Source organism: Dermacentor silvarum, chromosome 2 (assembly GCF_013339745.2).
Source record: "Dermacentor silvarum isolate Dsil-2018 chromosome 2, BIME_Dsil_1.4, whole genome shotgun sequence".
Lineage (NCBI taxonomy): Eukaryota > Metazoa > Arthropoda > Arachnida > Ixodida > Ixodidae > Dermacentor > Dermacentor silvarum.
In genome coordinates, this window is record NC_051155.1 from 159,469,489 (window position 1) to 159,541,577 (window position 72,089).

Here is a 72,089-nt window from a genome sequence, read left to right on the forward strand (position 1 = left end):
AAATGAGACATATCTGATAGAACTCTCACAAAGCGATGCATGCAACAGTTTCCGTCAAATGTCACTCCGTATGTCGAGCGGTGGTTGGTTTGAAAACGATGGTCGAAACTCTGTTCTATTTCGAATCGATCCGAAAATATAATTCAATATTCCACTAAGTGGTCCGACGTTCTGCAGAAAGAGCATTACACGGATTACATAATGGCACTGCGTACACAAAGTGATCTTTTTTTTTTCTTTTTTTGCCTATAGAATAGGCCGAACTGAAAGTGTGGAGGCACTTTCTGGAAATAAGGGCCCTATTCACAAAAATCACCTACGCTTAAATTGTTCATAAGATAAATCTGTAGCCAATCTTTATGCCTGGCATAATATGTCCAGTATAACAAAACAGGTTTTGCGAAGTGCATTTCAAACGTTGTATATGAAACGCCTCTACGTTGACGTAAACATTACATAACAGTTTCCATCAAATGTCACTCCGTATGTTGAGCGGTGGTTGGTTTGAAAATGATGGTCGAAACTCTGTTCTATTTCGAATCGATCCGAAAATATAATTCAATATTCCACTAAGTGGTCCGACGTTCTGCAGAAAGAGCATTACACGGATTACATAATGGCACTGCGTACACAAAGTGATCTTTTTTTTTCTTTTTTGCCTATAGAATAGGCCGAACTGAAAGTGTGGAGGCACTTTCTGGAAATAAGGGCCCTATTCACAAAAATCTCCTACGCTTAAATTGTTCATAAGATAAATGTGTAGCCAATCTTTATGCCTGGCATAATATGTCCAGTATAACAAAACAGGTTTTGCGAAGTGCATTTCAAACATTGTATATGAAACGCCTCTACGTTGACGTAAACATTACATAACTCATTCAGAGATGGTTTTGTTGTAAAGTGACGTCAGTCACAATCAAACTACCTCGCAAGCGCTGGCGGCGCGTGCGGTTTCTTCTGCTATCTTTTCCCTTGCCCTCCCTTCCCCCCTTTCATTTTTGTATGTATACGCTCCCAGACGGAAGCAATAAACGTTCATGTTCCAACCTTCCAACGGAGAGCTGTCGTATTCGGCACACACGCCACGTGTGTCGTAACTATGTAACAGGTTTATTGAAACGACTGTATTCCGATGCTATTTCTTCTCGCGTTTCGTCGGTAGTGCGAGCGGTGCTCCATCCAAGTTATCTACTAGATCGGCTGGCCAGGAGTATTGAATGATAACAAAGGAATGAAATATAGAAAAAATGGAATATTTTCTCCATACCAACCCAACATAACGTTTTATAGACCAGGCTAGACAAAATTATTGTGAAGAATGCCCGGAAGGTCTATATCATAGTTAACATTGAGGAATGTGCATGGGCTCGATTATTCTATGTGGCCATGTTCTTAAGGAATAGAAAAGGTTATCATGAACGGGAAGTCTAGGAAGCGTTTTGTTAACTTAAAAGTTCGTGATGGTTGAGCTAGTGGGACATCGGTCGCCATGTTAACAAAGTAATCGCAACGCCTTCATAAGCGCAGGTGGCAGTTCTGAACAGATTTTTCTGAGGGATTGAAGTTTTCCGAATAAAATTCAATTGCTACCACCCTGTATGTATTGAAGTGTTTTGTTCTTCTTGTCTCGGCCCTCAAAACTGGCGAAAAGCTCACACAAGTAACAAAAGGTAGTGCCATTTATTGTCTAAATGAATATTTGGAAGAATAATGTGTATCTAAGGATTAAAAAATAACAAATACCACTACGACAAGAACAACACTACGCCTAATGGAAACACTATAACAAAAAAGGTGGCAGTGAAGCATATTTTTATTTTGCATATGTGAAAAGTCTTTAATAATGATTACATTGAATTAAACATGTTTACAGTTTCAGGCAATACATAATTTTTCGCTTGAAGCGCGTACTTATTCGGTGGACGTGGAACATGCCGATCTTCGTAATGTCGTGTTTTGTAATCGAAGGAATTTACTTCAAGGCTTTCGTTGTCAGATAAAACGTAATTCTGCGATGAATTTGCTTCTTAAGCAACAGAACTGGACGCATTTCATTAATGTACTTAACCTTTTCTTCGACAGACTTCAATGATTCCTGCTGCAGTGAAGCGAATGCCGGCACGTTTTAAAGAACAACTTCTTGGTTGTCACGACGCAAAGCGTCATTTTTCTACACTACAATATTATGTACTTTGTACTCCCGAAAACATGCATAGGTGCCAGCAATTTCAGAATCTGTTTGGTGCTCGAAATCTGGCAAAACGTGTGCCATGCATACGCGCACAGCAATTAGGGACCGCTTGAACAACCCGAGTAAACTTAGTTTGTTGTGCAAGCGAGAAAAATATCATCCATGGCAGCATTTCTCCTAGTCAAACGAATTCGATGTACGTGGCTAACTTTTTGGGCAGATGAAGCATTTTTCGTGTAGCTGTTTGCAATAGAGGGTTACTCGGATGTTTATTCGGGCACTTAGCATTGAAGAAAACGAAATATTACAGGCATAAAACAGATTATGACGGTTTTGATTAAATATAAAGATAAGAAGGCGCGCATGACTGAAATCGCTTACGCCCTTGAGTGCTCTCAAACAAACCTCTTCGACGTCCACCCATATCTCTGGAATTCAATACATATTTCAGCAGCGTCATGCAAACTTTGTTTGCAATATCGTTTTGAAAAGCTCTTGCGCACTACCTCCCCACGTGAAAGGTGATAAGTTACAAAGGTAGCTTTTATTTCCTGCTGAGACCCGGGGCTGTATTTTTTAGCTTTTCGCTTCATTTTCCACTGTTTTCACTGTTCGCCATTGAATTAGATTTGACTGGCAATCCACTACGTAGCTGTTATTGCTGGCATCCGCCACTCGCCTTGCCCCGTGGTTAGAAAATATGAATGGGAAATGAAACGGGCACTTTAAAACGCCGGCTTTGGAGTCTATCGGACAACCATCGACTTTCGCCATGGATTGCTTCTGTCGCTTTTATTCACTGCGCATTCTATTTTCTTCTGAGGCCTACTCTTCCGGTTTCACGCGTTTGGGGATCTTGCTTGAAACAAACAAGGATCAAAAGCATGCTTAAACAGTCCCAACATTTAGAAATAAATGGATGGCCACAACTCGGCCTATATCCCTGGATAAATTACATTGGAAAGAATATGTTGTGCTTAGAGCATAACCCCATATGTGTTTCTAGAATTTTTATTTCTTATTCTGTGTTCTTACTTAAATTTGTTCCGCTTGCTCTTCTTTACAGCCAAGTCAAAGCTGTATTGCAGAGTAGCGATGAAAAGACGCAGAAGAAGGTAGTCCGCGAACAGCATACGCTGTTGCGAACACCTTAGTCATATTTTGTGGTTGCGCGCGACACGTGGAACTCGCAACCGGAGCGCGAAGTCACCTTTTCCTGAAACACTCTTTTCAACAGAAGCCTTATCCTCACTCTTTTCAGGCTGCCACATTTCGTCGTATGGCAGATTTCCATACGCAGCTGCTATTTAGCCAACACCTGATAGTCAAGACGGGTGTGTGGATGAGTGCGTTCATTCCTACTGTTACGGTGTATATTTATTGACGCAGTTTAATACACTGGCTGAACTAAGCAAAAATATTGCTACGAAGATGGCACAAAAGAGAGATACGCTCTGCCTGGAGCAGACAACGAAAAAGACGGGTCTGTCTGGCGCTGGGGGCTGTCTACCATCTTGGCTACTGTGCCTCTCAGTGTAAATAGTGTAAATAGTCCCGCCTTTTGACGTTTTACGTAAAATATGCTTTTTGACTCCTACAATTAACCAATGGCCCTCAGTCCCCTGCGGCTTCGGAGCACCTGACCAAGGCGGCGGTCAGACCGGCGACGCGGCAGAGCTACGTGCTAAGAATGTCTCGGTCCGGACAGGCTGCCACTGGAAACTGACACCGTTCAACACGCGGTGACACCGTTCAACACGGATGCCTGACTGCTTCTCACTCTTCCCGACAACTGCAGCTTAAGCAACCGTAATTGCCTTCTTCGTGGGCCGATCCCGGAGATATTGCACAGCCGTGCAAAAAAAAAAACAACATTGCATATATTTCAGGTTTCCGTTTTTGTTTCGACTTTAATATTTCAGTCTGAGAAGATTTAACATAAAAGGCATACGCTGTGGGTGTTTTGTTTCATGACATTTGTTTGTGGATTGTCATTCTCAAAATTCAGAGGAATAGCTTTGCCAAGAATGCAAGACAAGGTATGAGCAACAATAAAGACAGAATAGTATGGCAATATAACCCGCATATACCGCATGTCATATAGGAAGGCATGGCATATACATGTACCTAAATATATTCGGAGGGCCTGCGTGGTTTGGGAGGATTTTCTCCGCCACCCGCCGACATCAGACGCTGACGTCGGTTGCCGACGCCGGATTTTCTGCGACACGGGGCCCATATCGTTATCGCGTTAAAGACTCATATGTCTGATTACTTGGATATGCATCTTGAGTAGACTAGTTATCAATAGGCACCATTTTCAAAATCAGTAGTTTTCAGATAGACAATAAGGGTTTCTCAAAGATTTGCCGCTGTTTGACGCGGGTCCTGTCGCTCGCGCCGCCATCTTTTCATCGTCCTTCCCAGCGCTTGCGTGCCTGGTTTCCTTCGCTCTCCCGGCGTGGCGGTCCCGTCGCGCGCGTCTACTTTCCCCTGGCTCCCTGAGGTGGTGGTAGTCTTGCACGCGAATGTGTGCTGCCGATCAAGGCCGCCGCTCAAGAGAAATAAAATTTGACATACCTTTCATGTAAATTCTGTCACCTTTATGTGGGGAACTGCTTCGCTGGTAATCCACCTTCACAGCAGGGAAACGGTGCGTGTTTTTTATTTAATTGGCATTTCTAGTTTCAGTGTCTATCAAGTGCATTTGTCAGCAAGAACTTCCCCATAAAAAATTGGAGGACGCTTAAGCTTCACATTTAAGAGTACAACATGATAGCATTCAAAACTCCCTGGCTGCTTACCAGGCTTCCCGGCAACTACAGCTTTCTTTTTCGCCAACATCGCCTTCGCATGCGGCTGCCGTAGGGAGCCTAGATGCAACGCTCTTGTACGATGCCGAGGAGGCGAGCGCCATTTGGGTGTTATTTTCGCAAGGATGAAACCGCGGTGCACCACTGTATGCGCGGTAAAAATGCTGGAGAATTGTTGCGTGAGCGTTACTTGCTTGAGCCGCGCACCATCAGAATTGGAGGACGCTTAAGCTTCACCCTTAATAGTGCAACGCGATAGAATTCAAAGATCCCTGGCTGCTTATCATGCTTTTTTCTCGCATATTCAAAGTACAATCCGACGCTATCCTGTCTGTAGGATGTAGTTAAGTCGTACTGTACGATTTTTTTGACGCATTTTACTTTGAGAAGTTCAATTTTTGTTCACTAGCCCCTTGCGCTACGCGGAGGGCCTGTTTGGTCGGGGTGGTTCGGTAAGCATTTCTCCGCCAAGAATGCCACGGATGCCGATGCTTACGCCGACGCCGGATTTTCTGCGACGCGGGGCTCTTAACGCTATCGGGTTAATATACACCACAATAAATAAGATACAGGAGCATAGTGAAGCGCGCGCATTTTCTGTGCTAATTACTGTAGAGTATTTCGATTTGCCCTGTCGCATAGCATAAATATTCTAACCGCAATTATTCCGTATTTCGGGGCGTCGTGGCCTTTAACTTACGCATATGTATTTTTTCCTTCTCCACCGCTTTTATTATTCTGAAAGGATCATTCATTTTTTCGGGATCCTCAGTAAGACAAGTGGCTGTTTTTGTGCGATTTCTGAACTCATAATAAAACGGAGGAAGCTTTCACGTTGCACTCGTAGACCGACGGCCTAAACTAAGCAGCAACTCCGTAGAAGAGGAAAGTGGAAGTTGAACAAGTATTTTCCTAAATCGAACTTAGTTGTGGCATCTGCAAGCTATTGAAACCACAATTATGTGGTGCATAAATTTTTCCTCCTGTTAAGAGAGAGGTCATGCTTCAGAGCTCAAATGATTCCATTATTTTCAGTCTTCAAATAACCACTATGTAACGGCATGGTGCGTAGAAAATGCATTTCATGCATCAGGAAAAAATATGGTGCAATGTGCGCGTTTACCGTTTGCCATATAATAACATTCAACAATGTACGCTTGTCGTCAATCAGAGGTTATAAGTTGATATTTAGTTGGCTACTTGGATGTTAAGCAATATTTGCAATACCCTTGGATAAAGAGCCTTTTCTTAGTTTTCCCCGCTTTGTAACGTTTGTTTACTTATCTTAGTACACACTGCGATGTCGCATACTAAGTTAAGCTTTATTCAAAAAAAGAGAAAATAAAAGAAAAAAACAAACAGATTTGCAGTTACAATACGTCAGTGAAGAATTTCAGCAGCCGCAAAACCAAACAGGCATCGGCGTTTACGGTCGCTGCCTGGTTTGCTCTTCGCTGTTTCCGGGACTTTTCCATCCGCGCACTGCTTCTTCCTCACTTGACAACACCGGCGAGTAAAGGCACGAGAACGGAATACCAGCGCATGCACGAGGGAGCTGCAGAATGCCCCAATGCTGTGCTTGCAACGATGCCGGCGAAACGCATGCCGCCTAGCAAGACTGCGGTAGCTACTGCCCCCACCTCCCAACTTTATTACCGCGCCCCGAGACTGGAATGACCAATCCTATAGTGGACGCAGTAAAGGAGCCCGGATGTCCCCCGGAAGGAGGTCGCGAAAGTGGTTCCAAACGAGGCTTCTTTATACTTGATACCATTCGTGTCCTCGCGTATCGGGACCGTCGTATATGCGACGACATCACGCCTACCATTATCTGCCGGGTCTGGGACCGAAAACTTGCGTCTCCGAACAATCCCGGATTGTAACAAGACCCGCGTAACAGCAGAGATCTGGGCTAGAAATTAGCCTATTGTACAAGTAGAGGTCGTTGCACTTTCTAAGGATCAACCAGCGATTGTCTGCCTATTAGGTAGTATATGATGGGGCTGTTGCCTCGAGTATTTACAAGATAAATGTGTGTGCAGTATTTGAATTGCGAAATAATCAGCAAACGACAAAGATATATTTTTTCACCTGTAGCACTGCATGTCCTTGGAACAGTCTGTACAAGACAAATGAGTTTCGCAATACATTAATTCATTGAGTTTCGCGAAAAAAAAAAACCACTATACAACCGGCAGAAATCTTTCAAATATATTTGTGCATTAATTCATCAGCGTCTCTTTTTCTACTGCTCAGGCAATATTAATTTTAAATACACTTTCATCACTGTAAGATATACTACTGAAATGCTTACTAAAACAGTAAAAGTCGCGAACCAATTAGAAAATTTTGCTGCAGAAATATGCAAGCTCGAGTCACCTGCCAGAAATGTCGTGTGCGTGCGCGGGCAATGCAGTGAACGCCCAATTTCACACTTCTTGCCTACGCAAAGAAAAAAAAAAGCCTTTGCTTTTTCTGCACTATCGTGGTCTCTAAACAACATGCATAGCTTCGTGCGTAAGTCATCTTTACACACATTCAAGTATTGCACTTCAGCTTCATTGAAGAGCATTCAAGGAACTGTTCATTTCCCTTGCAGTGCTTGATAGTGACAACAACTACGCACTTTACTTTTGTTTGTTGCATGTGTACGCTAGCATGCTGGCGCTTCTATTAACTTTGTGGTAATAGATCTGGTATTGCCAACACTAGAATTTTACTAGCGATCCCCAGGAAGCCTAGCCATAAAGAGCCGCTTTATTCCAGGTAAAAAAGATCGTTCAAGTGCTTAACCTTTCACGCGGAATCTTCCCTTTTCTCTTTTCTGTTCGTTTGTTACCTGCCTCAGCAGAACTCGGTCTACGACGACGACTGCTTTTATGCCTGGATTAACCCAGTGTCAGGAGGGCAGTCTTGAAAGAAGCCCATCGTTCTCCTCACGTCCGACGTAATTAGCCATAGCAACTAGCACGCTGAGTCAGTGTGCTACGTGCGCATCGTTTGTGCAGCTCACGTCTGCAACAAATCGGCAGGAAAACAACAAGTAGTTAGCCGGGACTACATATACAGTATCTGCGCAAAGGAGTTTCGGTTGAGAAGGTAATTACACGAGGATAGAGTCTCTGTCAGCGAACTTACGAGGCAGCACTTTGTTTGGGATTTTCCCAGGCTATCGTCGGCCTCGCTAAAAATGACTTTTCGCTACGTCCGAAGTTAACCACCGTAGCGGGTTTCGCTTTCCATTCGCGCATAGAGCTATCCGAAATAATTCTAAATGGAAGAAAAAGAAAGCTTTTAGAAACTGGAAGATCAGCCCAGTGTTAACTATTTTTTATGGTCATAAGGCTCAATCTAACATTTGTATCCGTGAATATAAGTGCAGCAAATAGCAGTGCTCTTTTATCGGCTTCATCTCGTACTGCGGCGTAGGTTATTGCGGTTCTATTTAAATTAGTTAATGGAAGCGCCTCTCAGCATTCTTGTAGTGCGCTGTACTTCAGCCTTGTTTCATCATAGAAGTCCATCCATAACTGATGAGGATCTGAAATTACAGCCTACCTCTGTCATAATCTGAATTTTATTGCCCATTGTTTTACTAACCTGCTTAACCACTAGTCACCAAGTGGTTGAGAGGCATTACATTCGGATACCGTGATGTTGACAGCATGCTTTTAGTTTATCTTTTTACCCGAGCTTGCTCTTGGACCGGGTTTCGATCTGGGTTTGAGATGAGATGAAAATATATAATTTAATATAATTGGAAGTGTAACTTTAGTTGTGCAGTCATAAAAGATAGCGAGGTAGTATACGATGCTGCAACAAAATGTAAAAAGAAAGGTAACGAAAAGGATTACTGACCCACCATTAGTATGATTAAGTACACAACGCAAATAAATCGCCATTGGCGTGGTGGAAAGTGTCGCAGAGCAAAGGGAAATAAGTTTTCTGCAGGAAAGCCACTCGAGACTGCATTACTTCCAGCATGTTAACTACGGAGAGTAACCTGTACTGCCCCAAAACAACGTATACAACCGGCTGCATATGAATAATAGAACTGGAACATTTGAAAGAAGAGCTAAAACTTATCGCGACAAAGTCATGGCTTGAACATATTACAAATTCAAAATGCAGGGATAGTGAATAAAATGTCCTTGACCTAAAGACCTTCTTTCTTGTGTGTAACGGCTATGTGGAGTGTAGTGTTTCGTGCGGTGGCCTATAGCGTGACCTATAGGCCATCGGTTGCTCAGTTTCAACCATTCTGCGGTGAAGGACAGTAGTATACTGGCTGCACAGCTTTCTGCTTGAAGCGGAAGTTTCATTATTATCGCCATTAGCTTTCAATACACAGAGCACCGAGAGGTAAGTGTGCACTCAAGCAGGCAATTTAAAACAGCGGGCACTCAGTGCCGGGCACCTAACGGATTTCTGGCTCGTATAACGATTCGGGAGTCCCGGAAAATACCACTTGAATTTGCTAAGCCCCCCATCCAGAAAAGCCAACGAAGAAAATCTCTTTTCGCACAATAAAAACAATGCTAAATCAACCAAGGTAATTGCCCGGACTGCTTCTTCCAGAACAGAAACAGCAACAAATGCAGATGCATGGGTCTAAACTTTCAGTAGTTGTGCTAAGCTTGCCACAGTATCTGCTCGAGCACTTAGCAAAGCGGGAGAGAGAGATTCAACTTTAATGGTGCCAGCAATTCACGAAGGCGGACGCAGCCTCCCTCCGCCTAGCAGACGGCCGAGATCCCCTGGGTCTCAGCGGCTGCCTCGGCTAGCTGGACGGCCCAGACCTGGTCTTGCTGGTCTGAGCTGAGCGGCAGGGTCTCCCACTGCTTCCGGTTTGGAATTTTGCGGCCATCGAAAGGATCCGCCTTCGAGCATGCCCATAGAATATGTGGCAGATCCGCCCTACATTTACATAATTTGCATTGATCGTTGTATTGCCCTGGATAAAATCTGCTGCAGGCCACCGGGTTTGGATACATGTTTGTTTGCACGAGGCGCCAGGCCACCGCCTGTTTCCTGGTTAGCGCGGGATGAGCTGGTGGGTACCGGGCCCTTCCCAGCCGATAGTAATCGGTTATTTCTTTGTAGCTGACCATGCGGTCTCCTCTCGTTCCTGGCTGAGCGGGCTCACTTGCTCGGCGAGTAAGTCCTCGAGCTACGTTGTGAGCCGCCTCTTTGCCGGGGGCGAGGAGTGCGCGGGTGCCCAAATAATTTGGATCGTCCCGCGATGATGGTCGCTGTTACTATTTAGAATTTCGAGCGCCTCTGGCGAGATGCGTCCTTTCGCGAAATTGTGAACTGCAATTTTGGAGTCGCGTATGATAACTCTCGCTTTCGTGAAGGGCACCGCTAATGCTATGGCGGCTTCCTCTGCAACTTCGGCGTTGTCCATTCTCACGGTGCCGCTCGTGAAGGGTTCTCCGTCCGCGTAAGCAAAGCGGGACCTTCCCAAATATCTGCTATCCGTGAGAGTGGCATTGAAAAACTCTGCTAACTACACTCAAAACTGAGCGCAGGCCCACGAATGTTTTAATTTCCTAATTCCAAAAAAAGTGTATAACTATAGCTTCCTGGGACAGCTGCGCTGCTTAAAGAACTTATATCAACGTATAATGGATATGTCTGCAGCTGTCATTGGAAAGCGCGCCAAGCTACACATTCTCAAAAGTATTTCAGGAATTTCATACGCTTAAACCTATGCGCGTATGAATTCTAAATAAAAAAACAAAGCCCCTTTCTTAAAGAAAGATTGTTGAACGCGAAGCTTTCTTCCCTGCAAACTGAATCAATGTCAAAGTCCAAAGCCAAAGCCACGCAACGAAACCGAGAAATGCTGAGCGACCCGATGCGATGCATATGGGATTTGATTGCTTGTTTAGGATTGTATTTTTTAACGTTGAAGTTGAATGAAGGCGCATTTCGTTAAGTTGCATATACTTTATTTTAGATACTGTAGCCATTGATTACACGCACACACTCACACTTCCACGGACGACTCTACACTTGCACAGTATTGCCTTGTGATCGCTGTGGTAGACGGTCAGAGGCTATGCCGTTGCCGGTACACGGGGTCAGCTTTACGGGCACGATAGCGCTCGCGCTTACGTTCGCGTACGGCAGTCTCTTCTGTCATGCACTGCAACCGCGGCCTACCCATGGTCACGGTCGGGAATACATTACGCGACGCGCGTAATGCAATGCAGATGTGTGCAGTTCATCTGGGTAGCATGGCGTTGTAGTTCCCATTGTACTTATTGGTACAACTGCTAATGTAAACTGCAGTGTTCTGCGATACGTATGTCGTGCGCAGTTGTTTTATTGCGTGCGTAGATGCGCAGATAGTTCAAATGTGTAAGCTGGCATTTATGCAGTGCGTTTCCTGCGCTCACGGGCGAATCAGTGAGACATCGAAAGCGTCGTTTTAAAATAAAACACCTTCGCATTGTTAGAAAGTACTTGTCTTTCTGTCGAACACTTTTCAACTTCTACAGACAAATGTTGCAGAAACGTTGCATTCTTTTGAGAAAAAAAAAGAGACGCACACTGTTTCTAAAAGCTAATGAAAACCTTTGACATCTTTCTAAACTAACCTCATGCGAATATTCGTAAATATTTTAATTAGTTTATTTCAGCGGGTCATTAGATATAGTGTTTCAACCTCTTCATCGTTCAATATTGTAACACTAGAAAGGTCGAATGGCATTTCTCGTTAATGAAAATGACAGCGTGTTTCCCTTCATTTCTGGTCAAAGACAATACATTTCAAGCACAATAAATCAATGAAATTTTACTTGAACAGACAAAGTGCTAGTATAGCAATGAAATACTAAGTGATTGGTTTCCTGAACTCAATTGTGTACAACTACAAATTTATCAGAAAAACTTCTACCAGTTTTGCTTCAGGTTTGCGGTGCTTATCCAACTATGATCTGGTATAAAACTCAGTGTATAAAAATTATACGTTTTATTTTGTGGCGATAAGTGCGTTATCACACTGTTATACCATCTGCGCAATATGTGGCCACGGCCTTTGCATTGTTATAGACCAATCAGTTTTGGACTGTTTGCCGGTGCTTCAAGTAACTTACGTTTGAATTTTGTAAACGTGGTACTATAGTGGAGTTACGTAGACATCCCTTAGCAGTGTTAAAATTTTGAGGACGCTTAAGCTTCGCCTTTAAGAGTACAACACGATAGCATTATCGGGCCCCGTTTGCATCGCATTTTGCTTTATGAGTAAGCTTCACTGCAACACACAACGTGAGAAAGCCAGCTTAAAAAGACCAAGCTTACACCGATCCCCTAATATCGGCTTCACCTTTAAACACAAATGCATTGCTGGGGAGAAATTTTTAGGGACGATATCGGCTGTCTGATATCAAAATTGTTGCGTGAGCGTTGCTTTCTTGAGCCGCACTTCACCCTTCAGAGTGGAAAGCGATAGCATTCAAACATCCCTGGTTGGTTATCAGGCTTTTTTCTCCTATATTCAAATTACAATACAACGCTATCACGTCTGTAGGTTGTGTTGAGGTGGTGAGTGAGTGAAATAACTTTATTTAGGTCCAGTTTAAGTGGTACTTTACAATTTTTCTGACGGATTTTACGTTGAGAAATGAAATTTTGTTCTTTATTGCCTTAAGCCACGCGGAGGGTCTGTCCGGTCGGGGGGGGGTTCCGGATGATGTGGTTAGGGATGATTATTTCCGCCACCGTCGCAGGCAAGCCCACGCCGATGCCGACGCCGGATTTTCTTCGACACCGGGCCCTTAACGCTATCGCGTTATTAGACAGTTTTAGCAGAGCGTTCACGGTCCGCTCCGCTCAGACCATCGTGTCCGAACGATTCGCGCAGAGCCGCTCGGCGGAACGCTAGCGGGAACGCTAATGCGCGTGCGCACAACGCTCATATCGGCTGCGGAACGAAGAACGCGGCCCACGGTCCGCTACGAAGCCATTTGAGCGGAGCGTTTGGGTGCGTCTACTGGTTGCTTTGCCGTTTTACAGTAGCGCTGAGCGCGCGTGGCCGGCGTCTCTGGCAGACGCGCTTGTCAAACAAGCCAAATCAACGCAGTTCACGCAGCCAGCGGTGTGCGTGAAACGTTAGCGGAGCGGAGCGTAAGCAACGCTCTGCTAAAACTGTCTATTATATAGACTATCTTGGTACATTTGATTAGATACAATCATTTACATACATGTCTTTGCGCTGGCGTCAATCCAAGGAATAGGATGGGAGCTCGTAAAGCTGCCGAGTGGCAGCTTTTATTTGCCACTTCTCGATCTGTTAAAGGTCGGTACATGCAAATTTCCATAGGATGGTGCGTCCTACAAAAATGGCACTACATGAGCGCCTGATGTAGGATGAGCTACTGGTAACCAAACTTGGCCCTCGTGCTTAGCAGATGCACTACATGTCGTGTCTTCAATAGGGATTTAGCTAGGAATGATCCAAGAGAAGGGAAGCGCAGTCCAGGATGGCAGAAAACTAGGTGAGGTGATGAAGTTAGGAAATTTGCTGGAGGAAGTTGGAATCAGCTAGCTCAAGGCAGGGGTAATTGGAGATCGCAGGGAGAGGCCTTCGTCCTGCAGTGGACATACTTATAGGCTGATGATTAGCCGATTTAGAATATCGCCCTATGTGATGAACGAGAAGAAAGGGAACCGAGGGGCCCGATTTTTATTAATCATATCATAAGAAGCCAACAAACATTAACACGAAGGACAACATAGGGGGAATTACTTGTACCTACTAATTGAATTAAAGAAATGGTAAATTAATGGAAATGAAAATGGATGAAAATACAACTGTCCGCAGGTGGGGAACGAACCCACGCCTTCGCATTACGCGTGCGATGCTTGTGAGTGGTGGCGCTGGCTAACATTCCCAGGGTTAATTCTAGTTCTAAACATAAATACCCCAGAAAGTGGATGGGAAAACGGTTCCGCGGTAGCTCAATGGTGAGAGCATCGCACGCGTAATGCGAAGACGTGGGTTCGTTCCCCCACCTGCGGACAGTTGTTTTTTTCATCCATTTTCATTTCCATTAATTTACCATTTCTTTGTTTCAATTAGTAGGTACAAGTAATTCCCCCTATGTTGTCCTTGGTGTTAATGTTTGTTGGCTTCTTATGCCCTATGTGATGTCTCACGGAGCTTGAAAAATCCTTATTTGTTTATAATTTCTCAATATCAAAATTTATTTAGAATTTCTCACTTACTTTTTTGCGCGCTGTCCAGTTTCTAGTAATATATGTAACTAGTAATATAAGTGCCTTCAATATTTCAACCCCTCGGTAAGGTTTCTGCCAGGCTCTATTATTGTTTATTTACATCTGCCTTTTACTTTGCGCGAATAGCGCCACGAACTAAAAGTGCAAAGTAAAACTGCGACAAAAAAGCAATTCCCAAAGACAAACAGCTATCGTGGGTGTACGCAAGAGCTGTGCCCTTTTTGTGTTAAGCAGATAACAGCATAATCTGAAAACAATCAAAAGCGCTTGCTCTTCGGGCACTCGTTGCCTTGCGTCAATGTGCGTACCCCATGACCCCGTCTCTCGCCATCGAGCCAAGTGCATTTTGCCCCAGCTCATTAGCCACCTTTCGCTCTGCATAACAACAGTTAGAAAAGAACATGGCTTGTCTAAACAGAGATATTTTCACGACCACGCCTAGGAAGGAAAAGGGAGAAAAATTAATCCACTTTCTATTCTTAAGCACTACTCCTGCTTTAAAGAGTTGGCAATTATTATTTTAGCGCATTATTCTTTGTGCTAACGGGAGTTGGTGTGGTGTTTTATTCATTCGAAATTTTAGGCGCAACTTTTTTTTTTGCTCTGGCGGGATGTAAATTTTCGTTAATGCGTTCAGTTAAAGATCGCCTCATTCGCGGTTAGCAACCCTAATGAGGCCTGCATGTATGAAGCGCAAGGCGAGAGGTGAACGTGATTACGATAGAGGCTTCAGCGTAATCTACGGTGGCAATTTTTTTGCGCGCTAACTTTTATGTGCGACGCAATAATAGCATTGACGGAATGAACGCCTATTTTTCAGCCTGGCTTGGTAAACTTATTCTCGGTGCTTTTGTGACGGCAGGTGTTACATTGCAAATTTCCTTAGGCTGATCGTATTAACATTCATTGTCAAGTGGTATGTTTTTCTTTCACAGAAGCCCTTTGTGACATTTGTCTGAAACATTGTTTCTGAGAGAAGTTACTTTCATTCTGAATTCGGTATGCAAAAAAGAAAAGAAGAAGAAAGAAAGCAAAAACCTAATAAATGTGTTCGTCGTCAATCTATTTGTAACTGTGCGACTGTAGGCTGCTTGCCCGCAAGTATTACGTTTCAGTCTTTTATGGTGGTCTTGTAAGCGGTACACCTTGCAGAATACAATTTTATCCAGTATTTCATTTTTACTTGCTGGAATGGTCAATGAAATATAAAATTGAATACTTTGTCTAAGTAGAAGTACGCAATGTTTTATTTTTGTCCGCCTCGGAGATCATTACAACTTCATAAGGATTTATAATTTCTTACCTAGCATTTATTTCTTTGATTAAATATTTCAATGCCACTTCGGGTGTTACACAAGGAAGTAGATATTACTGCCGAAAATTGCAGTTTTAAATAATGATTGCAGGAATAACTGAAAACAGTGGTGGCGGGTGGTGGTGAGGGGGGGGGGGGGGGGGAGTCACTTGTAGCTTGTTGCTGTATTTGGCACAATGGAGTTAAAATCCAAGTTAGTGTAATTGGTTTGTACATTGCCCATGAAATTGTGATCAATGCGAGATAACAGTGAGTGAAGTGCAACGTACAAGAATCTTTCAGGTGGAAATTCATTCAATAGATTTTGTGAAGGAGTACATGTACGACCTTCCGTCTTATTGTATTACAGTGAACAATAATAAAAATGGAACGAGTTGCGCAGCTTCACATGCCTTCAATTATTGAGGTGAGCTACCGCATGTCAGAATCAGCTCTACATGCAGCATATTTGAATTTGAATCTGAAGAGCGACCTGATTGTTTAAAAAAAACACGTGATAGCGAAAAATTGAGAGCAAGGAAATCAGACATGCGATTAGGATTTTAGCCATAAATTCAAAGTGAGTTTACATACCGTGGGAGATTAATGTTATTGAACTTAATGACAAGTTTTTATTACAAAATACCCACTCTAAATTAGCGTTGTTCAGCGAATACGTGAAAATGGCATGGTGGTAGCTTTTACGAGATACCCAAATTGGTTTACGTTATATCACATTTAGTTGCATTAACCAATCAGTAGGTTATTCTTGATATTGTTAACATGAGTAGGAAACAGTTATGTGTAACTAGGGTCAGCTATATCCCAATTAGTCACACAAACTCCGTAAAAAGCTTTATTTGCAAGAAAACATGGTACAATATTGACGAATATATGTATATATATATATATATATATATATAGAAGAGTTGGGGCATGAAAGCGTATTCTTGTGGCACACCAGTAACCACAGAAGTGGAAAAAATGTGTTTTTTGATGGCGAGTGCTCTCACAGAATAAAAAAAAGAAATACATTTGGTATGCTTAGATGTATCAACGTCAATATTAGGCGTATTTAGTTTTATCAGATGACGACAGTGGCAAACAGGCACAAATTGTTTCTAAATGTCAAAAAACTATGCTAGTGTCAAAAATGTCATGGCTGAGTTGAGAAACAACCTTATCATGCACCTAATATTGAGAGCTTACATTTCGGTTGAATGCATAACACAATGCCAGCCCTTCCATTGGGGTGGAGATGAAGACTAGCGAAGCTGTACTATGGTGGGAATTATGTATTTCCAATTATGACTATTAGGATGTAATGGTGTAATTGGTTATTTGAACCATTAAAGAATGAGAAATATATATGATCCGGTGGTTTTCATTTATTTAGTGACGACAGGGACCATGGTCTTGTGGACCATGGACCACGTCTACATTTATGGAAAAAAAAATTCCGCAAGTTGTGTGCGTAGCGCGGAATCGAACCAGGGACCCCTCGCTTCCGAGCGCGCGGCGCTAACCACTACACCACGAAGCGCACATGGAAACACGCACCACGATGACAATAAATACCCAACATTAACGAAAGACTGCGCGTTTCTAACGCGTTTGTGCTAGCGCGTTACGGCCCGTGTCAGAAGCTGGTGTAAGACGCTGTGGCCTCTCCGCCTTACCCCCGTATTTATAAACGCTCCTCCACTTGAACTTCACTTGCCACCGCCTTGGGCAGTGCGTTCGAAACGCGTTGAAGGCTGTGGCAAGTCAAGCTCAAGTCGAGGAGCGTTTATGAATACGGGGGTTATACTCTCTCAGCCGTCGTGTGATGGCGTCGGCAAACGTGGCGCACGTTCCGGCATGTGTAAACGGCTGCGTAAGACGCTGTGGCCTCTCCCCCTTACTAGAGAGTACTGCACGTTTCTAACGCGTTTGTGCTAGCGTCCCCTTAAGCGGGAGGTAGTGCAATTATAATGATGGGCGCTGTTATAAAATAGGAATGACGTCACATATGGCGCGTGTCATTGGTGGAAGTCAATCTTTCGATTTAGTGCGGCGAGACTGGGCGAATTACACGGAAGATTCACGGTTTACCGATGATTCCCTCCGGAGCTTCGCCCACTCATCATCATTCACCCCGTGGGTATGCGGTGTTTTTTTTTATTGCGATAGCAGTTATATGGACACTCACTCAAAAGCAGATTTCTGCCGTCGGCGTCGCCGTCGCCGTGAGGTTCCGTATGACGTCAATAGAGATGAAATCGTCGCCGCGCGCCGAACGCTGTATATGCGAGTGAAAGGGGGCGAAGGACGCGCGCTTTCACGGGGAGTGAACGCACGGCGGAGAACAAACGCGCGTTCTGCGCCGTGCTCGCTTAAGGGCTGCAGAAGTAGGCGTCTCTTTCCTCCTTTACAATCACCATATATGTAGAGCAAACGCGCCTTCTTTCGACGCGCGAGAGGCCGTGGGGGAGGGGGGGAGAAGGGAGGCGACGTTTAGCTGCGGCACCAAGTGCCAGACGCTCCGCAACCTGGCCACCAGTGAGCAACGACGCCTGCTCGACTGCTACAACAACATCTGGTGGTCAGGACAGGTGCCGGAGGCCTGGCGCACAGCCATCGTGGCCCCCATTCTGAAGAGCAATAAGCCGGCTAACGAGCTGTCCTCATACCGACCGGTCTCTCTCACCTCCGCTGCCTGCAAGGTGATGGAGGCCATTGCTCTGGCACGGCTCGAATGGGTGGCCCGCGCCTGCGGGTTCCTCGCGGACCAGCAGACAGGCTTCCGTCGCCGAAGGTGCACTGCGGACTCCATCGCAGACGTCGTCTCCACCCTGGAGGACGCCAGGGCCAGCGGAGACCTCGCCATGCTCATCCTCATCGACGTCAAGGGGGCGTTCGATGGCCTCCCACATGCGGTCGTCCAGCAGGCTCTGGACCTCCTGGGCATTGGCGGCAACCTGCGGCGGTTCCTGTCATCGTTCCTGAACGACCGCACCCTCAGGGTCCGCGTGGGCCATACAAGGAGCACTCCCCGTCCGGTCGCAGCAGGCGTACCACAAGGGTCAGTGGTGAGCCCGTTTCTCTTCAACCTCGCCCTGGCCCGGTTGCCTGCTGCACTGCCGACCGACCCTCACTACAAGGTGGAGTGCTCCATCTACGCGGATGACATCGCCCTGTGGGTGCGGGGACCGCCGCAGTCAAGCCGCCACGTGTGCCTGGCCCTCCAGAGAGCCCTGGACACCACGGCCGCCTACCTGGGAAACATCGGACTCTCGGTTTCGACGGGGAAGACGGTGGCCCTCCTCGTCCACCCGAGAGCAGCGGCACGGCGCTCAGCTCCCCGGCTGCAGCTGGAAGGCGTGCGCATCCCATGGAGTACGACTGTGTCGTACCTTGGGCTGCGCATCGACCACCGGCTAACCTGGCTACCTGCAGTCGGGGCCATGCAGACCCAGACCATCAGGGTCCGCAAGGCCGTGTCGCAGCTCCTTGCCCATGGAGAGGGCTGCTCGGTGAAGTGGGCCCTGCGGCTCTACGAGGCGGCGGCCACATCACGCCTGCGGTACGCCCTCCCGCTGGTGGCGCTGCCGCCACGCCGCCTCGAAAAGTTGGAGCTGCAGCACCGGGCGGCCATCCGACTCTGCCTGGGCGTCCCCCGGAGCTCCCAGATTGCCGCTACCCTTGCGGAGGCTGGAGCATGGCCCCTGTCGCTCCTCTTCCTGCAGCAGGGGCTGAGGCACGTCGACCGCCTCCACCATGCTCCTGATGGCAGAGGCCTGCTGCGTCGCCTCCAGTCCCGGCCTTCCTCAAGGATGGGTCAGCTGTGCCGCCTCTACGAGGAGGTGGTTGGCAACCCACCGCCGAATGCGGTACAGCTGCCCCCACCGCAGAGGCCTCCTGTCCCCATCGCCACGGAGCTGCCCGGGATTTCGAAGAGGCGCTCGCCCGCTTGCGCCCTGCAGCAGACGGCCGCCTGCCTCCTGGACGAGACCCTCGGAGACCACCTCCTGGTGTACGTCGATGGTTCGGTGGTACCGGACACCGGCTCTGCCACGGCGGCCTGCACGGCACCAGCCCTGCAGAAGAGCAGGCAGTGTCGACTGCCCAGACACGCCAGCTCGACTGCAGCGGAGGTGGCAGGCCTCCACCTGGCCGTCGACCTACTCTCCGAGGAGCTTCCTGGGGTACCAGCGGCCATCCTCTGCGACTCCAAGGCAGCCCTCCTCGGCCTGCAGAGGCCAGAAAGCGCCAGCCTTGGAGTCGCACTGCTGTCTACCCGGCTGACAGCGCTGCAGGACGCAGGCCACCCGGTGTCCCTGCACTGGATCCCCGCCCACGTAGGGATCCCGGGCAACGAGGCAGCCGACACCCTGGCGAAGGACGCCCACCACACCACTGTGCCCCTCAGTCGGGCCGTGACGGAGGGCGACTTCACAGGACTGAGGCTGCGGCGACACCTGGCGACCCACCACCCAGACAAACGGGTGGCACTGGGATGCCCCCCACGACCACTCCCCCAGCGAGGCCTGGCTCGCAGGGAGACATCGCTCCTTCTCCGGCTCCGCATCGGCTGCAGCTGGACGGCAGCACGCAGCTACCGACTGGGACGAGCGACGTCCCCGGCCTGCAGCTCCTGCGGGGAGCCGGAGACGATCGAACATCTCCTGCTGGCCTGCCCGGCGTACCTCCAACAGCGGGGCCCACTCCTGCAGGAGTTCCGCCGCCTGGGCCTCCCCTCTGGCAAGGAGGAAGATCTCCTCTTCCCCGGCCGACACCACCTTTCTGCACTTCGAGGCGTCGTGGAGTTCCTTGACTCGTCAGGGCTCTCCGCACGCCTCTAAGGACATTTCTACAAGCGGGAAGGCCTCACGGCCTCCCACCCCACCCCGGGCCTGACCGGCCTGGCACAACACCCCTGCAGACTCTGCAGCACACCAAGGCCTTCCATCTCGGCCTGATACGTGCCGCCTATGCCTGCCGGTTTTGCTTCGCCCAGCCATGGCGACTCCACTCTATCCCTTCTTTCGCTCCCACTTACCCCTCCCCGTTGGCGCTGAGCCGTGCTCCCTCAAGGGCTGCAGAAGATAGCGCCAACCTTTCCCTTTCCCTCAAGAACCACTTATCGCACCAAGTGCCTATGGCGCTGAGCCGTGCTCCCTCAAGGGCTGCAGAAGATAGCGTCAACCTTTCCCTTTCCCTCAAGAACCACTTATCATCATTTATATCAGAGGCTCCGGCAACAGTCACCAACGCCACACGCATTTTGAGCGAACGCGGGCAGAACGCCGACGGCGTCGACAACAGTTCTGCGTGTTGCCGGTGCTGCTGCATGTCCAAGTTTATACAGCTGATAAAGCTACTATCATTACTCCGTATAGCTCTCTACAAATTTGCTATCGCAATTGATGCTTCGCCTTTCAGGTGAAACTGCGACAACTTTTTTCTATTGCCGGACGCGACCATCGAAGAGTCAGCCCTTAACAGCTTCGCTGTAAAAATAAACAAAAAAATGCACCCCATGGAGCAGAAATGTGTTGACAATGCTGGAGGCATATTTTAGTAAGTGGCATACATGTACTGGTTACTCATAGACTTTAACCCATGTTTGTGTTACATACGTAAGCGAATGTTCTTGCGTCCTGAGCCACTGCCTGCGTGTGAACTTCTTGTGAAAACACAAAACACAATTTTTGCGCATGTTGTCAATAAGTAAGTCACCACCAGAAATAATGAGCTTATCTAGATTTTCCAAGGTGCTTGAGTGGATTGTAGTTTTCACGGTCTATACCTTGGCGTTAATTGTGCAGCTATAGGCTAAAAATGCTTTAGGTTGCAGAACAGAATCTTCATCTCAGGCGATACAGTGAAAACGAATATAGAATAGTTGAACAGCAATGCCGACTGAGAACATTTCGAATTAAATAGCACCTTTGACTCTGCGACAAATTTAAACAGAAAGCAGTGATAAGCAGTAATTTTCTAAATTCGTAGGCGCATCCAGGCCATAAAAAAACTATTTAGTTGTAAACAATTTACTTTGGAGAAATTCAGCAGTAAGCTTGCATTTGATTTCTGCGTGAACATATTATAATATTATAAGTGAGAAATATGTAAGCTTTTATCCATCCTAATGTTAGCGTTACGTAGTAGGCAACGTCGAAATGTTCACCTGAAATTTACTTGATTGTATTAAAGCAGCATGACTTATACGGAGCGACACAAAGGTAATGTCTAATTGAGTGCCTTTTTCTGGGGAAGCCCAGCGTGCCATGGTGGAGTAGTGGATGAGGTGTATGTATGACTGTTGTTACCCACACGTCCCACATCTACTATCGCAACGCATATTTAGCCCCACATAGGACCATCCGCTGAAAACACAGTTTGGATGTACTACTAAGTAAATTTCATGAATTATACCCATGTCCTGCCTTTATTTTGTGATTAGTTAAACACAAGCGTGAAATAAAAACTTACAGATGTTCTGTTAATCCCATATTATCTGATCAATATTTTGCGCAGCGGTGTTCATCGGCTTTATTTTGGATAGTTCAGTTCGGTACATGGCAGAGGCAAAACTCGGGTAAGCGTTACACACACTGTGTAACTACTTGACCTCCTGCACTTTGAATAAGCTGCAAGAAATATAAAGAAAGAGACGCATGCGGCGTCTTAAAGTGTGCAGTTACATTTCTGCCTGAGCCTCTTTACATGACCCCCTTCATTCCTTGAGGTAAACCAAAACACAACTTCGTCGATGCAATCTCTCAACAGAGCGCCAAGAATAAAACACTCGATCCCTCTTTAGACGAGGTATCTGGGTTGCTGAAGCTACTCGTTGCTTTTTACGGCAATGTCGGCCAAGAAGGCGAATACAATATCCCGTGCGTCCTCGTTCCCCGACATCCTCTTTAGACGAGAAACTCTCCGAAAGAAGACACTCCGAACTCGCAGCCACACAACCTGCATCCCCTAGAATGCTAAAGGTCGAAAGAAACGGCCATAGAAACCGATCAATTTCTCCGCGACAAAAGTGTTAAGAATGGCACGTTGAGGCGAGAACTACCTATAATATGGCACTACTTAAATAAAGAAATGAAAAAAAATAACCTGCTGAAACGACAGAACGCCAGAGCTAGAATAGTAGCAGCAGGAAAATAGCTTACCATTGCGCTCTTGGTCTAAGCATGCGTAGCCGTAAGAACGCTTCCCAAACGACACTGAAGAACAGTTGCCTTCTTCGCAAGTGGCATCGGTATTTCTTTAGCAAAGAGCCCTCCTGGCAGACGCACGGCCGCAGACATCAGTTCACGCCTCGTCCCCACCCCTCTTTTCTGTTTTCTTTAGCTTAGCCGAAAGCGCCAAGGCCTGCCGCCACCCATCGATTGAGAAGCTCGGTGACATTTGGCTCAGTAGTTGTTTCTGTGAACCTAGGAACAAATTCAAAAGAGTATGTCGCGCTTTCTTATTTCTCGCCATTTTCCTGGTCATAACACATGTATAGACTGGCTGTCTCGGTTCGCTTCACAATTTACGGTCCAGTGCTTCTTTCTTCGACTGACGACTGTTCTAGTTCCGTAGCGTTCCATTCAAGGGGATCTATTGTTCACCGGCGATGAGCCACAACGACGGAGACTCAGGGCGGTCCCATTGAGCATAGTTTCCATTCTATATTGATGACGTCAGAAGCGGTATACCACGCTCTACCTAAATGGATGTTTATGTTCGCCCGTTGTGGTTACTAAAGCGGCGGTGGAGGTATGCGGCTTAGTTTTTCTTTGTTTGCGTGCCTGTAGAATTGCATCGCTTACCACACCAAGTGTTTCAACGAGCAACTGCATTTCAGTAGTGTGGATGAACCACCTCATTCTTGTCAACACCCCTATGATTCGTCGTCGCCCACTTGCTACCAAGCGCAGAGCAGCACGTGCCACTCATCTGAGATGATATAGTCTTACAAGCTAGGCGGTATCTGAGAGTTTACAGAGCTTGTTCTCTTGCACTGTTATTATTTCATATCTCTTGAGCGTCATCGCTTTCCCGCTCCTCCAACCGCGATTGATGAGAATCGAAGTAACTAAATAGGCATTTTACGAGAGTTCGTTCGTCTGTTAATATGAAGACGCCTAACGGAGTGAAGCGAGATGCGTTTTCTGGTTGACCAATCGATACCAAAGTGTGTCCATAAACAAAGAACTGTCGGCGCTAGAAAAAATTAGATATGGTGTACCTAAGGGCAGCATACTCGGTCCACTTCTGTTTATTATTTTCATGAATAATACTGTAAGTATAAATACCTCAGCACAATACGTAATTTATGCAGGCGATACGAGTTTATTTTTTACAGGAACGAATGCCGACACAATCATAGCATCAGCAAATGACACATTAAACAGACTACACACTTGGACAGTAAAGAATTAACTGTGTATTAACTGTGCTAAAACGAAAGCTGTTCTTTTTCGGGCCAAATCTACATCATGCAAAATGCTTAATTGCCTAAGTATAAATAATCTTATAATAGAACTTTCGTCGTCTGCAAAGACACTGGGAGTTGTGTTTCACGAGTATATGACTTGGGAAAACCACACAGACTACATAAGAAATAAACTCAGTAAAACCGTAGGTATCCTGCGAAAATGTCAACGCATACTGCCAGTGCCACAAAAGCTTATGTTATATAACGCTCTTTTCTCTCCTCATCTGCGTTACTGCCATCTAGTTCGGGCTACTGGTACCAAGAACTCGTTGCACAACTTAATCACACTGCAAAAAAAAAATGCCTTGCGTTGCATTGCAGTTTTGTCGTACACTGCACACACGTCCGAATTATTTGCTAAGTTCAATGTTTTATAACTTACAACTCTATACGAATATCACCTCTTGACAGCTTTTAGGTCCGAATTAATTCAGAAAGGCAGCCACATTCGCACTTTAGCGAATTTAACTCTTAATCCCTCCTCACGCTTAACCAGACACACCAACCATTGGTATATCCCCCGGCCGCGAACAAATTATGGACCGCAACAATTACAGTATTGTCTTCCGAGCACACTAAATAAGTTTAAACTAACAGATGAAGGTTTACGCACGTTATTAAAAACGCTATTTTAATTATGATATCCTGAATCCTTTGTGTTTTAAACATGAAAATTGTTTTGAAGTAGTCTGCATGAGCTCGATGAAAAAAAAAACATTGCTTGAAATTGTTCTCTGTGAGCTTGTTTCCGTTGCTGTCGTTGTAAACAGGGGGTGGCGGGGCTAGTCAAGCTGCTAAAAAGCAGCTTTTTCCCCGCTATCCTCACCATTTATGTGCATTTTTGTCTCTATTGATGTGCCATAATGGTGGAAAGAAAGCAAATATCAAATATAAATATCAAATATAAAATTTAACTTACTCTTTTTTGGCATCCAATAGTGTTGCAGCAATAACGGTACGATGTTTTATTTTCTTAAAATATAAGTTGCTTATTAATAACGATTTAGATATTCATGATTAACTTCTCCCTCATTGGTATATAACTTTGCAATGTGTCCATGTGGTGGTTTTACATGAATGAAGAAATAAGGCATTATGTTGATGAAGATGCTTTGTATATTTTTATTCCCCGCAAGCCAAAAAAGCAGGATATAGATCACAAATATATTCGGGAGAACTTTATGTAGACTAAGAAATATATGCGTTGACAACACAATTCGCTAGGAAAATTGCAAAAGAATCACGACAAAAGTTTAAAAACTCATGCACAACGGACTAGCGGAAAGAAATTAAATATTGAATAAGGATGTTCACAAGACAAAAAAAAAGCGTTTCAACTGTCGACCTAAGGTTAAGGTACGAAAACAAACAAACAAGCAAAGTAGGTGCAAACGAGCTACTACGAATTGCAGCGTCAAGGTTGTTGCGGAAGTTGTGGCTCCCGTTTGAAATTGCCACTACTCGAACAGCGAGCACTGCGAAATTTGTGGTTTTTAGAGTCACCTGGACAATGTCGGTAAACAATTCGACTTCATTGGAGTTTTAAAAAATGCCTTGTTCCCTGCAGCATGTCAATAAATTCCTGTTCAAGCAATATCAGCAACAGAAATAAAACCTAAACGTTATTTTTAGGAATTCACATGTCGTTGCATTAAATCATCTATTTCACTGGTATTTGGGTCGAAGAATGTAGTAGGATTATTTGAGTGGAATAAAACATCATTTGAGCTCATTTTAGAAAGGGACGTTATAATAGAGCGAAATATTTTTACTGCATGCTTAGCTATTCATAATATGGCAAGACATCCAGAAGGGAAGAAATTTGGGCCAGCTGGTAAATCACTAAAAAGGTTAAACTAGGGGGAAACATACCGAACCGAAGGTGTTGTCTATCTCTTTCTTTGCGTGCCGTGTGTATTGAAATAGTTTATACGTTTTAACAAGAAAATATGTATGGTATCAAGAATGGGGTGTAATCAATCCAATAGGTCCTGACAGCCGCCATGAATGACACAGGCAAAGAAGCTTCCAGTGTCTTCTGTATCCGTATCCTCCATACAGCGCACAACGCAAGCTTCTCCGCAGTAATGCGCTGCTTTGAAATATAAGAAGTAGCATACCAAAATATCTTTGCATGAACTAGATGTGACAATCATTTATTTGTTTGTTTTTTATTTATTTTTATTTATTTATTTTATCACATAATTTTTTTAATTAAAAAACTTTATTTACGTTTGGGATAAACATGTCACAGCGTTAATCCCTGCGTAAGCAGGTCTAACCCTACCAAGACAGATACGTGACTATTAGGTGCGGAGGCATAATTCTAATATTCCACCAAGTTCACCCACAGCCCGATGAGAATATACACTACACTAAACGATTGCTGACGTTGTACATTACTCGCTTAACGACATCGCTCGATGAATGGAGCGGTAACAACAGAAAAATTTTGAAGCATGGGAAAAACCTCTCTCGTGAAAATACAGTGCCCCTTCGAGGACATAAGGTCTCTTTGGTAGCTCACGGAGCCAATGCATAGGAGCCACTGTGTGTTTAACTTGTTTAACTCTGTCAAGGCCAGTCATGTGCCCTTAAATATCCTTGACATTCCAGCAAGCAGTGTTTTGTATCACCATGAGCGTCGCCGAATAAACACGTTAGTGAAGGCGACAGTTCTCGATGGTGTCGTGGTTGTTTGTCCACCGTTGCTGAAGTTCAGTGCAATATTTTTCAACCGAAGCTTATATTGCCTGACTCGCGCCGTCGGTGTGGCTGTCGTCGTACGCTCAAAACCAAGTCCTCCTCACCCACAGCTGGCGCGCCGGAAGCCCTCCACTCCGGCAAGTGGCGCCCCGGATCACGCCACTCTCCCAGCCAATCATAAGCGCTCCTTCCCTCCAGAGAAGGGAAAGAAGGGTTCGCTCGCCCCGCGCGCGCCGTTTTCTCCAGTTCAAGGCCAGCTGCGCTATGGGTAGGCTGCACTTGGTACGCTCCGATGAAGAGGATGCAGCCTTCAAAGAACGAGAACGGAAGTGGGCCCGTGAACGCCGCGTTTGGTTCATTCTGCCTAAGAGGAGGATACGCTGAAATAACGGCATCGGGTGCGGACCCGAGAACGTGCTCGTGCTCGCCGGACGAATCCACCGTTTCTCATCTACCAACAACCTTAAATGCGCCTGAAACGCTAAAAAAATCTCACCAACCCCTCCCCTAGGTTTGGACAGGCTTCGTGTGCACCCCTGTTCCCTGTAGGAGAGGGGTTCTAAGTTTTTTTTTTGTGCAATATCTCTGTACAAGTCAAACTGCACCGTCAACGATATGCTATAGGGTTAGTAATGTGGGTCCTGTATAACGGTCCTGATTACTAGAGCACCAAACGTAAAGGTTTGCTGCCAGAGCCCGATATACAGAACGAAACGAGGCCTTAGGCAATATATGGAGGTATGCCTATAGGTGGAGCAACTGGCAGAGCGTAAGCGAAGAAGGAGGAGCCTTTGAGATAGTGAGACGTATATAGATAAACATGACAGGAAGAGCTGGGGCGGATGCACGAGTGTGCTGCGAGCGCGCTGGATGGGGAATTGCTCCCCCCCCCCCCTCCGCTATTGCATATTAAAACAACGTTAAATAATATTCAGCCGTAAAGGACGTATCATAGAACACGAAAAAGGTAGTATGGGTACAAAAATAATACATGTAGTTGCAGGCGTTATTACGCAACTAGAAGTTAACCATAGATTAAATTTAAGATTGCTTGTTGGGCTACTTGGTTTGTATGGGTCAATCAAGGCAAGGACACAGGTAGAAATAGGCAAACCGTAATAACGTGAGCATTTGTTCCGCTGGATGCTTTCTGCCTATGTAGTCCCCTTTATTTCACGCACGTTAATTGTTATAGAGCAATTTTTAGCACTAACTACATACTTGCTAGTAGTCAGCGCCCACTTCGTGTCACTCCTATTCGGCTTCCCTTTATACGTACGTAGTGCCCTTACTCTCTCGCAAATCCCATGGTTGCTATAGCCCACGACATATATGCTTCCTCAAGCACGCATGGGCAGCCATGTCACAGATGAAAGCGCTGTAGCACAGCACTGCCCAATAACCACTGACGGCTCTGTCATCAGCTCCCTGGAAGCCTTTCAGTCGAACAAGCGTGGGTGAGAAAAGCGCTCTCTGTGTGAGCCGCCTTTATTTGTGCTACCGTATTATACCGGCACGTGATTCGCAGCCGCAAACGCTTTCAGTGTTCTTTTCTGCCGGTTTATTTTCTTTTAGTTTGCTCTCCGCCATGGCTTTTGATTTCCTGGCGGTAAATGTGACGTCAGCGAGCTATACATAGCAGATGCAAGTCAGGTTTCTCTGCACTTGGGCGCCCGTCAGATAACCTCTTTCAGCGTCGTTCCAAGAAGCGTGTCACTCCATACTAGCGTGAGTCGCGGTCGGTAAGCTGCTATAGCAAAACCAGTCCGGAAACTAGTGGTAAGCTACTGCGTTTCTTATGTCTCCTCAGTCGATGCAAGCGCTTAGCCCATGATGCCGTGCCTGTAGAGTAAATGAACTGTAGTCGAAGAACAAGGCTTTGTATATTCTTTCAAGAGTGCTCAAATAATTTTTTTCGTAGTTAAGAGTACCACCCAGACATAGAGAGCATCTCACAGATTGCTTTCTCGGAAGGCTACCAGTTTTTTTTTTTTTTTTTTTTGTATTGACGTTTGTTTAAGGTAACCTCTCCGCATCCCGACGGCAACCGTCAAGCCGGCACTATTGTTAACATTTCTCGTGTTTTCTTTTTTTCACGTCTGTCCTTTCTTCGTGCAGCCGCACAAGTCTACCACAGAACCGAGTTTCTTAAAAGAACCTCTTTATTCCGAAGCTTCTCTCACAGGAGAGCAAAAAAATGCATTCGTAGAGAAAACAGCAGGCAATTGAACCGCGTTTTCAGCAGGAAATGCACCATTTGTTTGAAGAAATAGGCAGATGTTCTGCGCTTGTGTTTTGTATGTTTACAGATTCCTAATTTACTTTGTGTAGATGTACTCTTACAGAATTGTGGCAGAACTCATCTCACGATCACTTTCGACAGTACCGCGATTAGCATTTGAGCAATGTAGCCACACACTGTATTTCTGAAGTAAAGTTTATTAATGTCTGTAGTGGTCATTGTGAGAATTCTGTTGCTTCGGCTGTATGCGTCCTATTACGGTATGATCTCACTTCGCTATGGAACTTGCTTGCCAAGTTTGCCCTTCACCGAACGCGCGCGGCGTTGGTGACGTGTTTATGAAGAATGTGCCAACCTTTGCCGTACACCCTATGGCGTTGTACCCTAGCGACCATAAGACCATGGTCCCTGTGGTCATTAAATAAATGAAAACCACCGGTTCAGATATATTTCTCGTTCTCTATAGTTCAAATAGCCAATTACACCATCACATCTTAATAGTCATAATTGCATGGAAATACACAATTCCCACCGTAGTACAGCTTCGCTGGTCTTCCATCTCCACCCCAGTGGAAGGGTTAACAGCTTTTTTTCCTCATTATGTACCCTGTACCGCTACCTGGGACCATAAGAAATCAAATCAGGTCGTATAAATGTCTTCCCTGCTTTTTTTCACCAATATTCTAAACATCTCTTGCTTAGTTCGACTGCTCACCGGTTGATGCTTCCGGCCACTTTAAATCCAAGCGCTTCTGGAATGTGTACGTTACCTAGTGTTCTCACTGGGTGAATTCCTTCACATTCCATTAGGATGCGGTGAGTGGCATCCGGATCTTTGCCGCAGCATACACATGCCTCATCTAGTTCCGAATATTGGCTCCGGTATGTTTTGGTCCTTAGGCAACTGGCGCCTGCCTCAAACAGCAAGGCACTGTGCTTTGTGTTATCGTACATATTTTGCCTTCTAATTTCTTTCTTCTCATTCTTTTAAATATCCATGGTCCTTTCTGTTTCCATTCTTTGCATCCAGTTCACTGTCCCCAGTTCATTTGCGAGAAATTGAGACCGCCTTCTGGCGGACAAAACACAACTTGCATTTATCCCAGTGGCAGTTTGGGCACGTTGGTAATCTATAACAATGTTAAAAAGCTCGAACTGGACATGTTCAAAAAAGGCACATATATATCTTGAAATCTTTCTAAGCGCTACGAAAGACAGCCCACGAAGGAACAACAGGACATTGTCCGGTTCTTCCTTCGCGTACTTTCAGTGCATTCAAAAGTTTTTCAAGATGCCAATCAACCAACTAGCCCAATTGACCATTTTGTGGCACGTTTCGTTTATAGTATATATATATATATATATATATATATATATATAGATATAGGGTGTTTCGTAACACTTTCAAAAATTTGTAAAGAGTGCTTGTGGCGGATAGCGCAAGTCTAGTTCGTGAGTAACTAATTACCTTATGGCACTTCGAAATTTACAAATTCTAGCCATGGAGTTCGCAAGGCGGCTCCACTTGGAACGAATTCTCAGGATGACAACAGTTTCGACAGTTTTATTCCCCAACTTTGCGGAGAAATGCCTTGGCGTTTCAGTTACTTTTTTTTTCGTTTACAATTTCGTTTACTCCCTCCCTGTGCGACGCTTAATCTCGTGGAATGTTAATGTTTATCCACCACCAGTGTTACAACTTTTTTGTTTGCTGCAATTTATATGTTTACGCAGTGCATCGTTCACAGTCAATGCCGAAACGCGCAGGTGGGTGCACAGTGTGAGACGTATACGCAACGATGCTACAGGTGGATTCAGGTGTATTCAACGCATTCAGGTGTATTCACAGTGTTCACAGGTGTATTCGTAGAAAAGTATACACCGAACACAGTGAATTTTGTTTGTGGCATAGCTGGAGACGGCCCTGTTTTGAAACGAATGGAAGATGACTCACCTGTGGGGTGCTTGTCCACTGAAAAGTATTCATGTGTATTCACAGCATCCCCAGGTGTATTCACAGAAAAGTATATGCCAAACACCGTGATTTTTTTTGCATAGCTAGAGACTGCCCCGTTCCGAAAGGAATAGAAGATGGCTGCCCGCCGATCGTTCAGGCAGTGGCTACTCGGAACGCGACCGCAGAGAATGGATTGATTTGCACGTAATAAAAATTTTTACTTTCATTATTACATTTGCGAGCCTTTTCAGCACGTATAGGACATCAGTCTGCGATCTCTTCTTCGCTGAATAATCGTTGTAGCGACATTTTTGGCCTTCCGTTTAATGCCGTAGCGATTTCCGACCAGCCACGAGAAGCTATGCAACTCCAAGCGAACCACTCGCAGAGACCGGCCCAGCCCTCCTTATCCGGTTAGCTACTTTCATTGCTCTAGCTCGCCCCCCCCCCCCCCCCCCAAACCTCTGTCCACTTTGGCGTGCTCCTTGCCTCTTGTAATCAAATTAGATAACAAAAACCTGTAAAAGTAGGCAACGTTATTTGCTTTGGAAGCAAACAAAAGTCATCTCCTCTGATGACTATTGATGACTGTGGGAGTTTGACTGGGCTATTCATACAACGCTGCGAGTCACCGCCCCGTGCTTGCGTGGGTGGTTACGTACATTTGAAATCCGGAAGTTGCAACAAACACAGACTGGAATACTCTTACGTTAATGGACCCCGGTGTGATATCGATATATATGTGTGCCGACATTGTATGTATAGGTTTTACGCAGGAATGGTAGAGCACCATGCCCATTGAGGAGGATTGGTCAAAAATGATCATGAACCCAGTGGCCTATTAAAAGTGGCTGGATCAAAGTAAGTAACGTAAATCAATGAAGCCGTTCAGTATATTTCACCATTCCATTCAGAGATCTGTGTGCTTTCGAGGTTCCTGTGATCGGACATTTCATGGTCAGGTTTTGTGTAGCAATTTTTTTTTTTTTTGTGACACAGAACAGAGGTGCACATACTTCGTCAGCCTACAAGGGTTGTATAAGCCACTTCGCGGGTGCTTTCATACAACGCTATACCACGAAAATCAGACAAAGGAAGCTTCGCTGTAATAGCCAATACCTTGTGGCACCACGCATGCTGCTTTACAATGCGCAATTAGAACTAATTATGAGCCTTCGCGGGCGTTACTTTTTGTAAGTGTTTTCGTATTTCCCTTCTTTCTTCTTCCCTGCCCTATTTCTTTCTACTTCCACCTACCGCATCCCCCAGTAAAGGTTAGCAAAGTAGATTGTCTGCACCGGTTCAGCTCCCTGCCTTTCTCCTTTTTTTCGTCTGGCTCCCTCACTTGTGAATATTTTACGCCTATGTGCTCCGGTTTGCTTACCCAGGTTACATCTGACAGTCGTTAGAATTTGTAGATAATGTGCAGGCACTTAATTGGGCATTCCAAATATGGAGTTTTGTGTATATGCAGGGGCCTAATAATGAAAGTCTTCAAGGGACCTCGCCGAGCACAAAATAAGTACAAAGGTTGTTGTTAAGCCGCAAGCACGCCAGCGCTTGTGCAAGTGAGATTGAAATCGAGCATCGAGTTTGCAAATCAAATGCTAGAAATGGAATGTATTGCTAGTATTGCTATGCCAGCCCGGAGCCAGTGAGATGCTCTGAGTTTAGCTTTGAATATCCTGGTCAGCTTGTTGCACAAAAAAGGTTCTGAAGGCTGACGCTAATTCTTGATATTAGCAGCGCTCTCGCCGCTAGCAATTGCCTAGCGTATTCATTTTAACAGCTCATCCGAGCAAACGATCCTTTCAGGAATACCTTTGTTGTAGTATTTTCGCTCGTAGCAAGAGAACTAGGAAATTAGATCAATTTAAATGAAGTATAAAAATAACGTAATAAAGACGACACGAATTCTCCCATTAAACTTTTCAGAAATTAGAACGTGAATTTACCAATGCCAATTGGTTGTAGCTGTCTAACGTTTTTGATTATTCTAGAGTTTTGAGCTTTGCTTAGCGGGCAAGCAAAAAAAAAAACTCATGAATCATGTCATCGGTTCTGCATCCTGCCATTTTTTGTTTTCTCTTTCTTGTAATGATGAAGCATGTTTTGTAGAATGATCTACCAGGGATGGGAGTCACAGCTAGCTCATAATGATTACTATCTATCTCTCAACCGCGCGACTGAACATGATGGGTATTTTCATAGATTCAAAAGATTGGATTAGTATGGTATGAGAAGTAGTTGGGGGATGCTTGGTTTCAAATGCGCTTTCAACCTTCGCATACTCTGACTAGGGAACGACGTGCGGTTCACTAAACAAGCGACCTACTGCGATTAATCGTGCTGTAAATTATTCGTTCTGTGTGGATACCACTGAGAAAGTCCCACCAAAAGAGCTGGCGTTCCAAGCACGTGGCAAAAACAGCGTGAAAACAGCTGTGGCGCCAAAGCGTGGCAGACACTTGAGTTTTCCCGGTGAAACCTGGAATGGAGAGAAGCGGCCGCGCCACATGCAATTTGTGTGGAGACGTTCTTTCTTTGTACTCTAAGCCGCAGTGCATCCACGCGGTTCGCGCTATTGTACTCTGGGAGGCCGCCTGAACCAAAGAACGGGGCTCTCGGAACGCGCCTTGAATATTGTTTGCCCCCGCTCGGCTGTCCAAACCACAAGCGCTTGTTTGTTTACTGCTTAATTCAGTCCAGGGTTTGGGCGAAGGTGTTTATGAGGGTAAAGTAGTGTACGTGTGCAGGGCGAAACCCCGAAGGAACGCGGGTATTTGTTACGCCACAAAAGTGCAAACCGCGGAACTATACGTAATTTTGTTCTGCGTTCTCCGGCTAGCAGTCGCGTGAACAATTAACTGAGAAAATGGTGTGCCCCTGTTCCTACACCGCAGGCAATTAACGACCGAGTGTTTTCGCCGCTGTGTACCGGTGGTCTGCGAAGTTAATCGACTGCGAGCGTTTGGCGACTCGCAGTTGCTTGCCGAGAATGGTAATGCAGATCTCTCTCTCTATCTCTATCTATGTGTTTCCCCATGTCATTTGAAAAGGAACAGCACTTTTGTGAATGTCATTTGAAAAGAAACAGCACTTTTGTGAACAGCGTCAAGTGACTCCGACTACTTGCTCGTGGCCTGAAAAAAGGAATGCATATTGGTTTCTGTTTTTTGAAGCGTAACCACGATATGGTGTATTTGTTGGACTGAAGAACAAAGATTCTTTGCGGCCGATAAATTATCACCGCGAACTTTTCAATACATTATGTATTCGCTGAATGAAGATATCTAAAATTTGCGTGGGTGTGTGTGTTTCGTTCTGGCAGCCTGATATTGCATATTCATAGGAATCGTTGGAGCACGCAAGTAAAGTAAACATACAGGCCTTACGATTTTAACTGTCATTTAATACTCGAAATTTACCACCATTATACAGCGTAATACTAAAGATGCTGCCATACGTGTATTGGTCTGCTGATATTTCGTTGTTTTCAATAAACCTATAACAGGAAGCCTTGGTGAAGTGATGAATTTACTTCACTAAACGATAGACTGCGATGCTAGCAGAGTTCGACATATGGCAAAACTTCTTCCTCGTACACATCCTATGTTCCTGCCTCACAAGGTGACGCTTAATTTACATTGTTTCGATACTTCTATTTACCAGGTACAAGCGATTGAAGCAAGAGTTGGAGCAAGGATGCTGTTATGTGTTTGATACAAGCGAATAACAGCCTTATTGAAGCTATATTATTTCCCAAAGACGGTTTCCTTTTTTTTCTTTCAAAAGCGTAAGAATTTCTATGCTTACCCATTGAGGAAACCCGTCCGCCTGTCACGTAAGATTAATCGCTATCATGGAATTAATGTGTAAAAGAACAGAATAAATTCGAAAGGAAAAAGGTTGACGGTCGTGAGTTTCGAACATACGACCGGAGGCTCAGAAGCCGAGTTCCTTACCCACCTGGCTAAACACCTCTTTAAAGCGAAGCTGTTTATGAGCACCCTGTGCTGTCGTTGTCGGAGTTCGCTAAAAAGGGGCCACATGACCTAGCGGGAGAGGCGAGGAAAAGAAGAGCTCAACAGGATGAAAGGGGTTGGACTGACCTTCCCCCCCCCCTCTGAGAATGCTATGAGAGGGTGCAGGTGAAAAGTGGAACGGGGAGGGGGGTCGACGTAAGTCGCGCCGTCCAATACTTGCGTTGGAGGTGGAGAGCGTGAGGTGCGCCAACCAATGGCGGTGTAGGAAAAAAAGTTGTTGCACTTTCACCTGAAAGGCGAAGCATCAATTGCGATAGCAAATTTGTAGAGAGCTATACGGAGAAATGATAGTAGCTTTATCAGCTGTATAAACTTGGACATGCAGCAGCACCGGCCACACGCAGAACTATTTTTGACGCCGTCGGCGTTTTGCCCGCGTTCGCACAAAATGCGTGCGGCGTTGGTGACTGTTGCCGGAGCCTCTGATATAAATAGGCACTTGGTGCCGCAGCTAAACGTCGCCTCCCTTCCCTCCCCTTCCCCCCCCACGGCGTTTCGCGCGTCGGAAGGCGCGTTTGCTCTATATTTATACATATATGGTGATTGTAAAGGCGGAAAGAGACGCCTACTTCTGCAGCCCTTAAGGGAGCACGGCGCAGAACGCGCGTTTTTTCTCCGCCGTGGCATCACTCCCCGTGAAAGCGCGCGTCGCTCGCGTCCTTTCACTCGCACATACAGCGTTCGGCGGCGCGCGGCGACGATTTCATCTCCATTGACGTCATACGGAACCTCACGGTGACGGCGACGGCAACGGCGAAGACGACGGCGACGGCAGAAATCTGCTTTGGAGTGTCCATATAATTGCTATCGCAATAAAAAGTAGGTCAACAGAGGAGTGGGGTGTGAGACGAGTTCGCGTTAGCGTTGGTTGTACATACGGAGCTTTGGTGAAGGACTCTTGTCTGGGAACGTCATTTTAAAAAAAGCGTAAGGAACTAGCAAGAAACGCCGTCACCCGTGGACGCCAACGCGTCCCATCCCCCGCTAAGCGCAAGGAACGCCGTGGCCCCTGGACACCGACGCAAGAAGCCCCGTTCGGGCAGCCAAGTGGCCACGAATGCACAGCTTCGCTGTTCGACCATCTTCATGGCGTGGACGGGGCGGTTAATTTTTCTTTATTGTGGGCATTTTTTCTTCATTGTGGAATTTTTTCTCAAGGCACATGAATGCACACAAGCGAAAAAGCGAAAATGCCAATGGATTGCAATACTTTGGATGAACTTGTTGAAGTGATAAGGATTTCCAGGCGCGGTACAGTTTCTACACGCGGCACAGACTCCGGAACACAGCTCTATTTTATGCACTTCGAGAAAAATTATCACAGTATCGCGAAAATACTCGCGGACAGGTTTGGCATTAACATCATAGTGTCGAAAAGCCAACTCAGACCGCCATATAATATGCATGTACAATAGCATTATTCCATCAGAAGGAACGCCTTATTTATTTTTTACAGCGAAAATCTTATTCCATATGCATCTAATGGCAGGTCTTTCTTTAAGGTACGTTAGAGTACGTCCCAGAAGGAACCACGTCCCAACAGTCAAGAAGAACGTGCTCAATCGTATTCGGCTTTTGACATAATCAACAGTAATGCGTAAACATTTTCATGCCTACCCAACAAGGAAACCTGTCCGTCCGCCCGTCTGTTACATAAGACGAATTGCTATGAAGAAGTTAATGTAAAAAAATCAGAATAATTCAAAAGGAAAAAAAATGTGGTTGATCCCTCTTATATAGGAATCGGTATAGAACACGAAAGTGAAACGTGTCTTCACAGAAGTAGTGTAATGTTTATTGCACATTGATATATAATGTCTATTGGTGTTTTGTGGCTAAAGCGCCCTTAGGCGTTCATGCACCCACGCTGACGCCTGGTGGCACGTCTCCTCCATCACGACTACCAACGTCGATGACCATGAGCAACCGTCGTGCATATGGAAGCTGCACTACGCTGCACACGCTAGCACAACGCGAAAGACGAAGCACGTAACTGACACACTAATACAACGCGCAAGACAAAGCACGTAACTGAATCGTCACCGAGTCAAATCAGCGCGTACAGCGCGTCGTAATTGCAGCCTCCGCGATCAACTTCAGAAACATTTTCAGAGCTAATTGCGGAGGCCACGCTCCGCTGTGCTGAGTACGGTGAACGCCACCTATGTGGCGTTGGTAGTGCTTCTTGATGCCAGCGTCCCTTCGAATGCTGGCATCGAGGCGTCGTAGTGCTGAGACCACCGAAGCGTTCACTGTCGGTGCGCGTTAGTGTCATAATGCAGTACTTCTCTTTTCTGCTCGTAGGCGGCGGCACCGCCCCGAGCAAGAGCGCGGGTACACGGAGGAGTGTTAGATATATAAGGCGCGTCTGTGTAGCTCTCTGCAAATGCGTTTGTGGCGCAATGGGTTAAACGCTCGGCGATCTATCGTCGCGGACCGAGAGGTCGTGGGTTCGATTTCCAAATTTTGCATGTTTGTGGAACTTTTTCTTCTAGTTTCTTTCTTTGTATTATGTTCTATGACGTATTTCCGTGACGGAAATGACGTATTTCCGTGACGGAAATACGTCAGTGAAGTCTTGGTGGACCCCGGCATAAAACACTTTCGTGTTAAAATGTGGGCAGCTTGCACTAGTCGGGCAAGGCTGGAGTAAACAACGGAGCTGGTGTTCGAACTAGCTTCTTCCAGGTTTTACTAGGCTTGGCTAAGTTTTGCTATGTGCTGCTACGAATGGTATTCCTCATCGGCTCGCCGCCGACGTGCTTATTCTCGCTTGGCCGCGCGATGTCCTTCAAGATTAGCGGCTTCTTCTTCGGGTGTCCGGATCTTCTTTGGTCGTCCCATGTCAAGGCTACATGTACTCGCCACAGAGTCAAGGAGAGTTCTGCCGCTGTAGCGGCGGCTCCGAGCTTTATCTCCCCGGTAACATCACGGCCAAGCTGCGCTCCACACTTGCCGGGGAATGTCTGGTCGAAACCTGCCGAGCCACTGCCAGAGGCGCCGGCTGCACTCACGGACCCCGCGCGCGTTCGCCACGACCGCGGGGAAACGCGGACGGCGTCGGCAGCAGCTATGCGCGTTGCCTCGTTTGTGCTGCTACAATTTCTTTCTTTTATTGCGATAGCAATTATATGGACACTCAAAAGCAGATTTCTGCCGTCGCCGTTGCCATCGCCGTCGCCGTCGCCGTCGCCGTGAGGTTCCGTATGACGTCAATCGAGATGAAATCGTCGCCGCGCGCCGCCGAACGCTGTATGTGCGAGTGAAAGGGTGCGAGGGACGCGCTCTTTCACGGCGAGTGAACGCACGGCGGAGAACAAACGCGCGTTCTGCGCCGTGCTTCCTTAAGGGCTGCAGAAGTAGGCGTCTCTTTCCTCCTTTACAATCATCATATATGTAGAGCAAACGCGCCTTCTTTCGACGCGCGAGAGGCCGTGGGGGAGGGCGGGAGGGGGAGGGAAGGGAGACGACGTTTAGCTGCGGCACCAAATGCCTATTTATATCAGAGGCTCCGGAAACAGTCACCAACGCCGCAGGCATTTTGAGCGAACGCGGGGAAAACGCCGACGGCGTCGACAACAGTTCTGCGCGTTGCCGGTGCTGCTGCATGTCCAAATTTATACAGCTGATAAAGCTAATATCATTACTCCGTATAGCTCTCTACAAATTTGCTATCGCAATTGATGCTTCGCCTTTCAGGTGAAACTGCGACAACTTTTCTGTCTCTCTCTCTCTCTCGCTCTCATTTTCTCTTTCTCTCTCCCGAGCATAGCACACGCCGCGCGCATGCTCTCCATCCCTTTCCTTAACGTCCCATGCCAAGGCAACATGTCCACGGCACGGACAGGAGGCGAAGCACGCGCTGCTCCGCAAGGTGGTGCTAGGCAACGCGCGGTGACGTCATCTGCTGGAGCAGTTTTATTGCGATAGCAATTATATGGACACTCAAAAGCAGATTTCTGCCGTCGGCGTCGCCGTCGCCGTCGCCGTGAGGTTCCGTATGACGTCATTTGGAGAAGAAATCGTCGCCGCGCGCTGAACGCTGTATGTGCGAGTGAAAGGGCGCGAGGGGCGCCTCTTTCACGGGGAGTGAACGCACGGCGGAGAACAAACGCGCGTTCCGCGCCGTGCTCGCTTAAGGGCTGCAGAAGTAGGCGTCTCTGTTCTCCTTCACAATCACCATGTATGTAGAGCAAACGCGCCTTCTTCAGACGAGCGAGAGGCCGTGGGGGAGGGGGAGGGAAGGGAGGCGACGTTTAGCTGCGGAACGCAGTGCCTATTTATATCAGAGGCTCCGGCAACAGTCACCAACGCCGCACGCATTTTGAGCGAACGCGGGCAAAACGCCTATGGCGTCGACAACAGTTCTGCGTGTTGCCGATGCTGCTGCATGTCCAAGTTCATACAGCTGATAAAGCTAATATCATTACTCCGTATAGCTCTCTACAAGTTTGCTATCGCAATTGATGCTCCGCTTTCAGGTGAAACTGCGACAACTTTTTGTTCGCACTACGCGGCGCAACCAAGATCTTAAACAGCTCCGCTGTTAAAACATTAGCGGTGTCTGTTCAGAACCTACGACCTCACGTTCGGAAGCGGACTGTCTTACCCACTGGTAGAAACACCCACTTTCTTTTTAAACATAGTATTAATTGCAATGAATGAAATGATGTATGTAAAGGATTATTTACAACATTAGAAGCACGTGGAGGTTATAGCCAATCAAAGGAAAACGAGCAGTACATACAAAGAAAACGTCACCCAAACCAACAGCTTCCACCATAACAAAAAATTGAGAGCCCTTCCCCTTCGAGAAAATGAGGGTAAGCGAAGCTTGTGGCAAGACGACACTGTCGCAGGCGTTCCGCTTCGTTTGCCCTAAACTCAGGTTCGGCGGCTCTTCGCTGACGTTTGGCCTCAACATCGCGCTCCCGCAACTCGGAGTCCGCGGCTCTTCGCTGACGTTTAACCTGGGTTCCGGAAGCCCTCACGCTAGAATCGAACGACAAGTTTCGCATACCCCCATTTTCTCGACAGGGGAAGGGCTGGTGATTTTGTCTCTTTGGGTCCCACATGTGACAAGGGTAGTTCAAGGGCGTGCGACAGGTCCCTGAGCACGCAGGGATATATGCCATTTAGCTTGGACCCTTTCTCGACTGTCGCCAGGATCGGCCCACAGGACAGGAGTATGTGCCATTGAGCTTGGAACCTTACTGCACTAGCACCACAATTGGCGCACTTTTCAGCGGGACACAGGGGGCGGTATTCTGTAAGAGTCTACCTAGTGGACTGGTCATTTCGGCTGTCGCTGATTGGCTGCTGCTTGACGTGCAGGAAGAAGACTGGCTGGCACCTTCCTGCACGTCAAGCAGAAGCCAATCAGCGACAGCCAAAATGAACAGTCCACTAGGTAGACTCTTACAGAATACCACCCCAGCATCACCACCACCACCGCCGATACGTGTGAGCCTATAAAGATTCGTTTAAAACTTTATAGGAGAAGTTATACACCTAATGAAAACGGGATACCAATCCGGCTGACATTCTTATTATTGATCGTAAATGTCATTTAAGTGCGTAATCATTTGAGCAAAATGAGATGTTGATGAAATTGTTCTCTTTGCACGTTTGCAGAAGGTAAATATATCTGAACCATATGAATGTGTTGTGCTGTCAGTACCCCTTCCTCAAAAGTACAAAAGAAATGTCAAAGGATAACAGTTTCTATGAAAGTTTTTTTGAAAGCTTTGGTGATGATGGAATAAAAGCTATCTATAGGACCACATATAGAGCCTACTTGGAGAATTGTAGATATTAGGAAAATTGCAATTTTTCGAAAATTCAATGCAAGCACGCCACATTCCCGATACGTTTCTGTAGTCTAGAGATGCGCCTTCCATTTGGGCGTTCCTTCGCCAACCGAAATGCTACCGATCTCGAGTGCTTGTGCTCTTCGGGTCGCGCAACACAAAGAGATAAGCAGTCAATGAGTTGATAAGGATTATAAGGAGTGATGAGGGTCTCATTACGGTTGATAATGTTTAGACGCGGATGGATAAGGTGCTAAAGAGCTATAAGGGCTTGCAATGGCCGCAGAGGTTCTGATAAGGTTAAAAAGAGCCGATGAGCGTTGGAAAAGGTCCGATCGTGTTCCATAAGCATGATAACGACAGATAAAAATTGATAACGATCATATTGATTGCGATAAGGTTGGTAACAACCGATAAGGATTGATAAGGGTAGGATCGAGTCCATTAAGGTTGATAACAATCGATAAGTGTGGATAAGGGTCGGGTGCAATATGTTAAGGTTGATAACAACCGATAAGGGCTGACAAGGGTTTATACTGGACGAATCAAGCTTGATAAGATTGATAACGACACCAGGCTACGTGAAGATGACCTAGCGGTATAATGCTTACGCATACTTAGACGACTCCAGTGGAGTTTCTGGCGTAACTTTTTTAATTTCCAATTTTCGTCGTAATAATTTAGGCTTCAGCTGAAGCAAATATTTTTCGGACGTCCTGCAGGGGAGTACATAAGATTACATACGCACACACACGCACATGCAGACACACAACACACACAAAACATACGCATGATCGCACTGGCACTATTTGGGCCGACTTCCGGCGGCCACAGCTCGCCGCCACAATTGCTTTGGTGCTGTATACCTCGGCCATTCTGCCGTGTACTAAAAAATGTGAACAATATGCGTGAACACAACGTGTCTTACGCAGAATCCGATAACAGATTATGTTTTTAAGTGAAGTGACGAAACTCGGGTGTGCATGTTTAATCAAACTACACGTGTTTTAATTTTTGTAACGTGAAATATTTATTTGGCAGAACCACGCAGTACATGACACCTAACATGTCGGGCAGAGAAGTTGTTGGCAGAGAAAAAGCTGCCCCCCCCCCTCCCTCCCTCTTCCCGTTTCTTGCTTTCGCGTGGGAGATTGAGTGGTAAGATACGCCTTTGGCGCCGGAGCACAGCGCCGCCCCGCCGCCCTCCCTCCCATACCCCAACGGCCTTTCGCGGGACGGTCGCGTTTGCTTTCCGCCGTGCGTTCGCTCTCCGTGATAGCGCGCGTCCCCCACGCGCTTTCGCTCGCGCATACGGCGCGCGGCGACGATTTTATCGCCCTTGGAATCTATACGGAACCTCACGGCGACGGCGACGGCGACGCCGACGGCAGAAATCCGGTTGCAGTGTCCATATAATTGCTATCGCAATAAAATATCTCGAATACTGGGGTTTTACGTGCGCCAAGCTCGATGTGAATATAGGTTAAGCTTGAAGCTGGAAAAACTGTAAAAATAAAAACTTACACAAGCAAGAAGACGACGTGACGAGGCTGAAACTAACCACTGAACTGTCGTTATAGGAAATAAACGCATATATAAAATCCAGTATCCTCCAGCGCATGCGCGAAAAGCATCACAGAACCGATGCGAAAACCCTAACCGTGAAACAAATCTCCTGATAAACTACCACTCAGGAAGCGTAATTCTTTGTCACTGAGGCTTGAGGATGTCGCCCATGAAATTTAGGCTGCCACCAAAAATTCAACGCAGCTGTGCCAGTCTTCGGCACAGACTAAGGCCGGGAGTAGCGTTTACGCGCGGATACGTGCGTAAACGCTGCGCTAAGTATCAGGACTTGTTGCTGGGCTAGTTGGTTCATCTTATTCCGTAGTGTTTAGACGCAACCAAGGACGGAAAAAAGTCAGGACAGGAAAGTGTCCACGCGGCGGAAGAGGTCGAGGACGTCCTCTATGTACTAAGTGTACGACTCGCCTGAGTGCTGAACAAGCTCAGCAAGCTTCTTCTTTGCGATATCTGAGCGGACAGAAGAGTTCGAGAAAATCTGGCGTATGTGGTGTTTAAACGTGCTCGAGTTGACGCAAGCGAACTCATGGTAGTATTTTTGGGCGCCGGTGAGATAGAAGGCGACATGCGTCAGTTTTGCAGATTCGTCCCTGTGGTTAGTCACTCACGCGCTCATATTGCTCTAACCAGATTTCAACGTCGTCCAGCGGGGTTGCCGTCCAAGAAGGGGTTGCTGCAGGAGCAGGCAAGGTGGATGTAGCGGTATTGGCCTGCTGGTCTTGGAACATGGTCGAGTGCAGTTGGAAGAGGCGGCGACCCGAGCCGAGCTCCAGGGATGTAGCGTAGTTGAAGCTGAAGAGAGACTGGGAGCTAGTGGACTGAGGAACCGGACAGCGCACTCCACCACTTGCGCGACACCGTTTAGGCCGTCAGACTCTTACTTATTCTCCCAAGCGAGAGCGCCACCAGCAGGCCGAAAACGGTGATCATGAGTGTGTACAGATGAGAATATGAAGCGTATGAATAATACTCACAACATATACAGGGTGTTTCTTGCGAACACTTTCAAAAATGTTTAATGATTGCCTGTGGCAGAAGACGCAATTATAGTTCATGAGCTGGTCTACTCGAAGAGGCAGACATTACTTGCCCAAAAAATTGAAATGCATAATCAACTATTTTATAAGAATTCACCAATTATCTTTTTAACTAATCACCTTATAGCCCATATTGCAATTTACAAATTCTAGCCGTGGATATCGCAAGGCGGATCCACTTGGTACAAATTCTGAGGACGACACCAGTTTCGATATACGAGGTCTGTTAGAAAAGTATCCGACCTTTGGCCGAAGAAAAAAAAATCTGGCATAACTGGAGCGTTGGAAACCTAATCAACCTCAAAGTACTCTCCTTGGGACTCCACACACTTCTCCAGTGGTGCTGCCATGGTTGGAAGCATTCCGAGAAGGCCTCTTTCGGAATGGGCTTTAGCTGAGCTGTCGTTGCAGTCATAATTTCCTCTATTGTCTCAAATCGCGCTCCTTTCAATGGCCTCTTGATTTTGGGAAACAGCCAGAAGTCGCAGGGGGCCATATCAGGAGAGTAAGAAGCCTGTTGATCTACAGAAGTCTAGTTTTTTGCCAAAAAAGTCTGAATCAAGTGCGAGGAATCTGGAGGAGCATTGTCGTGATGGATGCGCCAATTTCCTGTTAACCACAACTCCGGTCTCTTGGGCCGCACAGCATCACGTAGGTGACGGAGGACATCTCTGTAGTTCTCTTTGGTGATTGTTTGACCCGGTGGTGTGTACTCATGGCGTACCACACCGCGGGAGTCAAAGAAAGCAGTCAGCATTACTTTGACGTTGCTGCGCACTTGGCGGGCCATATTCTTTGGTCTTGCTGACGTGGAATGCTTCCACTGTGACGACTGGGATTTGGTTTCCGGGTCGTACCCGTACACCCAAGACCCGTCACAAGTGATTATGGCGTTCATGTAGTCGGGGTCACCGTTTGTGGAATCCAGCATGTTCTGTAAGACTTGACACGAAGTTGCTTTTGCTCCACTGTGAGCAGCTTCGGCACAAATTTCGCCGCAACTCTTCTTATGGCCAAATCTTCGGTCATAATGGCATGTGCAGAAAAAGTGCTGATGCCCCACCTCTTCGGCAATTTCTCGGATAGTCACATGAGGGTCCCGCATCACCACAGCGTTCACTTCGCCAATGACCTGGTCATTTTGGCATGTTGATGACCGACCGGAGCATGGCTCGCTCTCCACCGATGTGCGGCTGTCTTTAAACCGGTTGTACCACTCCTTCATCTGTGTGCTGCTCATAGCATCGTTACCGAAAGTCGTCTGAATCTTCCGAATGGTTTCCACTTGGCTGTCGCCCAGTTTCTGGCAAAATTTGACGCAGTAGTGCGGCTCCAGTCGCTCCGTCATTTTCCTTGCAATAAATAAACCGACGAGAGCACTGCGCACTACGTCACTCTAACGTTGCGTTCCAGCGACTGACGCTATCGGCAGGCGGGAAAAAATTCGCGCATGCGCACGAAGGTTCAAGATCGGCTGATGCAAGCGCGCTTGTTTCATATCCATCAGATGTTCACAAAAAAAAATAGTAAGGTTGGATACTTTCCTAACACACCTCGTATTATTCCCGAACTTTGCGGACAAATGCATTGGCGTTCCGGTTACATTTCTGTTTTAATGCATAAAACGACGCTTTGTTAAGAAAGTAAACGGAACGCCAATGCATTTCTCCGCAAAGCTCGGGAATTAATATCTCGAAAATGGTGTCGTTCTGAGAATTCATACCAAGTGGATCCGCCTTGCAAACTCCATGGCTAGAATTTGTGAATTGCGATATGGGCTATAAGGTAACTAGTGAAAAAGGTAATCAATGAACTTTTGTTGATTAGTCGATTACGGATGTCAGTGTTTCGTGCAACTAATGTCCGCCTCATTAGACCAGCTCATGAGCTAGAATTGTGCTATCTGCCACAGGCAACCATTACAAATATGTGAAAGTGTTCGCTGAAATATGTGGTCTTCATATATATATATATATATATATATATGCAGGGTGTCCCAGCTATCACGCAGCATGATTTTTAAGAAGAGGAACGGCAGTACGCGAAGCAAACCTAGTGCATATTGTTTCCAGTAGAGTGGAGTAGGCGCCTGTATTTTTTCGTTACTGAGAATTAATTACTAAATTGTAAATAATTATCTAACGCGAGAAGAACTGTCTTAATTATCAAAGTGTCAATCAGAAAGTTCAACATGAAAAACTCCCGATACAGCTTTCTGTTGCTCAATACGGGCTACATAAATATGTTTTTCCGAGTGTGAAAGAAGCCCGCGAATGCAGGCAGAATTGCCACACGACTGGCCGCTCGAGGCACTTTGCGTGTATTCGCGGGCTTCTTTCACGCTCGGAAAACCACTTTTACGTAGCACGTATTGAGCAACAGAAAGCTGTATCGGGAGTTTTTCATGTTGCTCTACAACTTTCTGATTGACACTTTGATAATAAGGACAGTACTTCTCCAGTTAAATAAATAATTACAATTTAGTAATTAAACTCAGTAACGAAAAAGATACTGGCGGCCACTCCACTGGTACTCGAAACAATACGCACTAAGTTTGCTTCGCGTAACGCCGTTCCTCTTTTGTAGCGTTAGCTACACTGGCCTAGCCAAGCCCGTTTCGCGCGGCACATCAAGAGCCGTGCTGCGTATGCGCAAGGATCAGTGATGTCACACGGCTTGCGCACCGGAGCCACCGGAGCCGGCACCTCTCGCGCACTCCGCCGCCGCCGCGCGCGACTCACCGCCGCCGGTCTGCGCATTCCAGAGGAGTGACGTCGTAGCCGTGGTAGACGCACTGGCGCCGGCGCGCGCTCGCTGTGCAGTCACCATCTGACACTGCGCTGGAGCCGCTGCGCTTCTGACTGGCGTTTGCCAGTGTGGTATAGCCATGGAGAAGGAGAGCGCAAATGCTGCTCAACAGCGCAGAAGAACGGAGACGCTTGACTCATCGGATCCCGAAGTAGTTGCCTGGCAATTAGCGGTTGAGCGTAGGAGGAATGAATACATGTGCCACATAATACGTATACCGCGTGTGTGTCATTGGAGCATCAGTAAGCATGACAATCAAGCTAATCCTTGATAATCTATACAACCAGGAAAGCTAAGAATAATCAGCTGAACCTTTGCTAACGCTACGTAATATCATGGCATAGCCGAGCTAAGCCACTGCAACCTTTTTTTTTTAAATCGTGCTGCGTGATAGCTGGGACACCCTGTATATATATATATATATATATATATATATGTGTGTGTGTGTGTGAAGAACAAAGAACCCCAAGGGGAATAATTTGTATAGTCAGCGGATAAGCAGTCCACAATGACAAGAAGACGAACGACAGCATCGAGGACATCAGCTGTAGTTCCCAATCACCATCTTCAGCAGCCGATTTTTATGTCCACTGCAAGACGAAGGCCTCTCCCAGCGATCTCCACTCACCCCAGTCTTGTGATAGTCGCTTCCAACTTGCGCCTGCAAATTTGCTAATTTCATCATCCCACCTAATTTCCTGCAGTCCTCGACTGCGCTTCCCTTCCCTATGCACCAATTCTGTTATTGTAATAGTTATCCACCGGTTATCCCCCCTATGAATTACATGGCCTGCCAGCTCCATTTCGTTCTCTTAATATCAACCGGAATATCACCTATCCCCCTTAGTGGTTTTGGCACGTAAAACCCTATAATTTATTATCGCTTATCCCCGTTTGCTCTCTTATCCACATTGCTATCTTCCTGTTTCTTAGCGTTACACATTTTTAAGCGAAGCTTGTGTAGCCTTACAAGTGTCGGCGGTGGTGGTAGTAGTGTCGAAAACTCGCGTCTCGTTCACTTGGTAGATACCAAATTTGGCATGGAAAGGTAGAATGTATGACTAACATGACTGATAGGTCATGAGATTAATAACATCACATGCTTGTCAGTTACGTCACGATTAACGATAATAAAATCACGTGTGGCGCATCCTCGCATTGGATATGCAGGTATGCGCCACGGATATGGGGCCGCACATTTCAGCTCCGCTGGTTTACCATCTCTACGGAGTGCATGGGCGGTGAAAGTGACGCGCGCGACCAGTCAGGGTTGTTTAATGGGTTGCGAGGAGGGAAAGGAAAGGGGGTTGGCGCGTGCTCCGCCGGGCTTCGCTCACCTCAGGTCATTTTCGGCGTCCGGATGGGGAGGCCGCGCGTGCTGCATTCCACCTAGGAGCAGGCTGCGTTTGAGCAACGGCGTCTCAAACTCGGTCGGGAAAGAGGTCGTCGTCGACGTGACAATTCTAGCGTGAGGGCTTCCGAAGCCCAGGCGAAACGTCAGCGAAGAGCCGCCGACCCTATGTTTAGGGCAAAAAGAAACGGAACATCTGCGACAGCGTTGTCTTGTCCTCCAGGAGCCCGACAACGGTGGTGCACGCCTCGTAACTACGGGAAAGTAGTAGGTCAGGTGCACGCAAGACAAGCTTCACTTACCCCCATTTTCTCGACAGGAGAAGGGCTGGTGATTTTTTTTCTTCCATCGCTCTTTGCGTGGTCCTTAACTTGCTCTCCAGCTTTTTGTAAACCTCCAAGTTTCTGCCCCATATGTTAGCACAGGTAGAATGCAATGATTTTAATCGTTACTTTTCAACGATAGTCGTAAGCTCCAAGTAAGGATTTTGTCGTACCTGCCATGTGCAGTCCCACCCATTTGTATTCTTCGGTAAGTTTCCTTCTCATGTTGAGGGTGACCTGCGAGGAATTGACCTAGATAAACGCACTCTTGTACATTCTTAAATTCCTGAAAATTCTTGCAAATTCTTGTAAATTCTTGTTGGCTTGCCAGGTTAGTGACAATTACCTTCAACCCCAGTCTTGTACTTTCTCGGTTGAGGCCCTGAATAATTTGTTGCAATTCATTTGCAGTGTTGCTAAACAGGACAATGTAACTTGCAAACAGACGGTTGCTGATATATTCATCGTTGGTCCTCACTCCTAAGCCTCTCCTGTCTAATAGCTTGAATACTTCTAAGCATGCTGCGTCTAAGTAGTTTCTATTAGAACTCAAGAAATAATAAATAAATGGCATTGAATGTCAATGAAAAAATAGGCCAGAGGTGGGATACGAACCCACGTCTTCGCATTACGCGTGTGATGCTCTTTCCAATTGAGCTACCACGGCGCCGTTTTCCCATCCTCCTTCTGGGGTATTTATGTCTTTCTACTGGGACTAAACTCTGGGAGGTTAGCCAGCGCCACCACTGATGGTCATGGCAGTGGATGTAGGACATCTTATCTACCACAGGCGTCAAGTAGTACGTAAACTTATTGTGTGAAGGCAACTGGTCAATAAAGCCATGCATACTACCTGAAGGCATCAAAGCTGCAGGATTCGAGATACTCACAATGTAATTAACATGAAGAAAGAAAACCGAGAAGCCCGATTTTTATTAGTATTATCTTAAAATCCAACAAACAATCACACGAAGGCCAGCATTCACCGCCGCAGCCGTACAAAAACCTAGCTAGCCTCCAACATGAAGCCAGCAAAGAGACCCGCCGCGGTGGCTAAAGCGGGAGACACACGGTCCGATTCGGTGTCCGATCCGGCATCCGACGCGCCGGAATCGAGGCGTTGCGCCGTGCCGAAGCGCCGGATCGGATGCCCGGAGTGCGACAAACTGGACAGATCTTCACCGTCCGACGAGTCCGACAACCGCACCATCGTTTGGCCGCAGCCAATGACAGCGCGCCTGGCATGTGACGTTCTCTGACACTCCCTCCAGAGAGGCGGTGCCGGCGGGCCGGTTTCTCGTCGCCTCTTTTTTTTTTTTTTTTCATGCCGGCTGCAACAGTATTGCTACAATTCGTTTCTGACACGAAATAGTTACCAGGGGTTTTCACCCGAGTTTGCTCGATGGCAGTCAGTGAACGGAGATAGCAAGGAACGTGCAAGAACAGCAGGCAAACAGAAATGTCGAGATAAAGCCGCGTATGACAACATGAGCGCACCCTGCGCGGCACAATGATTCCGTGCTTCAAGCACAGAAGACTGCGCAGCAAAACGCGCCAGCGCCGCGTATTGTTATCAACGTATTATCACTATTTAGCAGTACCGTGACTGTACCGCTGTCTATCTGCACACTTGCCGTGAGCCACTTGCCACGCCTTTCTAGGCTGCGTAAAGGGCGTGCCTCCTCTTTCGAGCATTATCTTTCTATCCTCCGTCGAATGCGAACAGGGCACATGCGGTGCATTGTTGCGCCTACACTTTCCCTCAATCGATTATGTTCAAATACAACAAATAAAATAAGAAACACTTTATTTCATGAAGTATCTGTTTTTCGTTTGGAATGCCATAAATGTTTGATAACAAACAGAGATCGAGCGAGTTATTAAATCTTGCACTTTTTTGCCGCGTGTGGCGACAGTGAGGCGAAAGCTTACAAGCGGATACATTTTAGAGGGTCGCACGCACGAGGGAGTTCATACGGTGAGCAGTCGCCAGGGGCACTGCAGTGCAATCCTTGATAGGGTGCCTTGATGCCCGCGCGCATCGAGGCACTCTAATCCTTGATAAAGTCAGTCATGACAATGATCTTTCCATTTCCTGACTATTAGGGGAATGGCAACGCAGCGCTACGGCATGGTTGTTCACCGCAGGTGCTTCACTTATGCGGCTATTAAGGCCGCCGCTTTACCAACTGAAACGACGGGAGCAACGGTTGTCACTGCAAAATGGCTGTGCGGTATTCTAGGGTCAGTGAAAATGCGCCGTTTATCTGCGAGCGGGAAGCCTCCGCGATGCATTGCAAAGAAGAGCGCGCTGCCCAGTGACACAATTCATCGCTTGTCATCGCTTGCCCAGTGAAGGTGCCTCCGTTCGCACGTATACGCAGAGTTTGAGTGTGTTGTTCTCTCCAATGTGCTTTCCGATTGCCTCTGCTGCTGAGCTAACAGCGATCGCAGATAGATATAGTAACGACAACGCAGAAATCGCATTTTGGCGGGTGATGGCTCCTGTGTGCAGTTAGGAAATTAAACTTCGAACGCAGGAAGGGGTTGCAACTATTTATTGTGCCGTGCTTATGATAAAGAAATGCCATCGCACTGGGTTTTAAAAATCGAGCGTTTCTCGGCGCTGTCCCTGTTTGCGACACTGCAGATCCGATACACCACCGATGACAGAGCAGCCATCTCAAACAACAGCTGCGATACCTTTACGTTGGAAAACACTACGCACTGCTCAGCATCGTCATCTACCACGGCGCATCAACGCCTTGCAAGCAGCTACAGTGTCGTTCCGATAATTATTTGCTATGCGCTACGTCGCTAAAATGCAGACAATGAACCATGTTGTGGGGCCATCACACCCTAAGAAGATAGATGCATGAGCCAGCGAAAGTCGCCGCTTTGTTTTCGATAGTGGTTCTCAGTTACAGTGCATCACCGATAACAGTGTGCTGTGCGTATTTTCTGTCGGCGGTCAAGATTGTTGATGCCCCTCAGTTCCGCAGCACGTCGCTGTTTCCGGAAAATAAGTTGGGCGTGGCCCAACCGTGGCGGGCGCGCGCACAAGAGTTACATGCCTCACGCGGGGCGTGACGTGTGGTATTAATTGACACGCGAACTCGGGCCAAACTTGTACATCGCGAAACCCCCCTCGAGTTGAACTCGGGAACATGGTGGCGGCAGCAGCAGCCTGTGTAATCGCATCCAGCGGCAGCAAGCGTCGATATGACCATCTGGACCCGTTCACCTACATGTCCGACGTAGAGTTTCAGCGTCATTTTGCCCTTTCCAAAACGTGAGTGCGCTGGCTGTGTGACGAGTTAGGCGAAGGCCGTCGTCTGCGGAGATAGCGTGGCGGGCAAATTATGCTTTTCCAGCGTAGACTGGTGTGACTAGGCTGCGGAGGAATAGTTCGTGCGATCGCTTCGGCTCTCTCCTGTTTCAAGCAAGCTCGTCCACCGCGCCCCAGCCCCAGGCCAGGTCCGGCGTCGTCATCGGCGTACTGGAGCACCTGCGAGCACCTGGGGTTCAACCCGGACCAACCAACCTGAGCAGGCGAAGTAGTCACATTAAATTGGAAGACTCAGAATATACGCCGGTCTGCCTTCCGGTGCAACAGGTGCCGAAATCAGTTGTGGCAGGTACACGGTACCGCTGCACGGCACGGGCAGAGAGGCGAAGGAAGTTACTGCGCCAACACGGACCGCCTCGGCCGTCCGAACGACCACCTCTCCAGGCGGAAAATGATTTGGCTCACGTACTGCGTGAGCAAAAGCGTAGACATATGGATGTTGAAAGAGACCGTAGACTTGTTTCCTCTATAGGAGCACGCCATCGCCGACTGGAGGAGCTACCCCCGTAAGGTTGCGAGGGACGAGCTGCTGGCGCGAGCTCCACTCGGTGGCCCCGGGAAGACAGCGCAAATTGACGAGTGCCTTCTTCGCGGCGAGCAAAAGTGCAATCGAGGCCGCCTATAATGACGGGCGACAACGTTCCGCCGAGCCGCCAAAACTACGGTGGTGTTAAAGATGGTGGCCCATGGGTCTTCGGCATGGTCTGCGCGACCTGAGGGGTGCTGCTACTTTTCAAGGTCGACCGACGAAAGGCGGCGACGCTAGGCGCAATTATTGCAGCCAATGTTCAACCGGGGACCATTATTCATAGTGACGAATTGGCCCCATACAACTGTATCCCAAATTCAGTGGATGCTAACGGGGCTATGCCTCATTCTGCATTGGGAGACAGTTAACCACAGCGTGCACTTAGTGGAAATCAACACGGGCGTTCACACGCAAAAAATAGAAAGTTATTGTCAAAAAATAAAGCGCCACCTCGTCAGCAGTGGGTACAGAGTAACTGCACTGATGCTGGAGTCCCACCTGGGATGAATGTGGTGGCACTCAACGGCCACGTGCGCTGCAAAGACTTTTTCTTGCGTTTGTTAGAATCCACGGACCGCTGGGGCTACCCAGTATAAAGACTCTTTCCTGCGGTTGTTAGAAGCCATCCCTCGGCGCTAGCCAGTATGAAGGTGCGTTACAATGTAAAAGAAAATAAAGCGTAGTTTTTTTATCCTTGCATGAGTGTTTTCCGACATTCCTGAGTGCTTACACGGTAAGCGCGCGGCAAACCACTTCTGCGCTAGCCGACGCTCCCTTCGTCTCGAAGCCTTACTTTAGCGCGAGCAACGAGCGATCTGTTGAAAGCCCAGTGTAAAAATCAGGCGCACACCAATCTGTGCTTGGAAATGGGAGCGCAATCACGTAGCGAGCCGCACCAATTAAATCCAGAGGAAAGAGCAACGAGCGATCTATTCAAAGCCCAGTGCGAAAACCAAGCGCACACCAATCTGTGCTCGGAAATGCTAGCGCAAGCACGTAGCGAGCCGCGCCAATCCAATCCAGAGGAAGAAAGAGGAGGGCGAGCGTGCCCTTGTGGTATAACGCGAAACGATTAAACTACAAATTAGTCTAATACACATTCAGTGTACAATTTGTAAACATTAAAACACCTATACCCTACGGTAATGTGACTAATATCATTGTACTAAATGCATTTATTTGATAACTTGCTTGTGCCTCTAATGCACTCGGTGGAACGACAAACAAGTGAAAGAATGCACGACCATGCACCAACCGTATGATCACGTGAGCCCCAGTTTGTCGACCGCCCATATGGCAACGCCCAAGAGATGATGGCCACCCAGAGTGAATCTAGATAAACCAATGAAACTGGAGGTGTGCCGACGGACGAACTTTGTCTTGTTACCATTAGTTCTTTCATCTTGGGGCGTCGCCAGAGCTCGTGAAGATCCGAGTTTCGCCAAACTCGGGGCATCCTGCATAGCACCCCAGTTCGGTAAGATTATCTCGAACCTGTGCCTGTTCTGCAAAGCAGCGCCTAGTACTAGCACTCGGCTACTTGCGAGATCGGCCAGGAGCCGCGATGCCACAGCATTTCGCAGGTAGACAGCACACACTGACTGTCTGAGCGAGGCTACTCGCTCAGCTTGCACGCTTGCCCTTCGCATCGACGGCGTCGAGTAATCCAACTGTATATAATTACGGGTAACCTACGTGTACAGCGTTAATCGTGTTGGCCAAAATAAGCGCACTTCGATTAGCTCGGACTGGATCGCAAGAGCCGTCGGCCGTGGCGTCCGCCGAGCTAGGCCTACCGGCCCTATCGCTAGCTGTCGGTGGAGCCGTCAGTGGAGAACACACCGCTGCGAAGTGTTTTGTCGCTCGCAAAGACGTAATTTTAGTGACAGTGTTCGCGTAAAGCGAAGCCGCATTGCGCACAGTTGTTTATTTTGTAGTTCTCGGCGAGGATGCGAAGTCTTCCGAGCGTACAAGCTGGCGCGCAAGATCTGGGCGGAGCTTAGGCGCCGCTCGCTCGTTCGGATGCCCGTCCCGTGTGCCCCGAATCGTCGTATGCCGCATGCCGGAGCATGCGGTGCCGCACATCGGATCAGACGACGAATCGTACCGAGTGTCTCCTGCTTAGGTCGGCTAAGGCGTTGCGCTCCTGAGCACGAGATCGCGGGATCGAATCCCGGCCGCGGCGGCCGCATTTCGATGGAGGCGAAATGCAAAAACGCCCGTGTGCTTTCGTTGTAGTGCACGATAAAGAACCCCAGGTGGTCAAAATTAATCCCGAGCCCTCCACTACGGCGTGACTCATAACCAGAAGTGCGTTTGGCACTTAAAACCCCCGAAAGAAGAAGAAGCCAGCAAAGCGCGACGTGAGAGCCAAAAATAACGGATTACTGGCTAATATACACAGTGCGAAAACGTTTATTCCGGTGAGATACACAGAAGGCAAATTATATTTTATTACGCTTGCAATTATTGGACACTGCAAGCGCATTTCTGCGGTCGCTGTCGCCGTCGTCGTCACCGTCGCCGTGAGGTTCCGTATAAAGTCCGACAGCGATATAATCGTCGCTCCGCGCCGTACGCTGCTTGTGCGAGTGAAAGCGTGCGAGGGTGAGCCAGCAACCGCGGGTCAATGTAGCGCACGCGAGGGAGAAATGCAGGCCGGAAGCGCGGGGTCTTTCGCGCGCGAGGCAAGGGGGCCAGGCGTCGCAGAGGGAGGGGGAGGGGGGGTGCGTTATGCTCCGTGGACTGCTGCTCCTAGCACCGCCATGCGCCCGTATGTTGAAAGCGATCTGCGACGTGGGCGAAGTGCCCGCCCGCGCGGGCCTCATCTTTAGAGCGATCTGCGATGGGGACAAAGTGCATTCGCAGTGTGCCGGTAGCTTCGTATGCGCGGTGTTTTCGACGTTCGCGTTGAAGCGAGACGGATACATCGCGAAGGTCAATTTGCCCGCTGCTGCTGGCGCGCTTTCTCACTCCGGCGTTTTCACAGCGACTTCCCGCGGTCATCGAGGGAGATTTAATCATGTTTACCTGTGCGCGCGTGACACCATGCTTGTCTATTTAGTTAGCAAGCGAATGTTTACAACTTTATACGGCTCATTAAACTACTATCCTTGCTTCTTATAGCTATCTACTAACTTGCTATCGCAATCGATGCTTCGCCTTTCGGGTGAAACTGCGACTTTTTAATAGTATTAGTTATTCCGCTAGACAAAAAAATCGGCATTACGACGTAGTTGCGTTGCTGGCGTTCGTTGATTGACATATGTGACACCACGCTGGTCGCACGAAAACTGTTCCGCTAACACGGTGAACAGCCTCGCTGCAAAATACAGTGCCAGCAACACCCTGTAAACCAATTATGTCCATTTTACTACAAACTCTTCAGGTATATCAAATTTTTCGGTATACAGTGATTTTATTCACTATAGTCTTGCGGTTCATGCACTTTGCTGTTACATACGCATTGGTTTAGCTTAGCCTGTGGTTTCTTGCAGTAGAATATAAACCGTATATCTTTTATAATAGACCCGCTTTCTTTCGCTATTTCGCCCGTTTTCGTGGTTGGTGGTTGCTCTGACTTCCACCACCGATAAAAAGACACTAAATCCAAAGGGAGGCTGCTCTCGCACATCCGATGTTCCGGCAGTGTTCATCGCTGAACACGGCTATAGCTCACTTATATACCCACGTTCAGTAGCGCGAGAGCTTTAGAGTGTCTAAAGATTCGCATGCTGTCGTGGAGGGAATGGAAAGAACCGCCCTCGTCTTCTCCCTCTCCCCATGTGGCGATTGTACGAGAGGAGGATGCTATTCGCCACAGGAGACAACACACATATGATGATTTGGCCTTATGCGTACAGCCGCCTACACTATACAGCTGCAGATCTGCTAGGAACGGCTCCGTTCATTGCGCAGTGACGCAATCAATCTCTGCAGCAAATGCATATATTCCTTTACACACGCATTCTTTTAATAATGCGAATGTAGCTTGTAGAAGCATTCAGGTTTTCGCTTACATTATCCATCATTGTAAATGGTTTTCACACAATGTTTTTAATGTTGACCAAAATATTTAAGAGATATAACGCAATCGCATGGTCCGAGTTGTACAAAAGGCACTCATATCTAAACCATTTCCACATAAATCTTCTAAGCATAGTAAGACATTCCTAAAAGATCAATGCTTAACATTTTATGTTCAGATTACATTATTTAAAGAAACAATTGTTTTTCTTTCCTATCCGCAGGTAGGAATAGCGATGTGGCCGAAGATGTGACTCTGAAGGGACGAGCCTGAATACAGGGGAGGAGCGGCAGACAGATGTGACACAAGCAACACCTTGCGTTATCGAAAGCGATTTCGCGGATAGGCTATATGACACAGGATACAAAATCCTCCCTCAGCCAGCCCAGTATTTCTGAACCCGCGACAAATACCTTGGCAGCGGACCGTGGCAATTACGACAAGGACACTGCGGGCATCAAGGAAACTCATAGCTCACCACGCTTCACATTGAGAAAATATTATGCACATCCCAGGCACGGCAGGAATAATTGTTATGCAAAGCATTTTGCGGGCTGTTAGCTCTACAGCACAGTTCGGGGTTATTCGATGAGTTAGCAAATGGACTGACACATTTATATAAAGCAAGCAGCGGTGCTTGATACGAGCCCGTGTGTTCATAAAAGCAAGACGACGATCACGAAGACGAAGGTATGACAGCGGTTTATGACAAGAAACGTTAAAACCTGTTCCATTAGGGCCAGGGCCCGTGCGCAAGGCGCTACAAGGTAGCGCAGCGCTTACGTAGCACTCTGCCACTAAGAGGGCACTCATGAATGCGGCAGATGCGAATGACATTATTTCGAGGCGGACATAAATGCAGGGATTTGTTATAGAATTTCTTTTCATTGATCAGCACCATGAAAGATGTTACGCTCAGACACTTCATCATCACCATCAGCCTACATTTCTGTCCACTGCAGGACGAAAGGCTCTGCCTGCGATCGCCAATTTCCCCTGTCTTGCGCCAGCTGATTCCAACTTGCGCCTGCAAATTTTCTAACTTCATCACCCCACCTAGTTTTCTGCCGTCCTCGATAGCGCTTCCCTTCTCATGGTACACATTCTGTAACTCATGGTCCACCGGTTATCCATCCTATGCATTGCGTAGCTTGCCAGGTCCATTTCTATCTCTTAATGTCAATTAGAATGTCGGCTTTCGCCATTTGCTATCTGATCCACACCGCTCTCTTCCTGTCTCTGAACGTTAGACCAAACATTTTTGGTTCCATCGCTCTTTGTGCCGTCCTTAAATTGTTCTGGAGCTTCTTTGTTAACATCCAAGTTTCTGCCCCATGTGCTGGCACCAGTAAAAAGCAACGATTCTATACTTTTCTTTTAACGAGAGTGGTAAGCTCCCAGTCAGGATTTGGCTATGCCTGCCGTATGCACTCCAACCCAATTTTATTCTGTAAGTTTCCTTCTCATAATCAGGGTCCCCTTGTGAGTAATCGACCTAGATAAACGCACTCCTTGGACGACTCTAGAGGCTGAGCGGCGATTCTAACTTCTTGTTCATTTGCCAGGCTATTGAACTTTATCTTTGTCTTCTGCATATTATACTTCAACACCACTCTTACACTTTCTCGGTTAAGGTCCTCCGTCATTTGCTGTAATTCGCCCCCATTGTTGCTGAATAGAACAATGTCATCTGCAAACCGAAGGTGGTTGAGATATTCACCGTTGCTCCTCACTCCTACGCCTTCCTAGTATAACAGCTTAAACACTTCTTCTAAGCATGCAGTGAATAGCATTGGAGATATTGTGTCTCCTTGTGTAACCCTTTCTTGATAGGTAATTTTCTACTTTTCTTGTGCAGAAGCAAGCTAGTTGTGGAATTTTTGTAGGTATTTTCGAGGATATTCACGTATGCCCCCTGTACTCCGTGAATACGTAATGCCTATATGACTGCTGGTATCTCTACTGAATCAAATGCCTTTTCATAATCTATGAAAGCCATATAGAGAGGTTGATTGTACTCCGCAGATTTTTCGATTACCTGATTGATGACATTGTTATGATTCATCGTAGAATATCCCTTCCTGAAGCCAGCCTGCTCTCTTGGTTGACTGAAGTCAAGTGTTGTCCTGATAGTATTGGAGATATCATGGCGAATATTTTATACAGTCCTGAAAACAAGCTAATGGGCCTGTAATTTTTCAATTCTCTAGCGTCTTCCTTTTCATGAATTACTATAATGTTGGCATTCTTCCAGTTCTCTGCATTGTACACTTGAAGTTGTGAGGCATTGCGTATAAAGGGCCGCAAGCTTTTCAAGCATGATATCTTCAAGCATGATATATCTTTGAATAAATCTACTGTTATTCCATCTTCTCCAGCAGCTTTTCCCCTGGTCATGTCTTTCAAGGCCCTTTTAACTTCGTCGCTTGTTATAGAAGGAGCCTCTGTAAACTGATCATCACTACTCCGAATGAAAGTAGGTTGGCTGCTCTAGTTACTGTATAGGTTAGTACAGAATTCCTCCGCTGCTTTTACTATGTCATCGAAATTGCTGATGAGATTACCGTGCTTATCTTTCAGTGCATACATCTTGCCTTGTCCTATGCCAAGTATGCTTCTCACTGATTTCATGCTGCGTCCATATTTTACGGCTTCTCAGTCTTTCCCGCGTTATAATTTCGAATGTCCCTTACTTTCTTCTTATTAAAGGGAAAATGAGACATCCACCGAAATGTAGCAATTGCTACAAAGGAAACCGATACGGGTTCCTCGAAAGAAAAGCCACGCAGTTGACGAAAAATTCGTCCTGGTCCGGGACTCGAAACCGGGACCACCGCATTTCCGGGGCAGCCGCTCTACCATCTGAGCTAACCAGGCGGCTAGCAGATGGCAGGGCGAAGTCGAATTTGTCAACAATTCGAAGCAAAGGCAAGTGTTTGACGTAATAGTCTTTGAATATTACGTCAAATACTTTCTTCTTGTTGATCAGTTTTGACAGTTCAGCGAATTTTGATCTCTTGAGTTGGACACTTTTATTCTTTGTCGTTTCTTTATTAGGTCCTTTGTTACTTCGGAGAGCTTACCTACTGGTTGCGTTGGTGCCTTACCTCCCACTTCAAATGGTGCTTCTGAGATCAGCCTAGTTACGGTTTCGTTCATTACATCTATGTTGTCTTCATCTTCCTGTTCTGAAGCTGCAGATTTCTTAGCAAGCACTAGCCTGAATTGGTCCGTTTTTCCGTTACTGTGTCTAGGTTGGCCTGTTTATTCTTTACTAATTTTACTCTTTCTCTCTTCTAATTGAGAGAAATCTTAGACCTCACTAACCTATGGCCACTACACTTTGCCCTACCTACCCCTTCTACATCCTGCAGTATGCTGGGGTCGGCAGAGAGTATGAAATCTATTTCATTCCATGTTTCTTCATTAGGGCTTTTCTAGGTCAACTTCCTGTTGCTGCTCTTCCTGAAAAAAGGTATTCATTATGCGGAGCCTGTTTATTTCCACGAATTCTACCAACAAATCTCTGCTAGCGTTCCTAGAATTGATGCCACAGATGCCAATTGCTTGCTCACGAGCCTGTTTTTTCCCAACTTTTCCATTGAAGACGGCCATGACCACAGTATACAGAGTTGCCACCTTTCTCATTGCTAATTCAAAATCTTGATAAAACTGTTCTATTTCTTCATCATCGTGACAGGAGGTTAGGGCGTAGGCTTGTAGTACCTTCATTGTATACCTCCTATTAATCTTTATTACGACGACTGCTACCCTCTCATTACTTCTGCAAGAATTAATCAATTTTGGCCGCTGTGTCCCTATGGACTAGAAATCCTACTCCAAATTCTCTCTTATCTGGAAGACCTCTGTAGCAGAGAACTTGGCCTTTAGTCAGCACTGTAGAATCCTCAGAAGTTCTAACTTCACTAAGGCCAGTAATATCCCAGGCAATGCCTGATAATTCCTCAAATAGCTCTGCTAAGCTAGCCTCACTCGAAAGGGTGCGAGTGTTGAACGTTGCCAGGTTCAGTTTGCAGTGGTGACCTGTCTGGATCCAGAGATTCTTAGCACCCTCTGCCACGTCGCAGGTCTGACCGCCGCCTTGGTCAGGTGCTCCACAGCCGCCGGGGACTGAGGGTCATGGGTTAATTGTAGGAGTCCTGAAGGAGGTAGTGGCAGAGGCCAATTGATGTTCTGGTGAGACAGCGTCTTTGTTGAAGATTAGTAGGCCCTCCTAATTTGGTTTCGCCTGGAGTTTTATCGGTGAACTATACTAGATCTCGGCGCTATTTTTTTTTTTGCCGGCGTCAGGCGCCACTCCATGCCTCAAAATGTAGTATACTGGAGGAGGATTCGAACTTGAGGCCCAGATATTTAGACTGCACTTTCTTCAGGATCAGCCCCCGAAACCGGTCAGATAGACAGCCGGAAAGAAAAGTGGTCTCAAAATGCCAAGAATGCTATTCACATTTTTTTCTCCCACTGCGCCTCCTACTTGGCGTCACACTCACACTGCACATCGTGGAACGTTGGTGACAGCGTCCCTTGAACTCTGAGGAACAAAAGGGACGGCTAGCCTATCCAAAGTGCAACAGCAAAGAAGAAGCTGTTGGCAAGCTACATTTCCTTTGGAAGTGCACTGCCACATAAGCCATTCGAAGAATGCTTCATCCTCGAGGACTGATATCACCCACTCATTTGGAAGGCCTCCAGGCGTGGCTTCAAGACACCCATTTTAATTAACTTCTATCCTACATCATGAATTCCAGCCAGGCTTCCCTCCTATAAGGGGGACGAGACCAACCGAGGCCCGGAGGGCAGTGTTCGATTTTTAAAATAAAGACGTTTTCAGCACGAAGGCGGGGACCCACCCCCTTCGCCTACACCCCACAGCGAGAAATGTACGTCTTTATGGGTATCACTCCTCAAATAAAACCTATACATTTCTCTGGTTCTCTGTGCCGGTATAAACACACACACACACACACACACACACACACACACACACACACACACACATATATATATATATATATATATATATATATATATATTTGCATTTGGTAAGTTTGTCCGTTATCGTATTCGTAGGACCTTGTTCGCTTCCGAATGCGAAATAATTATTTGAAACACGCACGCCATCTTGCGGGAGCCTGTGGCGTCTGAAGGTTTAGGTGCCGTTAGCAGTGGGGGCGCTGTTTCACTGTTCACACTGGTTAAATATTTTAAACTTTCTGGTGCATGCTCTTGAAACATATTGTTATTCTATAGGTAACACACATTTCAGTGGCATATACTTGCAGAACTATTTACAACTACTCTCACTGTTCCTATCGCATTCAGAGGCCGCAGCTTCTACGGTAACCTGTACTGGCTCAGAAACCCAATAGTGCTCTTATTTTCAAAAGCTTAAGCATTTCTATGCTTACCCAATGAGAAAACTGTTCGCCAATCCATCCGTTCGTCCGTCCCTCGCGTAAGACGATCGCTTTCAAGATAGAGCCCGCACAGGCGAGCGACTTAACATTCGCGCTGCCTTTCGCTTCAACGCAAAGAAGGCGGCGAAAACACTGCACGCGAGCTATAAGCACACGGCACTCTTTGTCCGCTTCGAAGATCACTTTCAAGATACTGTCCGCGCCACCGTGCTAGAATACGTTCGATCTCTCTGTGCCGCCGCTGGAGTCCTTTGATCATGGTTCATAATGCTTCGACACGGATAGACAAAGCGCTAAAGATCGATAACGGCTTATGATCGGTACGTCATCAGCGCAGCAGGCGCCGCCACCTGCATTACTTTGCTTGCGTTATCAATGCACCTTGTGCCACAGTCCGCACCAGTTAGTGTCGCCGCAGCGCTATCGTTTGTACTGGCCGGTTCAAGTGTCATGAAACTGATAATGACACCGGGCTGCGTGGAGATGAGAAAGTGCCATAATGCTTATGCATACTTAGACAACCCCCGGAGGAGATTCTGCGTGGATATTTTTCTGCCCTTTCAGGATGAATTTCTAAAGTGATATTTATACGCGAGAGATGGATAATAAAGTTCATAATGATGGTCACGTCGTTCGGTTGTAATAAAAATATTACTTCGCCATTTCAAGCCGTAGTTTACCTGCAAGTCGTAGCGCAATCTCCAAAGTTTTATATGGGTACATGTGTACGTAGCCATACCATGTAAAGTGTGGTCTAGTCGCAACGCCCTATTAGTTATGAGAGTATACTATGACTACAGTGCACCATCATCTTCATTAGAAAAGAAAAAAAGCCTCTTGATATTACGGATTATGTATACCTAAATTAGTCAAACGGTTTACAAAGCTTCGTGGCAAACTTACCGTTGATAGTTCGGATATTCAAATTTTGTATTCATTTTAGCAGCAGACTATACTAAACATTGCTTCGACCTATCCGGTCACCGTCTGTAACAGGAAATGGCGCCGAGCTCTGTAAATCGAGCATCCACTTACGAAAGTCCGAGCGCTCTGGGCAGTGGCGGAAGCGTTCGGCCGTTCTGTGAATCCGCGGGGTGTCGGTCTATTCAGACGCTGCCTTCTGAGGAAATCCGGTTGCAGTCCCCTCGGAAGCCACACTTGTTTCCGGCTCCGCTGCTCTGATGCGTCACGCTTTTCCACTCGTGTTTCTTTTCCTTTGCTCGCGGTGCCATCAGCCAAGGAATGACCCTACACTTGGCCAGACTTCCATGTTTCTAAATGGTATAAGCATCCGTCTACCTATGTACGTACGAATAGTCATCACATTTAGGCTTCATTCCGTGCCCATTACTTATGTTTTGCGTGAATCTGCGAAAATAATACTTGTGCAAACGACATCTTTATTTATTATTGCGATAGCAATTATATGGACACTCAAAAGCAGATTTCTGCCGTCGCCGTCGCCGTGAGGTTCCGTATGACGTCATTTGGAGAAGAAATCGTCGCCGCGCGCCGAACGCTGTATGTGCGAGCGAAAGGGCGCGAGGGGCGCGTCTTTCACGGGGAGTGAACGCACGGCGGAGAACAAACGCGCGTTCTGCGCCGTGCTCGCTTAAGGGCTGCAGAAGTAGGCGTCTCTGTTCTCCTTCACAATCACCATGTATGTAGAGCAAACGCGCCTTCTTCCGACGAGCAAGAGGCCGTGGGGGAGGGGCAGGGAAGGGAGGCGACGTTTAGCTGCGGCACGCAGTGCCTATTATTGCGATAGCAATTATATGGACACTCAAAAGCAGATTTCTGCCATCGGCGTCGCCGTCGCCGTCGCCGTGAGGTTCCGTATGACGTCATTTGGAGATGAAATCGTCGCCGCGCGCCGAACGCTGTATGTGCGAGTGAAAGGGCGCGAGGGGCGCGTCTTTCACGGGGAGTGAACGCACGGCGGAGAACAAACGCGCGTTCTGCGCCGTGCTCGCTTAAGGGCTGCAGAAGTAGGCGTCTCTTTTCTCCTTTACAATGACCATATTATTGCGATAGCAATTATATGGACACTCAAAAGCAGATTTCTGCCGTCGGCGTCGCCGTCGCCGTAGCCGTCGCCGTCGCCGTCGCCGTCGCCGTGAGGTTCCGTATGACGTCAATGGAGATGAAATCGTCGCCGCGCGCCGCCGAACGCTGTATGTGCGAGTGAAAGGGCGCGAGGGACGCGCGCTTTCACGGAGAGTGAACGAACGGCGGAGAACAAACGCGCGTTCTGTGCCGTGCTCCCTTAAAGGCTGCAGAAGTAGGCGTCTCTTTCCTCCTTTACAATCAGCATATATGTAGAGCAAACGCGCCTTCTTCTGTTTATATCAGAGGCTCCGGCAACAGTCACCAACGCCGCACGCATTTTGAGCGAACGCGGGCAAAACGCCGAAGGCGTCGACAATAGTTCTGCGTGTTGCCGGTGCTACTGCATGTCCAAGTTTATACAGCTGATAAAGCTAATATCATTACTCCGTATAGCTCTCTACAAATTTGCTATCGCAATTGATGCTTCGCCTTTCAGGTGAAACTGCGACAACTTTTTGATTCGCTTGCGAACGTCAAAGCATAAAAAAGTGCTATTTCTTTTCTGTTTTTTTTGTAGTATTTTTTGGTGCTCGTTTTCTTATTTCAGGTAAAGACGCGGTTTTCATTATTGTTTTCCTGATATAGCTTTGCGGGGTATAATCTCTGTCCTCGACCACTCATGAGTTTAGCTAGGGACTGAATGCATTGCGACAGTCTGAGTTGGAGACTGCGGAGTCGATCGGGGTGTTAAATTGTATGTTCTTGAGGTTCATACGAATTGTAAACGAGAAAGTAGCAGCTGCTAGTTTCTTCAAAATGCTCATTTGTTCACTTCGCAAAGACAAAAGTGAGTTTGGCAGTTTGCAACAGCAGTAATTTTCTATTTTTAGGAACTGGTTCAAGCGCACGGAAAACACGGGCGAAAGAAGGCACACATCCAAACACACATGGGCGCATTCAATTTTACTCAATTTTCTATATTTTTAAATTGATGCTATTTCAAGGTACAGGTAAGTTCAGGTGAAAAATAGTGCATAAGCTTCCTCGCCTGTAAAATAACTGCTGGTGTGTAGTACACGTAAAATGCATTAGTACGAGCCTAGCTGTTCGCACGCGAGCGTGACTAAGAATAAAAAGTATTAAGGGGAGAAGAACTGTAAAATTACACAAGTCAGCTTTGTGTCCTGCTACTTCTCATAGAGTGACGGTGATGGAGAAAGCAAAATAGAGTGAGATAGGGATGATGATATAGTCCACCTATCTACAAAGAATATGATCTGCCATTGAATAATAAATACAGTGTTAACGTTCTAGCACAACATGGACAAGTGTATGATAAACTGAGCACAAGCACGCATGGTGAGCGCCGCTGGTGTTCTGAGTAGTGGCCACTAGCTGTCACGCTATCGGCAAATGAAGGAGCAAACCAAGCATGGTCGTGCATGATCCCCGAAGTCTTCTGAAAGTACGAAAAGAGGTGAGAAGGTTAAGAAGAATGATGAGTGTGGGGTTTGAGCCATCGACTGCAAGTTTGTATGCACGCCGCCGGCCATTTTCCAAAATAATATCAAGAAAGTACTGGATGGGCGGAACCGTAGTTCTCGCATCGCGTTTGGCAATGTGTTGCAGAGGAAAGCAAACCTGGCAAGCCCATATTGGTTCATGCCTGTAATAACAGACAGCTCACAGACAAAAAGGGGAAGGAATGGTGCGTTGCATATATGACTTGGATCGTCTTCGTTTTCAGTGTGCTGTTTGTTGTTAGCCATGACCAATTTGTGATGTTTGGAGCAGGGAAAGGGAAAAGAAGGCAATCATGAACGCATCAAGAGCTTTTTCGGTGCCTACTTAGAAATACTAAAAACATTCTCATATATATTAGAAGATTCTGTATTGATATATGATATTATACGCAAACATCTGCTAATTAATCTCCAGAAATGACTTCTTGTGTTTCAGGATCAACGTTGGAATAATCAGAATTAGGTCGGAATATTTGACCACGATGTACAACTTCACATGAGCGCCTTCGCTCGACCCTAAGTCTATTGCTTCAGTGCGATATCTGCTGCTCACGGTAGCTCCAAATACAACAGTACAATGTTGATCTCTACATTCTCGGAAGCATTGACTACTCAGCGTCGCATAGATTGAACATGGTATAATTTTTAATTTCGTATTACTGTGCTCCTGAACATTTTAGTTTTTTTTCTTCGTCTTAGTAGTCGTAACTGCAGTATTACGGCGTGCCTCCACAGCCGTATATCAGCCCTTTCGAACCACTGCAAACAAAAGCGCCAGTCGGGGGACTGTGTTGTTACAGGTGCTGAGGAATTCATGAACTGATAAGACGTTGGCTGAATCCTCGCCGACGTCGACCGGTGGAACGAAGAGCTTTAGCTCGGGCTGTGGAGGGCAAGGCAAGTATCTTTTCCATCACGCGAAGAGGACACTGTGGGGAAGTCGCTGTTCCGAAGCACGGGTGACCCGGACCTCAGCCGAAGCTGTAGATGTATCCCCTGGGATTTAGTGACACCTACCCACTAAGAGCACGTTTGCCTAAGGTTCTCTCAGGGTGACAGAGCACGCGAATGCATTCTTTCTTCTGAGCTCGCAATCATATTATCAGTGCACTCCAAACAAAGAGCTTAAGGGCGTTATTTTTCCTCCTTTACGAAGGCAAATAAATGGAGCTGAGCCTACATTCCGTGAGTTGTTGTGCACAGTTACATTTCGAGCCTCTGGAACGACTAGGAAGCTGTTGCTAAGATTTCTCCAGCAGAAGGTTTCCTAACATTTGGTTCTCAGAACGCATGACGACATGTAAGAGGAGTAAAAGAAGGAAGGAAAAACGGGGAGGTCCTCTAGACGCGTGTCCGGTTTGCTACCCTACACGGGGGAAGGAGTTCAAAGGGATGAAAAGAAAGAAAGGATGACAGAGGGAAGGAGGTACTCTCAGTGTGAACACGTGCAGACGTCCGACGCTTCATTACATGTAATTTTGTTACTGTATCTATGAGACTCCAGGAACACTGCCACTGTGCGCTTGCGGGTGTGAGCAAATCTAGGACAGTGCAAGTTACGACAGTGCAAGGCACATAAGCTGAACATTAATAATACGCAGCCTTGAATTAAGGCGTCTTACAGGTAAAGTTCTTAAAGGAGACGTGTACCAAATTTCTGAGAGATGAGAAGTATATATTCTATGAAAGGCCGTCTCCTCACTAATTATTTACAAAAAATTATCTTGAATTAGCTTTTTAATAAAGGAATTATTTAAAATTAACTGCTGCTGCTTCTACTGTATTTATTTTCGTTGGCAGCTTTTCATGTGAAACACGCTAACCATTGAAATCAACCCGCTTTGACTTTTTTCTTTTTTGAAAAGCAAAATAATAATAATAATAATAATGGAATACCTGAAACACATTGGAATCATCTGGTGTTCCTTCTAGTGGCACTGTTTTAATAGCGCTGTTTTAGAATCACAAATATTTGACAAGTTCGACCAATGCATTTATGAAAGTTTCGTCCTAAAAATATTTCCCCTCATGACTGCAACCATAATTTTATGCTTACTGGCGACCGCAAGTATGTATGCTTAAAAACATTGGCTGCCATCCCGCCCTGCGAACGTGAATGTCCAGCGAAGCTGTATCAAACATCAGACAGGGTCGAGCATTGTATGCACGCTTTTCATATATATATATATATATATATATATATATATATATATATATATATATATATATATATATATATATATATAGGGTGTTTCAGCGAACACTTTCAAAATTTATGTAAGGTGGCCTGTGGCCGATAGCCTGATTCTGGTTAATGAGCTTGTCTACTCGAAGAGGCGGACATTACTTGCACAAGAAATTCAAATGCATAATCGACAGATAAAAAAAATCACTCATTAACTTTTTAACTAATTACCTGATGGTCAATATTGCAATTTACAAATTGTAGCAGTGGAGTTCGCAAGGCGGATCCACTTAGAATTAATTCTCAGGATGGCACCGGTTTCGAGATATTAATTCCCTAACTTTGCGGAGAAATGCGTTGGCGTTCCAATTAATTTTGTGCTTCAATGCATAAAGCGATGTTTTGTTAAGAAACTGACTGGAACGCCAATGCATTTCTCCGCCAAGTTGGGGAATTATTACCTCGAAAGTGGTGTGATCCCGAGTATTCGTTCCAAGTGGATCTGCCTTGCGAACTCCCCGGCTACAATTTGTAAATTGCAATATGGGCCATCAGGTAATTATTTAAAAACTTAATAAGTGAATTTTTGTTAATTGTTCGATTATGCATGTCAATTTCTGGCGCAAGTAATGTCCACCTCTTCGAGTAGACCAGCTCATGGACTAGAATTGTGCTCTCTACCACAGGCGACCTTTAGGAATTCTTGAAAGTGTTCGCTGAAACACCCTGTATATATATATATATATATATATATATATATATATATATATATATTGTAATACAGGAGATAAGACGACGACGAAGCAGTCAGTAAGCAAGCCACAGTGTTGGTGCTAACCACGCGCCCCGAGCTTGTGCTTTCCCGGATTTTGGCTGCTGGTCGCCTCGCCGCTTCTTGACGTCCGCCTGACGTTTCTTGCCTTCATTGACGTTTACACGTGAATAAATCGCATTTGGTGGAGGTGCGGGGTACCCACGCAGCCTCTGGGGGATAATCACACTCTGGGGGATATGCTTACGATGTACACGGCGTCAGACCAGACCAATTGGGACACCGTCCTTCCATTCGTCACATATGCGTACAACACTGCTACGCACGCGACTACAGGATTCTCGCTGTTCTTTCTCTTGTACAGACGTGAGCCATCATGCACGCTGGACACTATGCTTCCCTGCATACCTGACTCATCTGAGTACACTGCCATTTCTGATGTCGCCAAGTACGCCGAAGATTGTCGCCAATTGGCCTGTTCATTTACAACCGAGGACCAATGTCACCAGAAGCTCAGGCACGACACCGACCGTTCTCTCACTACTTTCGCGACCGGTTCCCTAGTTTGGCTTTGGATTCCTCCGAGTACGCCTGGCCTTTCGTCTAAATTACTGGCCCGATATCATGGGCCCTACCGCATCCTCGCTCGGACATCTCCAGTCAATTATGACGTTGAGCCTTTGACACCGTCCCAAGATTTACGTCGTCGCGGTCGAGAAATCTTTCACGTGAGTCGCCTCAAGCCCTATTATGACCCCTCTATACTGTCAACGCCTTAAGTCGCCAGGATGGCTATGCTATCCTGGCGGATGGCTATATATGTCGCCAGGATGGCTATATGGGACATCAGGTAATTAGTTAAAAACTTAATAAGTGAACTTTTGTTAATTGTTCGTATATGCATGTCAATTTCTGGCGCAAGTAATGTCCGCCTCTTCGAGTAGACCAGCTCATGGACTAGAATTGTGCTCTCTGCCACAGGCGACCTTTAGGAATTCTTGAAAGTGTTCGCTGAAACACCCTGTATATAATGCCACGCGTTAGTAACGCTAGAGAACGAGGACGAAGAAGTGTTGTTGGCTGCTGCGGCCAAAACAGTAAACAGCCGTTCGCTCGGAACTGACTGCCTGTCTTTTCCTCTCGCGACAAACTGGTGGAAGTGCTGGGTACACATACGCCCTATGCCTGCTGGTCCTGAACCAGAAGCTACCAACGCCAGTACCTCAGAGACTGCAGAAATCCATCGAAGCAGCCGTCGCCTCCAAGGTCTTCCACCGCAGTACAGTCCCCTGGCAAACTCTGCGAGGAAGATGGCAACAACAACCGCAACCCAAACCGAGGAGATCCCAAATGCTGCTGTACCTTGTATTGTCAACGCGCCTCGCACGCCTAACCCGTTCCACGGCGACGCCTTTGAGGACGTAGAAGACTGGTTAGACCATTTCGACCGGGTCGCCACCTTTAATGACTGGGATGATCGCCGTAAGTTGAAGAACGTCTACTTTTCCCTTTTAGACGCGGCAAGGGTATGGTACGAGAACCACGAAGTTTCGTTTACCAGCTGGCAGGAGTTTTCCTGCCTGCTTCGTGACGCCTTCAGTACCCCCGAAAGGAAAGAAAGAGCCGAACAGGCACTATCTTCCAGGTTCCAAATGCCGAACGAAACCGTCGCCATGTTCGTAGAAGACATGACACGATTGTTCCGTCGGGCCGACCCACTAATGCCAGAAGACAAGAAGGTGCGCATGTTAATGCGAGGCGTAAAAGAACAGCTTTTCGCGGGCCTCGTGCGCAATCCTCCTACAACGGTGTCTCAGTTCGTCCGTGAGGCAACAGTCATGGAGCGCATGCTTCGGCAGCGGCTATCGCAGTATGAACGCCAGACCACCATGACTGCGGCATGCTCGCTTGTACCTGCAAGGGATGACAGGGAGTCCCTTACCGAACTAATACGGCAGGTTGTTCGAGAAGAACTCCAGAGGCATTATGGATCAGCACCTCCGAGTGCCGCGGCTCTTACGGACGTCATTCGGGAGGAAATTAGGCAGGTGGTTCATCCCTCTCCACCAACGCGCACCGAACCTCCCACGCTCTCGTACGCCGATGCACTTCGGGTTTCTACGCCGTCGACGGCCCGTTTCCCGCATCCACCTACAGGGCCCCCTCGACGCTTCCCAAGCCCAAGCCACCGCACGACTCTCCAATCAGACTTTCGTCCTGGTCCGCGGAAGTCAACGGTATGGCGCGCTCCCGACAACAGTCCGTTGTGTTATCACTGTGGGGAGGCTGGACACTTCTATCGCGACTGCCATTACCGACGGATTGGTTTGCGGGGATACCATCCGGACGCCCGTTGCCCGCGCTATGGCGAACGCCCACAGGAAATCGAGGAGTACTTGGAAAGCAACCGTCTTTCTCCTGTCCCTCAGCGAAGACAGTCGCGGTCGCCGTCACCTCGTCGGCACACATCACCAAACCGCGCTCGACCCGCCTTTGATTCCACTGGAGTCACCGGCGGAAGCCCGCGCCGGGGAAACTGAAAACGGCGACCTCCGGGGGTGAGGCCGCTGTCATGCGAACCGTGAAATATCCTCCGCCGACGCCACCCCCTCGCGACGTACCGCTGACGCCTTCCTTCGAAACCGCCAAAAGAGCTTCTGCTGTTATTACTGTTTCCGTCGACTGTTATCCGGTGACTGCACTTGTCGATACGGGAGCTGATTACTCGGTTATGTGTGCCTCGCTGGCCAATCGGTTACGCAAAGTGCTGACAGCGTGGGACGGCCCACATCTGGTCACGGCTGGAGGACACCTCGTGTCACCCATTGGACGATGCACCGCCAGACTTACAATTTATACTTCGACCTTCGTAGCGTCTTTCCTTGTGCTGCCCAAGTGTTCTCGACTGGTTATATTGGGCATGGATTTTCTTCAGGAATATGGGGCGATCATTAATCTGCGTGACTTGTTCGTGACTTTTTCGAAGAATGTTTCTTCGGATTCTGGTGTTAAGGATGAACATCATCGCGCGGCTTTACGCGTGGTCGATGACTGCGTAACGTTACCGCCTCGAAGTAGCATCTTCGTCCTTGTTGAGTGCCCTCAAGACCACCTAGATATGGGCATCGCCGAAGGTAACCTCACCATTTTGCTGGATCGAGAAGTCGGCGTCGCACGAGGTCTCGTAGAGCTCCAAAATAGGCAAACCACGATCCTAGTTACTAACTTCAGCGGCGAATACAAGCACTTTGCGAAGCATACCACCATTGCCTACTTTGAAACAGTGGACGAGTCCAACGCATGTGCTTCGGTAACGACAATCTCGATGCAGAAAAACAGCGATGTGGACTTGACCAGTCACATCAACGTCAATCCACAGCTGAAACAACCCCAACAGGAGAGGCTCCTCAGCCTACTATCATCATTTAACGACTGTTTTGCCACCACCTCGAAGGTCAAGCAGACTCCTCTAACCAAGCACAGAATCATCACTGAACCGACCGTCCAACCTGTTCGCCAACACGCTTACCGCGTGTCACAGAGAGAACAGGGTGCTATTCGTCACCAAGTTAAGCAAATGCTGGATGATGATGTCATTCAACCATCGACAAGTCCTTGGGCATCACCTGTTGTACTAGTTAAGAAGAAAGACGGTTCACTACGATTCTGTGTAGATTATCGCAAACTGAACAAGATCACGAAAAAGGACGTTTATCCACTTCCTCGGATTGACGACTCCTTGGATCGTCTGCGGCATGCCCGTTACTTTTCTTCAATGGATCTACGTAGCGGGTACTGGCAGATTGAAGTTGACGAACGGGACCGGGAAAAAACGGCGTTTATAACACCGGACGGCCTCTATGAATTTAAGGTCCTCCCTTTTGGACTGTGTTCCGCTCCGGCCACATTTCAACGCATGATGGACACAGTTTTATCTGACCTCAAGTGGCACTCGTGTTTAGTCTACTTAGACGATGTAGTTGTTTTTTCAACCACGTTTGAGCAGCACATCGAGAGGCTTGAGGCTGTTCTTCAGGCCATCCGCACCGCCGGCCTGTCTCTGAAGCCCGAAAAATGTCACTTCGGATACGAGGAGCTTAAATTTCTGGGTCATATTGTCAGCAACACCGGTATTCGCCCTGACCCTGACAAAGCCACGGCAGTTCGTTTGTTCCCGATACCGAAGACAAAGCACGATGTACGCCGATTTCTAGGGCTTTGTGCTTATTACCGCCGTTTTGTGCCAAATTTTTCTGAGATTGCAGAACCTTTGCAACGACTCATCAAGAACGACGTGACATTTATTTGGGGCCCGGCTCAATCCGACGCT